Genomic DNA, 68,379 nt, shown 5'->3' with positions numbered 1-68,379 from the left:
TTGGAACAAGTGGTACCAATAGAGGAACAAGAAATGGGGTGATTCTACATATTGAGAGTAGAGCCAATGGGATTTGCTGACATGTATAATGTGTGGTGAGAGAAAGAAAGGGGCCGAGTGGAGCTGTCATCAACAGGCATGGAAAGGCTATGGCAAGTGCAGTTTGGAGCAAGGACAATATCAGGAGCCCAGCTTGGAGTCCACTAAGTCTGAGATGCCTATTGGATATCTAAGTGGAGACGCCCAGTGACAAATTGGAAATACACATCCAGGGCTCAGGGGAGGAGTTCAGGCTAAAGATAAAAGCTGAGAGCCAACAAGATTCATATACCAATAGTACTTTAATCCATGGAACTGGACGATGCCACCCAGGGAGGGAGTGTTGATAGAAAAGAAAAGGAGGGGGTGTCTGGGTGGCTCAGTCAATTAAGCGTTCAAGTTGATTTCTACTCAAGTCATGATCTCACAGTTGGTGAGTTCAAGCCCCACCTGGAACTCTGCACTGACAGTGGTGAGCCTGCTTGGGGTTTTCTCTCTCTCTCTCTCTCTCTCTCCCTCTCTCTCTGCCCCTCCCATGTCCTCTCTCTCTCTCTCTCTCTCTCACTATAGATTGAGTTCTAGAAGAGTAGGAGCCACCAAAAGAGACTGAGGGAAGTAGCCAGGGAGACAGGAGAGTGTGGAGTCCTGGAAGACAAGTGAAGAAAGTTTCAAATAGGGGACAGTCATCAAGAACTCAAAGCTTCTGTTTGGTCAGGCAAGATGAGAAAAAGAATGGAACATTGGACTTCATGGAGGCCTTTGGTGACCTCAATAAGAACATTTTCAGCAGTTGAGGCACCTGGGTGGCTCAGTGGATTGAGCAACTGACTCAGTGCTGAGCACGGAGCCTGTTTAAGATTCTCTTTCTTGTGGGGTGCCTGGGTGGCTCAATTGGTTAAGCGTCCAACTTTGGCTCAGGTCATTACCTTGTGGTTCGTGAGTTTGAACCCTGCATCGGGTTCTGTGCTGACAGCTCAGAGCCTGGAGCCTGCTTCCGATTCTGTGTCTCCGTCTCTCTCTCTGCCCCTCCACCCACTCATGCTGTCTCTCTCTGTCTGAGAAATAAATAAATATTTAAAAGATTCTCTCTCGGGATGAGCACTGGGTGTTATATGGAAACTAACTTGACAATAAACTATTTGTAAAAGTAAGTAAGTAAGTAAGTAAATAAATAAATAAATAAAAGATTCTCTCTCTCTTCGGCACCTGGGTGGCTCAGTCAGTTGGGCGTCCAACTTCAGTTCAGGTCATGAAATTGCAGTTCCTGAGTTCAAGCCCTGCATCAGGTTCTGTGCTGACAGCTCGGAGCCTGGAGCCTGCTTCAGATTCTGTGTCTCCCTTTCTCCTCCTCTCATGCTCTGTCTCTCTGTCACTCAAAAATAAATAAATATTAAAAAAAAATTTTTTAATGATTCTCTCTCTCTCTTTCTGCCCCTCCCCCGGCTCACACACTGTATCTCTCTCACTCACTTTCTCTCAAGATAAATAAATAAACTTTTTTTTTAAGTGCATTTTTAGCAGAGTGTTAGGGACATAAGCTTGACTGGAACACATTCAAGAGAGAATGGGGAGAGAGAAGTTGGGGTAGTGGATATAGATCACTTTTCCAAGGAATTTTGCCATGAAGTGAAGGAGAAAAAAAATGGATGCTGGGAGAGGCAGAAGTGGAATTAGGAGAGGGTTGGTTTGTTTTATTGAAGATGAGAAGATAACCGCATATTTGCATGCTGATGGGAATGACCCAGGAGGGATGGAGAAACTGATGCAGAAAAGAGAAGCAGAATGGCTGGAGCAAAGTCAGTGAATGGGTAAGAGGAGAAGAGTGGAGAGGTTGTCTTCAGCAGATGAATGCAGAGTTCATCTCTAGGAGCAGTGGAAGGAATTGAGGACATGATGACAGTTGCAGGAAGATGGGTGGGTGGAGATTGGTCCTTATGGAAGTTCTCTGCTGATCTATAATATGCTCAAAAAATGTTAATGTGTTCAGAGGAAGGAGAAATCTTATAAATAGAGATGGCCAAAGAATACTGATGAGGAAATTGGGACTTGAGCTTTGAAAGATCTATGGGAGTAAATTGGTGGAGAGGAAGAGAATACTTCAGGGAAGGAAAGCCACATGCACCCAGATATAGTAACAAACAAGCTATGTTTCTGGGACACCAAGCATCCTGATCCTGCTAGAATGGAAGGTTTGTGATGAAGAATTTAGGACAAATTTAGAAATACTGATTAGATTCAGACTGTAGAGCGTTTAAACAGCACTAAGATCTTAGGCAATGAAGAAAAGAATAATTGATGAAAAAAGGAAGATTAGGAATTAACTCTAGCGGTGATGGTGAAGTACGTACTGAGGACTTCAGATCACCAAGACCTGTGTGATGGGAGCCATGATGGCGGCATTGGACACAAAGGAAGAGATGCCAGAAGCATTATGAGTGAAGATGGTGAATATGCCAAACAAAGGGGGAAAAAAGAGACAAATGCTGGAGATTCAAGCCAAAATGACTAGAACAATGATGAATCTGTTGACTAAAAGAAAGAAAGAATATTTAAATAAGCAAGTAGGTAAATAAATCAGGAGGGAGAATAGATTTGGAAGCATAAGCTCTGGCCATTTGAGTTTGAGAGGACAGAAGGATATCTGTATGGAAATGTCCACCAGCTAACTAGGCAAGTACATTTAGCAGGTATCCACCGAGGAGTGACTATGTTGCAAAGTCTGTCCGAGCTGTGTAGCAAAGGAGAGCAGGGGTCCTGTCTGGAGGCCAGGGAGAAATGGAAGGCAAGGAACCAAGGCCTGGCAGTATGTTGTGGGTGAATCAGGAGAGCCACACAAGCCAATGATAGAGAGTTTCCAGAAAGGCCTGGAATCGCAGGAATATCCAGTAGTCGGTAAAAGGAAAAGTAAAGGCCTCAGTGACATGATCACCAGGGTATTCAGCAGGTTGGTGTCAAGGGAGAGGATAAGGCAGGAAAAAATTTCTGGGTTCTGAGGGGTGAATAAGAAGTTTAAGGGGAAAAAGGTAACAAATGTTGAATAATTCCTGGAGAACTTAGGGGGTCAAAGGAGGGAGAGGAATCATTGTATAACTAGAGGTCAGAAAGATTCAAGTTTTTGAAGGAAGAGAAAGCTCATGTATGTTTAAGGAAAGACATGGAGGAGAGAACAAAGTTACCCCTAAAGTGGAAATTAAAGTAATAAAAACGAATAAAGAAAAAGTATGGTACCAGTGGTGCACCTGGTGGCTCAGTCCAACTTCAGCGCATATCATGATCTCATGGTTCCTGAGTTTGAGCCCCACATCGGACTCTGTGCTGACAGCTCGGAGACTGGAGCCTGCTTAGGATTCTGTGTCTCCCTCTCTGCCCCTCCCCTGCTCATGCTCTGTCTCTCTCTCTCTCTCTCTGAAAAATAAACATTAAAAAAAGTATATCATTAATATTATCATTGCTTGCCTGTAATAAAATTGCATTTGTCACAAACTGATTTGATGTCAAATAGTGATTTTTTACTTTAATTTTTTTTCTTTAAATATATATATTTTAGTTTAGGTTTTTTTTCTTAAATAGTTTATTGCCAACCTGGTTTCCATATAACACCCAGTGCTCATCCCAACAGGTGGCCTCCTCCTTGCCCATCAACCAACCCTCTTTCCACAGAGCCAATGCAGGGCTCAAACTCAGGGACAGCGAGATCATGACCTGAGCTGAAGTCAGACACTTAACTGACTGAGCCACCCAGGCACCCCTGGGATTTTTTTAAAAAAATCTATGGATATCCCATTAGACCTGAGGGTGACAAGAAAAAGTAGGTCTAAGGGTAGAAGCTTCCTTTCTCTATCTCAGCAAGGATATAAACTTTGTGGTTGTGGTAAGATAGAATAACTCCTCTCCTTGCTCCTGAACCTATGAATGTGGTACTCCACATGGCAAATGGGACTTTGCTGATGTGATTAAAGATCTTGAAATGGGGAGATTATCCTGGATTAGCTAAGATAGACCAATCTAATCACATGCACTTTTAAACCAAAGAACCTTTCTTCGCTATCATCAGAGAGAGGTGCACAATGAGAGTTGGGTTAGAGAAATGTATTGTAGCGGCTTTGAAGACAGAGGAAGTAGGCCACAAGCCAAAGAATGCAGGAAGACTCTGGAAGCTAAAAAAGGCAAGGAAATAGATTCTCCCCTAGAGCTTTTAGAAAGGAATACACTCCTGCCAATGCCTTGGCTTTAGCCGGGCCAGACTAATTCTGAACGTCTGACCTACAGAACTGTAAGATAATAAATTGTCTTGTTTTGAGTCCTTAAGGTGGTGGCAATCTCTTATAACAACAACTGGAAATTAATAAAATTTCCTTTTTCAGACAGGTAGCCTACAGTTCCCCACATCCTCTCCTCCTTTACCCTTCTCCCTCTTTGATCACGCTCCAAGGGTCTACTGAATTCCAAAAGAGATGACAATTAAAATTCCTAACAGCTGGAGATTGAATGTCTGAGCCAATCCTCCTGCACTCCAGGCCACCATTTTCCTCAGGCATTTATTTTGGCTGAGCACTCCTTCCCTCGCCCAAAGTGCTACTCTAGCCACCATCCAGGAATAGGAAAGGTTTGACAGTAATGGTAGTGGATGCTCCAGAAAGCAACAGAGAAACCCAAGTGCAAACAATTGTTTGTTACAGTCACAGTTACAGTCACAGATGTGTCCAGCAAGTTCTTCAGATTTATGTTAGAACCATGAACTTTTTCCTGTCTCAAACAGCCAGGAAGATTTTGTTTCCCTTTCAGCTTCACGTTGAATTTAATCATAATGGATTTCCACCTGGTGCTTAACAGAATGAAGCATGTGTAACTATTGCCCCAATTACTGAAACCCAAGTTATCAAGGCCCTAGCAGTTGCCTTTGAACTCTAAATATTGAGTCTGAAAAAAGGACCCAAGATTTTTGAGAGTTACTTAGAAAGCAGTATATACTGAGTGAGCAGTATTGATCCGGAGGAAAAATTTACTGTACAGCAGGTAGAAAAGACATCAAGGTTAACCAGTAGAAATAAAAGGTGCTAAGTTAATAAACCCAGGGGAGTGTGGAGAGATCATGACTATTTTATGGAGAAACAGCCAAAATCAAAAAATACAAAAAGAAAATAGGAAGGAGTTTCGTATGGTGAAAGATATTAACTGCATTCATTGTGATGAACACTTCCTAATGTTTGTAATTGTCAAACTGCTGTGTTGTGCACGTGAAATAAAATTTTGTATGTCGACTATACTTCACTTAAAAAGAATAAAAACTTTTTTTAAAAAGCTATCATAGAAAAAGAAAATCGAAAGGAGAAGCTGAAGAAGGTTTATATTCTTTTTTTTTTTAATATTTTTATTTATTTCTAGGAGAGAGAGAGAGAGAGAGAGAGAGACAGCGTGAGCAGGGGAGGGTCAGAGAGAGAGGGAGATACAGACTCCGAAATAGGCTCCAGGGCTCTGAGCTGGCAGTCAGCATGGAGCCCGACGTGGGGCTGGAACCTACCAACCGCGAGATCATGACCTAAGCGAAAGTCGGACGCTTAACCGACTAAGCCACCCAGGCGCCCCAGAAGGTTTATATTCTTAACACTATAGAAGTCGAAAGGTGTCAAAAACACAATTGGGGTTTAGTCATAGAGCACAGAGGGGTCAGCTGAATTCCACCTGCTCAGGCCTCTGTTGCCCTAGTATTGGGACTTTTTTGCCTTGTTAATGATGTTATGATAAGAAAACAGTAAATTAGTTATTAGAAGCTGGATGACCTGTGCCTAATCAGCATCATTTTGAGGGGGGAGATCTGAGTAGGGGATTGGAGGAAGGGTGTTTGTGAGGCCATAAATGAGGCCATGAAAGAAAGAAATTTGTTATGTCTACAGGATTAAGTTAGACCTTTCCAGCCGAGAGAGCTCCTGGCCCTTGTTGCTTCTCTGGCTGAACGAACAAATGGATGTAAGTATTTTAAAAAAGATGTTTGTGTATAAACATTGTCTTACCAGTCCCATGTGGATGAAAATCTTCAACACATGGGACAGGAAGCAATTTGACCCCCTCATGCTCTGTGACTTACCCCCATCTCACTAGCATTCAAGAGGGTGTGCCCACTCAAGAGGGTAGGTATCGAAGAGTCAGTGGCACTAATCACTCAGTGTCAAAACAAAACCAATGTTCAATAATACAGGTGAGCTAGTTTTTGATGTAGAATTGCTTAAGGGCACCACAACTTACAGCAAACAAATCCCTTCATCCTGATAATGTCTTTACATAAGTCATTCCTAAAAAATGAAAGATTAGGGCTTTTTGTGCATTTTTCAGGAATCTTTTCTTTTTCTTTAAATTTTTTTAAATGTTTATTCATTTGTGAGAGAGAGAGAGACAGAGTGTTAGCAGGGGAGGGGCAGAGAGAGAGGGGGACACAGAATCTGAAGCAGGCTCCAGACTCTGAGCTGTCAGCACAGAGCCTGACGCAGGGCCTGAAACTCAGCAACCGTGAGATCATGACCTGAGTGGAAGTCAGACGCTTAACTGATGGAGCCACCCAGGCATCCCTTCAGGGATCTTTTTTTTTTTTTAATATAATTTATTGTTAAATTGACTTCCTTTTATTTTTTTTATGTTTTTATTCATTTACTTATTTCTGAGAGAGAGAGAGAGAGAAAGACAGCATAAGCAGGTGAGAGTCAGAGAGAGAGGGAGATACAGAATCTAAAACAGGCTCCAGGCTCTGAGCTGTTGGCACAGAGCCCGACGCGGGGCTTGAACCCACGAACCGTGAGATCATGACCTGAGCTGAAGCCAGACGTTTAACCGACTGAGCCACCCAGGTGCCCCTGTTAAATTGACTTCCATACAACACCCAGTGCTCATTCCAACAAGTGCCCTCCTCAATTCCCATCACCCACTTTCCCCTCTCCCACCCCCATCAACCCTCAGTTTGCTCTTTGTATCTGAGAGTCTCTTATGGTTTGCCTCCCTCCCTCTCTGTTTGTAACTATTATTTTCCCCTTCCCTCCCCCCATGGACTTCTGTTACATTTCTCAAGAACCGCATATGAGTGAAAACTTATGATATCTGTCTTTCTCTGACTGACTTATTTCACTCAGCATAATACCTTCCAGTTCCATCCACACTGCTGCGAATGGCCAGATTTCATTCTTTCTCATTCCCAAGTAGTATTCCATTGTATATATAAACCCCATCTTCTTGATCCATTCATCAGTTAATGGACACTTAGGAGCCTTCCATAATTTGGCTATTGTTGAAAGCACTGCTATAAACATTGGGGTATTTCACTCAACATAACACCCTCAAGTTTCATCCATGTTGCTACAAATGGCCAGATTTCCATTCTTTCTCATTGCCATGTAGTATTCCATGGTATCGATAAACCACATCTTCTTGATCCATTCATCAGTTGATGGACACTTTGGCTCTTTCCATGATTTGGCTATTGTTGAGAGTGCTGCTATGAATATTAGGGTACATGTGCCCCTATGCATCAGCACTCCTGTGTCCCTTGGGTAAATTCCTAGCAGTGCTATTGCTGGGTCATAGGGTAGTTTGATTTTTAATTTTTTGAGAAACCTCCACACTATTTTCCAGAGCAGCTGCACCAGTTTGCATTCCCACCAACAGCATAAGAGAGTTCTCATCCCTTCACATCCTCACCGGCATCTATAGTCTCCTGATTTGTTCATTTTAGCCACTCTGACCGGTGTGAGGTGGCATCTCAGTGTGGCTTTGGTTTGTATTTCCCTGATGATGAGTGACATTGAGCATCATTTCATGTGTCTGGTGGTCATCTGGATGTCCTCTGTGGAAAAGTATCTGTTCATGTCTTCTGCCCATTCCTTCACTGGATTGTTTGTTTTTCAGGGTGGAGTTTGGTGAGTTCTTTATAGATTTTGGATACTATCCCTTTATCCAGTATGTCATTTGCAACTATCTTTTCCCATTCCATCAGTTGCCCTTTAGTTTTGTTGATTGTTTCCTTTGCAGTGTAGAAGCTTTTTATTTTGATGAGGTTCCAATAGTTCATTTTTACTTTTAATTCCCTTGCCTTTGGAGATGTGTAGAGGAGGAAATTGCTGTGGCTGAGGTCAAAGAGGTTATTACCTGCTTTCTCCTCTACGTTTTGACGGTTTCCTGTCTCACAGTCAGGTCTTTCAAACATTTTGAGTTTACACTTGTGTATGGTGTAAGAAGGTGGTCTTGTTTCATTCTTCTGCATGTTGCTTTCCAGTTCTCCCAACACCATCTGTTAAAGAAGCTGTTTTTTTCCATTGGATGCTCTTTCCTGCTTTGTCAAAGATTAGTTGGCCATACATTGGTGGGTCCAATTCTGGATTCTCTATTCTATTCCATTGGTCTATGTGTCTGTTTTTGTGCCAATGCCATACAGCCTTATGATTACAGCTTTGTAGTAGAGGCTAAAGTCTTGGATTGTGATGCCTCTCACTTTGGTTTTCTTCTTAAATATTACTTTGGCTATTCAGGGTCTCTTGTGGTTCCATACAAATTTTAGGATTGTTTGTTCTAGCTTTGAGAAGAATGCCGGTGCAATTTTGATTGGGATTGCACTGAATGTGTAGATCACTTCAGGTAGTTTTGACATTTTAACAATATTTATTCTTCCAATCCTTGTGCAAGGAATGTTTTTCCATTTCTTTGTGTCTTCAATTTCCTTCATAAATTTTCTATATTTCATCATACAGACCTTTTACATCTTTGGTTAGGTTTATTCCTAGGTATTTTTTGGTTCTTGGTGCAACAGTAAATGGGATCAGTTTCTTTATTTCTCTTTTGTTGCTTCATTATTGGTGTATAAAAATACAACCGATTTCTGTACATTGATTTTGTACCCTGCGACTTTGCTGAATTCATGTATCAGTTCTAGCAGGCTTTTGGTGGCGTCTGTTGAGTTTTTCAGGTAGAGTATCATGTCGTCTGCGAAAAGTGAAAGTTTGACTTCTTCTTAGCTGATGTTAGGACTTTCAACACTATGTTAAACAACAGTGATGAGAGTGGACATCTGTCATATTCCTGATCTCAGGGGGAAAGCTCTCAGTTTTTCCTCACTGAGGATGATATTTGTTGTGTGCTTTTCATAAATGGCTTTTATGTTTAGGTATGTTCCTTCTATTCTGACTTTCTTGAGGGTTTTTATTAAGAAAGATGCTGTATATTGTCAAATGCTTTTTCTACATCTATTGACAGGATCATATGGTTCTTATCCTTCCTTTTATTAATGTGATATATCACATTGATTGATCTGCGAGTATTGAACCAGCTTCAGGGATCTTTTCTAACTAGACAAGGGAAGTGGCAGGTGTTCGGGGCTAGAGGGGCAATAATGTGATAAATGTTTTGCAACTTTAAGATCCTTTTTTGTTGACTCCACAGTACTTATAGTAAGGTTTATATTTTATCTTCCTGTACCTTGATGAAACGTAGGTAGTGAAAGGTGTGTGTATATTATCAACTTGCATACATTCGCACAGTTTTATAAATATATATTATCTCTCAGTATGACAAATGAGTTAATATTTGTGTGTATGTATAAGGGGGCAAGGGGGGGGTGGGGGTAGCTAGAAAATGCCACCACTAAGAGCCCACTGCCACCTGGTAATTGTATAACGTAACTGCAGGAAAAGTGGAAAAAAATAAGCTATCTCACGTGACAAAGTAATCTAGTGGTCTTGGAAGAAAAAATATATATATAAATAAACCTTTCCCCCCAAATAAGTAAATAAACAAATAACCCATACTTACTAGTGCGAAATCAGTGATCTTCGATAATGTGTTACTATACATTATACAGAGCGATAGGTTACGTAGATCGAATTTTGTCAGCACTCCTGTTTGCCAGTTCTTTGCTGCCCTTTGAGGCTAACTTAAGTTATATCAGCCTATATTAAACGTGTCTTTTTATTCTGATGCTTTGATATCTGGGACTTTGTTGACCATGAAGAGATTGCTCCTCCAAGGGCTAGCCAGTTCCTAGAGAAGAGTGAAAACCTCACCCACCTTCCTTCCATAGGCAGAGCAACCAATCCAGAGCCGTACCTCTTTTACTGGGCTTTATTGGGTATATAGTGGGCTGAGCCACTATTTACCTGCCCTAATCACCCCAGAGCCAATTGCCAGATAACTAGAGACAGCTCCTCCACCCCAGAATTCACTGGAATTCATTCCTACTAGCCAATCCAAAGTCTCTTTCTCCTGCTTACTTGTTTCTTCAGGTGGAAACAGCTCTGTTTTCCCCTTATTCCCTCTGCCTCCTGACTGATGCTGGTGCTTCTCCGTATACCCCCACCCCCATGGCATGGCATAGCCCTTCCCCTTGGGAACCCTCAGTAACAAATTATCCTCATCTCTTGCTCTACTGGCCTCACCATACTGAATAAAAACAAAATCTACATCTTCAAATACAGCCCTATGAAAAACACAAACAAGCAAACAAATAAAACAAAACAGAGCTTTAAAATGTGTAGGCTCACGAAAGCTGTGTTAATGAGCGAAACATTATGATTCAGGTGTTTGAGAGATGGTACTGATAAGACCAAGGTGATACTTCAATCATAGGAAAAGTCAATTCTTTTGCTCTGACCTCAATTTGCCAAATATCCGCACTGCAAATTCAGTGATTTGACAAATATTTATTTAGATCTGCCATGTACCAACTAGATCTGTATAAAACCATCTTTCTATTTAAATTCAAGTGAAATCCTTACACAAGCAGCTGAAATTACCACAGCCGGGATAGAAGAACAATTCACCTCTGGTGGGCCATGACCACCTGAGTTAGTACAGATGCACAGTGTTTAGGAGTGTCCTTATGCACCACCTGGGAAAGAGGGGCACACCAGACTGCTTTGGGTTCCTTCCAACTAATCTGTAATAATTAGTCCTCTTCATAAACATACAGCTTTTTACTTACACGTAAATATGCTAATAGAAAGGATGTCTTCACAACATAAGTATCTTTGAACATACCCATGGAGTTGTCCCAAAGTTAATTGGGGGTGGGGGGTAACATTGTTTCCTTGGTGTCATTTAAGTCATTGTGTACTTTTATACTTAGAAAACTTCCCCAACCTGGCTTAGCAGTTTAGGAACCTGAGACCTAGAAAAATAGTGGTTTATTTACAACTAATGGCTGACTGGGGATAGAATCCCTATTGGATTCCCACTGCATTCTGCTCAAACTAGTTGTGTGGTTTAGAGCACATCAACTCACTTTCCTAAACCTCAATTACTCTTTCGGAAAATACGGATAATAGTATCCCTGCACAGCTTGTTGTATTATTCAAGATGTGAAAAGTGCTTTGTAAACTGTAAAGTAGGAAATGAACAACGTATATTATTAATAGGATCATTAAGCTGACAGAATAAAAGGACCAGATCAATAGACGGCTTGGGTTTGTAGTTCTACCTTCCCTCAGAAGACAGAACCCATGTTCTAGAAAGACACTGGGATGCAATGCTCTGACCAGTAGCCTATGGCTAATGTAGAACCTCTGTTTGTAATTACGGACTCGTTCTTTTTGGCCACTGTGTAATCCCGGGATTACTTTGGGAATCTTGATTGAAAAGCTTTTAAATTATTTAATCTCCTTTTGCAAATATGTGTTTAGTTACAGAAGTAATACATGTTAATTGCCAACTTTCAGTATTGCAGAAATGCAGAGAGCTGAAGTGATCACGGCCCCCCTCACCTTCCACAGCGCCAACCCCCAAAGACAGCACTGTTATACACATATTGTTGTTAAAACATAGAAATGGGATCGAGTCATATGTATAGGTTATATACATGTATATATGCCCTTTGGTGTGTTTTCTTCAGCAATCTATGGATTATGGACATGCAGAATGGCTAAAATCAAAAGCACAAGAAACAAGCGTTGGCAGGGATGTGAAGAGAAAGAAATGTTCATGCGCTGTTGGTGGGAATGCAAACTGGTGCAGCCATCATGGAAGACATTATGGAGGTTCCTCAAAAAATTAAAAATAGAACTGTCATATGATTCAGTAATCCTATTACTGGGTATTTACCCAAAGAAAACAAAACACTAATTCAGGAGATATAGGCACCCCTATGCTTGCTGTAACAATATTTACAATAGCCAAATTATGGAAACAGCCCAAGTGTCCATTAATAGATGAATGGATAAAAAATAGGTGATACACACACACACACACACACACACACACACACTGGAATACTATTCAGCCATAAAAAAAGAATAAAATCTTGCCATTTAAAACAACAGGGATGGATTTAAAGGATATAATGCTAAGTAAAATAAGTCAGTCAGAGAAAGACAAACACCATACGATCTCACTCCTATTTGTTTAAGAAACAAAACAAATGAACAAAGGGAAAAAAGTCGACAAACTAAGAAACAGACTCTTGACTACAGAGAACATACAGATGGTTACCAGAGGAGAGTAGGGTGGGGGGATGGGTGAAATAGGGGATGGGGATTAAAAGTACCTATCTTGATGAGCAGTATAACACTGTATGTTAACTATACTGGAATTACAATACAATAAAATAAAAATTTTAAAAATATATGATGGACATCTATTTTCATGTAAGGCTGCCTGACCGTTTTTCACAGCTGCATAATACTCCACTACATGACTGTGTCATATTTTATGGCCCCCTCCCATCTAGGTTGTTTCCAGTTTGTCATGCCTATACATGATTCCATCATTCACTTCATGGTGTATGTATTTGTGGGCACTTGTTTGAGTATTTCTGTAGGATTGATCCTGCAAGTCAAAGGGTAGACCCTTTGGGAAGGCTCAGAGGACCCCGACTTGTATGTTTTCATTTTAAGTAACTGCCCTGACTTTCATCATTTTTTTCTACCAGCTATGCCTCCAGGCAGATGATTGTGCACAAGGCCGAGGCTGATGCAGTCTAGATGGTGCGGCACTAGAATAGAGTCCGTTGCATAAGAGAGGTTATCTGGTGTGCTCTGCAGAGTGACTCACCCTCACATCATGTGCCTCTCTCCCTGTCAAACTCCGCATTCCTGCCGACTCAAGGCATCTGTGTGTATAATGAAACTCTTGACAACACCAGCCTAGGGTTGCTTTAAATATACCAAGGAGGTCATGTCACAGTTAGTGAGCATTCATAAATAACTTCCTAATGAATAAAAACAAGAGGAGGCCGAAACTCCCATTCTGCAAGAAGGTCAGGCTCACCCTCTCTCCATTTGGAGATGGAATATGGATCTCTCATCAACCAGGCGAGGACCTGGCCTGCCAAGGCATGGTTCTACCCAAAGGCTGCTCCCAACCCAGCCTCCCTCAGCTCCCACAGTCCCAGCCTGTGCATCTGAACTCCAGCTTCTGGGAAAATGCTGGAACAGATCCCAACTTTCGGGGTTATCTTCAGCTTTGAGACAATATTTTCCGGAGTCCAATTGTATTACTGAACATTCATGGACAAATTCCTAATGCCTCCAATTTTCCAGACCAACTGTAATTCACCTGTTACATTTGGGCTTGCAGCTATTTTATAGTTTTCCTAAATGGAAATGTTTCTTATGGTCAAAGTTCTCCCTGGTGTTCAAAAGCAAAATTGGTTTCCTATAAAAACTTGGCATCGGTATCATTAATTAACAGAAAGCAGAATGCCTCTGTGTGTTTACCTCCACAAAGTGTATCCATGCAATGCATTTCTTTCCCAGAGGCATAGTTTATTCTCATAGACCCCAAATTAAGAATGTATTAAAAAATATAAATGCACGTCTTTCACCAGCAGGGAAGTTTTGAGAAGTAGACTAATATATTTCATGAAAGGACATCAGACACAGGGGTGTGAACATTAAATAGAGCTTCTCACTATGAGAAAGTATATTATGTTAAATCATTCACTTTATCTGAGGCTACTTTTCTGTGGCTTGATCCAATTTGCCCGACAATGTAGGACAGTCAGTAGTTGTTCACTGGCCAGCTTTATGTCTGATCCAACTCGTTAGTGATGCAAGGTAGGGGGGTGTGTGTGTCTGTGTGTGTATGCATACACACTCGTGCATGTGTGATTTTATTCCTAGATATAACCATAAACTCTCATAGAACTTTAGAGCTTAAAGTTAGAATTCTTCGAGAAAGACTGGTGCTGGAAAGTAAGACCACCACAAAACTTCTCTGTGTGGTTTCTCTTCTGTTGGCACAATTTGAGTCATCAAGCAACTAAACCCATGAACCATATTAAAGTATTAGTCACATTTCTATATGCATGAGATGATTTAACATCATAATGACTTCTGGGTACGGCCCTGAAGTCTGGAGCCACACTTCATATTTTTGCCTCCGTGACTTTTATAACTAGGTGAGGGACGTGAGTAATAACGATAAACACTAGACTTTTGATAAACACTTGCTGGTGTTAATTAGAGTTGATCTCTCCCCTCTACTATTTATATTCTGTGATTGAGAACATAAAATATTTGAATTCAAAAATCCCACTCAGAATCATTCAGGCTTGTCACTCAGAAGAAGCAGGAGGCACGGTGGGACTCACAGTCGAAGGAAATGGCCTTGTTGGCAGCTCTCTTTTCTTTTCCCCTTCTGTTGAAATCAGGGCCTGAGCCAAACAGCGATGCCATGTGTCCAGGGAGCGCCGAGTAACATCAATTCTATTAAACTGAAAATGGGACAGAGCCCAGACTTCGGCAGGCAGGCAGGAGGCTTGCTGCGGCCTTGGCAGCAAAGGGCAGGCAGGAATGGGCATCGCGAAGCAGAGTGGAAGCCAGGCCAGCTGCAAACTGGATGCTTCTGAGTCCAGTCCAACAGGTGCACGCTGTGAGCCAGGGGGAGGGGCCACAGGGCCCGCAAGATGCGCGCTTCCTCCTGCCCGTCTGCTGGGGCCCTGCCTGCCCTCGGTGCTCACCGGCCGTGCATTTCAGCTCCGTTTCGACCTGGGCACCTCGTGCATCTGGTTTCGTTGTACAATGAGCCACCCCTTCACCTCCGGGCTTATGACATTTCTTCTTCCTCCTCATTTGAAGGTGCTTAAACCGCTTTTCTAGAATCGTGAGCATCATACCGCCCTCTCAAGCCTGTTTCAGGTCTTTCTCCCATAACTGCCCCCCCCCCCCCCCCCCCCCCCCCCCCCCCCCCCCCCCCCCCCCCCCCCCCCCCCCCCCCCCCGCAACAGAGCCTTCGGCCCAACATTCCCAGATTACACTTTGCCCTTGGCTCTGGCCTTAGAAAGAGTCAGACCCAGGCCCGAGGCACAGCTGTCAGAGAACTCTGTGAAGTCAGCCCTGGTTCAGAGTTTGGGGACACACGGGAGCTTCAGCCCAAAGGGAAGAACCCAGCAGGGAGAGATTCTTAGGGAAGCATCAGCTGTGATGACAGGCGGGAGGTGGCTGCTGGGTACTGTGTGATAAGGTAGAGCTCAGGGCTAACCCCAAGCCCAGCATTTGTGGCCATGTCACTAGCCCCCTGGACTGAAATGTGAACTAATTCCAAAGGTGAGGTCTCCTGCCATGATTGTGGAACTGAGGTGGACGTGAGGTTAGAATTGGGACTTTTTTTTTTTTTTAATGTGTACTTATTTTTGAGAGACAGACAGACCACAAGCAGGGGAGGGGCAGAGAGAGAGGGAAACCTAGAATCTGTAGCAGGCTCCAGGCTCTGAGCTGTCAGCACAGAGCCTGATGCAGGGCTCGAACTCATGAACTGTGAGATCATGACCTGAGCCGAAGTTGGACACTTAACTGACTGAGCCACCCAGGAGCCCCAGCATTGGGACCATTTTAAAGCCAGCTTTAAGGAGTCAGGGAGGATGTAGCCAAAAGAAAAAAGATGACCACAAGAAGTGATAAGGCTACTTCTTAGAGGAGACACAGACTTTTTTAAATGACTGTTTCTAGTATCAGAAACACAGAGAGAAAGATCTTTTATTTCTGCTAACAACAATTATGTTTGAGAGAACTTTTAGGGAAAAGAAAGGTGGTATAGTTACCAGTTTTAAGTTTTCCAAACTTAAACAGAAAATAGTTATGATCGTAGCTATAAATGTACTCACAATCCAAGAGCATCTACTTATGATGGGCCCGCACCTTGCTGAAGGAAAAAGAATACATTTCCATTTCACAACTCACCAGTCCCAAGTTAGATGACAACTCTCTCAATAGAGGAGGTAATTCAAAGGCAGGATTCAGGCTAGGAGAGGCCTTCTGGTTATAAGGTAATATCTGAACTCACACACCCAGCTCAAAAGGTATCCTCCCAAAAGCGTATGTCAGTGATTTCATTCTCCTCGCTGTATAATCTGATTTGCCACTATAAGTCAATGCAGTAATCACAGTAGCGGATACTTAAATCTATGCTTCAAACCTGGATAATTGCCCAGAAGTAAAATGCATCCAAGGATCCGATATTCTGACATTTAATAAAAGTTTGAATTATATTTGCAGTCTGCTGTGATTTAATTTTCTTGAGTTCAATATTTAATAAAACAATAGAAAATTATTACAAATATCTTGTCCTATTCGAAAACTACTGGATATGAACCAGGTTCTGGGTTGAGGCTGAAAGAGATTAAATCCTGACTTAGCCACGTAGTGGTTGTTTGACCAGCAAATTACTCAACCTAGTGATCCTTCAGTTTTTTGCACCAGCAAAGCAGGAATTATCATAAAATCTACTTACCATGGCTGCTGTGAGGATTAATGAATTATTACAGACAAAGAGTTTCGAGCACGGCTGGGCACACAGTGAACATTCCACGTAAGTTAACCAACTTTATTATTTTTTAAAGGGGAACAAGGCTACTCACCCTTCTGATTTGCTTGCTTGCTCCTTTGTTTCAAATAACTATACAAACACCTGCATGTTCTCCCAGTTTATTTCAAACATTCTCCCGAATAAACTCCCTTTAGAAAGAGATGAGTTGGGGGCGCCTGGGTGGTTCAGGTCGGTTAAGCCTCTGACTTCGGTTCAGGTCAAAATCTCCCGGTTAGTGAGTGCGGTTTGTGAGTTCGAGTTCGAGGAGGAGCCCTGTGTTGGGCTCTCCGCTGTCAGCACAGACCCTGCTTCAGATCCTCTGTCCTCTTTCTCTGCCCCTCCCCCACCTGTGCGCGCTCTCTCTCTCTCTCTCTCTCTCTCTCAAAAATAAACATTTAAAAAATAATTTAAAAAAAGAGTTGGACTGATTGCAGACTTCAGCACGGGGAATCTGAGATTGTGTGCCCTGGGAATACCAGTAGTAACACATTTGAACCAAACAAGATGACTTTAGGACAACCTTAAAAACTGTCACAGGGGGCGCCTGGGAGGCTCAGTCAGTTAAGCATCCAACTTCAGCTCAGGTCAAGATCCCACGGTTCGTGGGTTCAAACCCTATGTGGGGCTCTGTGCTGGCAGCTAGCTCAGAGCCTGGAGCCTGCTTTGATTCTGTGTCTCCCCCTCTCTCTGACCCTCCCCTACTCATGCTGTCTCTCTCTCTCAGAAATAAATAAAAAAACATTTAAAAAAAACTGTCACAGACCTCTGAATTCCAAATGGAAGACAATTTTCACAAAGCTCAAGGAAAGAAAAACACAGTGAACAAAGTAACACAGCTTGGATTTCTGGTGGGTTGCTTAAATGAGGTTAGAAATGAACCATGGACTTGACCCTGAGTTAATAATGTATCCTTTCTTCATGCACACTGGCCCTATATTAGAGCAAAGTGCTTGTGAATATAATGCGAGCTGGGACAGGTATTTTGCTTCATTTTTATATAAAATCTTGTTGAGGGCTTTTGTTTTTCTTTTTGCATCTCCAATTATTTAGGTAGAATAGGAGAAAGGGTAACAAGAACACATAATAATAGTAAATTCCATTTATGGAGAGTCTAAATGTACCCATCTCTATGCTAAGCACAACGTATTTAATCTGATAAGAAGTCTGGGCTGTAGCTATTACTATTGTACTAGTTTCACAGATGGCGAAATGGAGCACAGAAAAGTTAAGTGGGGTTTTCGAGATCACACAGCTAAAAGGCAGCTGGCATCGCTTTATCCGATTCCTCTTAACCAGTGCACTGCATTAAACTCTCTTAAAGCTACAAAATATCAGAGACTAAAAGAACCTTACGTATTTTACAGTAAGGAAACTGAGACTAGAGGTGCAAAGTGCCAGGCCAAGTACCACCTGGTGCCTCAAAAGCAGAGCCTGGGCCTTGAACTTAAGATCCCTGACCATTCAAAATGCTTTCTCCTGTACCTAATCACTTCCTTTATAATAATAACAGTCCTATTCCAACTTCAGTAAACCTCTGTCAATCCCCTTACTGAATGCTAAAAAGAATTTCCCTTCCAAAAATGACTTATGCTTGATCAATTCTTTTATAATCCAAAAAAAAAAAAAAATGTACCACAAAATAAATCCTACAGGTCAGTAGTCTAAGCACTCATTTTCTGCTGTTGTTTCTCCTGCCTTTAAAACTGCCACTCGGGGCGTGCAGCCTGTCACGGGCTCTGTTCCAGGGATCCAGGCTGATGAAGGCGAAGAAAGGGAAGAAAAGACAAAGTCCAAATCTATTTTCACAATCAGATATGGCATTCGCCAGATGATTGCAAAGTAATGGATGTGAGTGACACCGATTACCTGATGAGGGCTAGCATCTTAACTAAGAGGCCCATTGTGTCCAATCCATTTGTTAAAGAGGCCCACACTACTCCGGCCACGTGATGATGAAGGCATTGTTCACCCAACCAGGCATTAGGATTGATGTTTAAAAAAAAAAAAAAAGACACCATATAGGCAGAATGCAAATCTGATCACAGCAATGAAAATACTCTTTTTCGTTTACAAGGAGATGCTACCCCAGCATATGTGCCTGCCGCTTTACTCTATTAACGCCGTAGCGGGGGCAGGCCCCATGCTCACTCCCCTGTTAGAATCTAGGGGTGTCTTCCCAAGAGAGGGAGGGAGGAGGATCCAGTTTAGAGATATACGGGCAAGGGCAATGGACACATGACCGATGCAGTCTCTTTAGAACCACCAGCAGAGTCTGCGACAGAAACATCCCCATTTAAAAAGCACCCCCTTTTCCCTTAGTTTATAAGGCAAAACGTGGATAACTCTTGAACCTGGGGGACAGTTATTGGGGGTTTCTTATTCTATTCGATTTTTGTGAATTTGAAACCTTCACATCAAAACTTTTTTTTTTTTTAGGGGCGCCTGGGTGGCTTAGTCGGTTAAGCATCCGACTTTCTCTTAGGTCATGATCTCGCGGTTCGTGGGTTTGAGCCCCGCGTCCGGCTCTGTGCTGACTGCCAGCTCAGAGCCCGGAGCCTATTTCAGAGTCTGTGTCTCCCTCTCTCTCTGACCCTCCCCTGCTCACGCTGTCTCTCTCTCTCTCTCTCTCCTAGAAACAAATAAAAAAATATTTTTAAAAAAACCTTTTTTTTTTTTTTTTCTTAAAGTAATCCTTTCCTGGGGAATAAGCCTCGTAAAGCCTTGTCTCGGTGAAGACGCCCATCCAGGAAGCAGGGAATAACAGAGGGCACCGGACTTGAGCTCAGAAGCCCACTTGGGTTCAAGCCCACTTGAACCTCTAGCAGTCAAGCTACCTCTCTGGCCACACAGCCTTCCCTGACTCACAGTCTACTTTGTATTCTCCTCTCCATTTGCTCCCGTCATACCCCTGATAGTTCTCATCGTCTCCATTTCTTTTGCTTTCTTCCCCACTCCCCCAGGAAAACGAGAACTCCTTGAGAGAAGCGGTCACAAGCTTTCTGACGTTGAAGTACCAACATTAGCACAATGCAGACACGTAACCAGCACTCGATAAATACTTGCTCAGTCAAGGAAGAAAGCAACTGACATTGATTAAGTACATATTTATTACTACCCACCTCCTCCTGTTGTAAAGATTATGCGAGCTCACTTAGCACAGTGGCTGATGTGTAGTAAGCCTTTATTTAATGATAGCTGCTTTAATAATTCTCCTTATCACTACTATCACTTTTATTTCCCACCTATCATCTGCTGTCTAATCATCACCTAAAATGCAATGCTCAGGGAGTTCCCCATCACACCGCTACTAAGTAGCAGAATTCGAACCTAAGGCCATTTGTCTCCAAAACGCGTGCACTTAGCAGGCTCTGCGTTATTCTGATTTATTTCTCATGTCACTGACAACTCTAACATAAATCAGTCTGTAGATGGACCTCCACGGAGCCAAAGGATCTCTGTTGTGGATTGTTATCCTCACCGATAGGATGTCAGATGCGAGACGCAGGACACCTGACACTTTCCGTGGCTGGAAGGAAGAGTCATCAGACTGTTCCAGGCTGCTTCAACTCAATTTAATCCCTGAGTGAACAGAAAGAAACAAACCGCAGTCACTGCAGTTCATATGGTTGAAATCAACGTATATTTCGCCTAAGTCAGCAGTTTTCGCCCCAAATATGCATTGGTGTTCGTTTACTGTGCATACACCCCTTTTCTTTACACTTAGTTTAATCATGACTATATTAAATCACGTGCATGCGGTTAGCCCGGCGGCCCCGGTTTGGATTAAATGTTATGAGAACACTGGACTGAAACAATTCCTTTTCCTTCATCTGCATTTGAATCTCCCTTTTCCTAAGGAGCTGTGAATGGCAGCAGCGACTCTCAACTCTCGTTGAGACAAAGTGTGAGGGCAGACGGGCAGAAGAGGCACAAGCTCTGTCTGCTGCTCTAACTTGTGATCTCAGACAAGCCATTGTAAGTCTTTTTGCTTCTGCTTGCCCAGCCATAAACGGAGATAACGTGTAGATGCAGTGAGATTGGGAACTCATATTTGCAAAGTACCCTGAAAACCTACATAAGACTTAACAAACAGGAATTTGTGATACAGGCAAATCACGCATTACGTTAAGAAGGTATCGAGAAAACATAGCTTATCTGAGCTTCGCTCTGGTGTGCCTTCCCAGCCCCCAGCTGAAATGCCAATGCCAGGGAGCCATAGCCAGCCATTCTCAATCAGAATGCACCCTCGGGGTCATTTTGGTTCCAAGAAATCCGCTCTGTCCTTCTTGCCATGTGTATTCCCCGTGAGCTCCGCCAGGGATCTAGGCTTGGACTTCCAGGAGCAACCCTGGGAACCTCCTTTTCTAAAACTATTTCCCAGATCATCAGATAAAATTGCAACTGCATCAGACAACCTGGACTAAACTCACACTTGCAGCTTCTCCGGACCTTAGAGTAAAATTCCAAATGACCTCCCTGGCAGAGGAAGGGAAGCCCATAAAACAACAAAATGAATCACTAATGTGGCAATAAAAGGTTAAAGGCAGGAGTGCATCAGATCCTAAGCAGTTTGCCAACACCTCCAACTTTCAGTGTCTTCCCCTCCTTCCAAGCAGTTGGGACTTCCTTTAAAGAAGAGCACCATGAAGTGTTGGGGGGAGGGGGGTACCTGGGTGGCTCGGTTGGCTAAGCAAGCATCCGAGCATCCGACCTCTGCTAAGGTTATGATCGCATGGTTTATGGGTTCGAGCCCCATATCAGGCTCTGCGCTGACCATGTGGAGCCTGCTACAGATTCTCTCTCTTCCTCTCTCTGCCATTTCCTTGCTCACTCTCCCCCCCCATCTTTCTCTCTCAAAATAAATAAATAAACTTGAGGAAAAAAAAAGCAAAGAGCATCATGAAGGATCTTAAAGAGATCCTGAGAAATCAGATATTTCCCTTTATAACAGCAAGCCTTCCGGGGAGATAATAACGAGCTAACCTCCCACAAACTCCATACACACAAAATAATAAGTAGGAAAATAGTGAAGGAAACAGGAAATAAGAAAATCAAATAAGACTAAATACTCAAAAAGCAGAAGAGAGAGGCACCTAGGTGGCTCAGTCGGTTAAGCATCCGACCTCAGCTCAGGTCATGATCTCACAGATGGTGAGTGCGAGCCCCGCATTGGGCTCTGTACTGACAGCTCAGAGCCTGGAGTCTGCTTCAAATTCTGTGTCTCCCTCTCTCTCTGCGCCTCCCCCACTCGTACTCTGTCTCTCTCTCTCTGTCTCAAAGATAAATAAACATTAAAAAAAAATTTTTTTTAAAAAGCAAAAGAGGATTTCCAGTTGGTTTAACAACTCACCGACTCCCTACGTAAGTCTAGACATTGTAATCATAATGGAACACTGAGACAACTTCCCAAAGGCATCCGTAAATAGTTTCATCATGAACAAAGGGGAACAATAAGTCAAGATGCCCATAAGATATATGCACCCCTTCCTAAGTGTTAGGGGACCACTGCCAAATCCCTGCTGAGGAAAAATTTGTCTTACCCTTGTGTCCTGGGCAAGGGCTAAACATAACCAGTTGTGTAAGGAGTTGACTAGTTGAATGGACACCAAATTGAGTCCATTGAGCACATTGAGTTATCTTCAAGTAACCCCTTCATGTTATTAAGCTTCAGTTCAAGAATCCTAACCAGATATTGTTTATGGCATCGAAAATCTGAACGTTTCAGGTCCTACATGCCCCCTGACATCCACATTGGTGGACAGATCAGCCCGAATTGGAAACTGCACACTCATCATCACCGGAGAAAAGGTGTAAAACACCAGACACAAATGACCATATCCAGTCTTCATATTCCCTCAATGGTCTCTAAGACTGGTAGCTAGTCTGCCCCTCCCCACCTCCCCTGCATTGCCCCTCCCTACCTGTTCCCTACAAATAACACACCTATTCCCTTGTTTAGCAGTCATTTTGTTAAAGTAATATATATTAAATTATGAGCCTTAATCATTCCAGAATAATTTGCATTTTTAAAATAGAAGACCCATTAACTCCAACTGATCCTCAATGTAAAAGCTTTAATTAAGTGTAGATGATTTTAAAATACGTATATTAGAACATCTTGGTCTTGAGGTGCAATTTATTGAAGGCAAATCAAGTTACTTGAAACCAAAAGGGACACTGTTTCATTCTCCTCTCTTCTGTAGACCATTTTAACTGCTTCTTTATCCACATGGCATGCGGATAAAGTTGTCCCATGTTCTTGATAAACTTAACCTGATGTGTTTACTAAAAATAGACAATGGCTGACTCTATGAGACCCTTGGATTCAGACTCTTCAGGTGAGGGTCCAATGATCAGGAACATTTGGAAAACTGATTTAAAGGGTCTGAAGGAAAACCTCTTGTAGGAGATAGTTTTTAGGATGTCCACCTGGACTGTAAGATATTAACTAACATAGCCCCCTACTCACACACAGGACCTGAGTATTCATGTTTGACCAATGTCATCCCCACATCTTTGGCCATGAAGGGAGCCAGGCCGTGCCAGTCAGATTTCCTCTCCACAAATCACAAATGGTTTTTAGGGATGGGCAATATCTCTCTAGAACTGTAAGGTAGAATCTCAAGAACATGGGACAACTTTATCCGCATGCCATGTGGATAAAGAAGCAGTTAAAATGGTCTACAGAAGAGAGGAGAATGAAACAGTGTCCCTTTTGGTTTCAAGTAACTTGATTTGCCTTCAATAAATTGCACCTCAAGACCAAGATGTTCTAATATACGTATTTTAAAATCATCTACACTTAATTAAAGCTTTTACATTGAGGATCAGTTGGAGTTAATGGGTCTTCTATTTTAAAAATGCAAATTATTCTGGAATGATTAAGGCTCATAATTTAATATATATTACTTTAACAAAATGACTGCTAAACAAGGGAATAGGTGTGTTATTTGTAGGGAACAGGTAGGGAGGGGCAATGCAGGGGAGGTGGGGAGGGGCAGACTAGCTACCAGTCTTAGAGACCATTGAGGGAATATGAAGACTGGATATGGTCATTTGTGTCTGGTGTTTTACACCTTTTCTCCGGTGATGATGAGTGTGCAGTTTCCAATTCGGGCTGATCTGTCCACCATTGTGGATGTCAGGGGGCATGTAGGACCTGAAACGTTCAGATTTTCGTTGCCATAAACAATATCTGGTTAGGATTCTTGAACTGAAGCTTAATAACATGAAGGGGTTACTTGAAGATAACTCAATGTGCTCAATGGACTCAATTTGGTGTCCATTCAACTAGTCAACTCCTTACACAACTGGTTATGTTTAGCCCTTGCCCAGGACACAAGGGTAAGACAAATTTGGGAAACCCTTGCTGACTCAGACCACAGAGGCCACCACCTATGCAGAAGGACATCTCTGAGCTGTGCGCATTGTCCAAATGTCTCAGCTTATGATTCTCAATGAGCTTACTCTCTCCTTAATCTGGTACCTTAGACACCTTCTATCTTGAATCATTTCAAAGACTCTGGCAGTAATTGTGAAGAAGACTCAAAATTACCCAGACTGCAACTTTAATAAGAGATAGGAATCCATTCTTTCAATGATGGATGTAAAGCAAGGATTTAGGAAATAGAAACAGTGAGCTTTCCATAGAGTTCTCAGCCCTTCCTTAGAGATCAGGGTGATAAGAAAAACTTTGTTCCTTTGAAAACTTTAACTGCCCTGAGAGTAGATGAACTTGACATCTCTCGCGTTCTCCCTTCACTCCAATGTCACCATTACGACTCACCTGGTTATTCTGGTCTCGGGCATTTTATCAAATAGCTTGGAAGATCAGTTTGCCTCTCCTAGAACATCACTGTAAAGGGTTTAAGGGACAGTGATGTAGAGAAAACTACAGGCTTAGCTTTACTTATTGTTTTAAGACTCAAATAATATTATCCTAAGGGAGGAAATGTGATGCTGTTTTATCTTTAGTTGGAGGCAATCAAATAAAAAAAAGTCACTAGTTGCAGCTAGGTAAGGATCATTTAATGACAAGCACAGACATCTTTTTTCCTGTGTAAATTATGGCTGGATTTTTAAAAAGAAGCGTGTTGCAAAATAAGAAAAACAAAAGGCCAATGGATATATGAAAAACTATTCCACCTCAGTAAGAACACAAAAGAGCAATGACCTTAGTTTTTGCCTATCAAATCAGCAAAGGTAAAAAAGAATAATTCCAGGGCACCTGGGTGGCTAAGTTGGCTACGCGTCTGACTCTTGATTTTGGCTCAAGCCATGATCTCATGGTTCATGGGATCGAGCCCCCTGTTGAGTTCTGCACTGACAGTGTGGAGCAGACTTGAGATTCTCTCTCCCTCTCTCTCTGCCCCTCCCCTGCTAGCTTCTCTCTCTCTCTCTCTCAGAATAAATAAATAAACTTAAAAAAAGAAAACAAGAAAAAAAAAAAAAAGAAAGNTCTCTGCCCCTCCCCTGCTAGCTTCTCTCTCTCTCTCTCTCAGAATAAATAAATAAACTTAAAAAAAGAAAACAAGAAAAAAAAAAAAAAGAAAGAAAACAAGAATAATCCCCAGTTCTGGTGAGGGTTGGGAAGGAGTACTACCTCGCTGGTAGGAGTATGAATTTGTGCAGTTTTCCCAGAAGGTAATTTGAGTATGTAGTTTTAAAGCCTTTAAAAAGTGTATACTTCTTAACCTAGCAATTTTGTTTTTAAAGAATTTATCCTAGAGGCTGCCTAAGTGGCTCAGTCGGCTAAGCATCTGACTTCAGCTCAGGTCATGATCTCATGATTCCGGAGTTTGATCCCCTCATGGGGGGTTCTCTACTGTCAGCGCAGAACCTGCTTAGGATCCTCTGTCCTCTCTCTCTCTGCCGTCCCTGGCTTGCACTGTCTCTCTCTGTCTCTCTCAAAAATAAGTAAAATAAAACTCAGAAACAAAAAAGAATTTATCCTAAAAAAATAATTAAGACCAGGCACATTGATTTTTGACAAGATTGTTCATAACAACATTCATGGCAAATATTTGGGGGAAAGAATACATAGCAATAGTAAATGGTTGATCAAATTGAGACAGATTTTACACTATCAGTAAAACTGATGAGGTACAATAATATTCATAGATAGGGAAGTATGTTGGCAAAATATTAAGTGAAAAAAAAGTAGTTATAGGAAGCATGATCTCATTTTATATTAAACAATTGTAGTAGATACATTTGGGCCATGTTGCCTAGTCCACAATCCACTGTTCGGAATTAACTCCCACCCCAAATTGCTACCAAAGGGGGTGGCCTTTTTAAATGGTGGCCCTGTTTTAATCACTTAACTTTCACTGATTAGTATGACAAACCAATTAAGAGCCTGGAATTCTCTTACTAGCAAGCTAGAAATAAGAGACACAAAGACCTTGCGACGTGATTGCTGACGTGTGAACTGAAGGGTACTATCAAATCAGGGCTCGAGCGGCCATCTTAGTTCCCCTGCAAACGGAGGGGGAAGCAGAGAGACTCGCCTGCAGAAAGGAAAGGAATAAAACAGGGAAACAGAGATTCTGTGCTTGGTGACTTTGATGGGTAGAAGGAGGGGTTTCATTATCTCCCTCCTCTCCCCACTTTAAAGTAAGTCCTCTTTCGTTGAGCAATCTTGAGTCACGTAAGAATAAACCTCCAGGGAGAGTACCTGGGTGGCTTAGTCCGGTAAGCATCCGACTCTTGGTTTCCACTCAGTTCATGATCTCACAGTTCATAGGCTGGAGCCCTACTTTGGCTCCGTGCTGACAGTGCAGAGCCTGCTTGGGGTTCTCTCTCTCTTCCCCTCCCCACCCCCTCAAAATAAGTAAATAAACTTTTAAAAATTAAAAAAGAAGAATAAACCTCTAAATTTAACATATTATTTCTGAAAGATGGAATTTCAGATAACTTTTTGGGTCTCAGTTTTGTTTTTCTGTCTTTTTTTTTTATTGTAACCTACGAAAGCCTACCCACCAGCCAGGATTACGTCATTAACTGAGCAACTATTGAAAGTTATTCCATTGTCTAGATTCTGAAGCAGGAAATTCCAGGCTTTCTGAAAAGGATAAAGAAAACTCATGTGGACAAGACCAACAGAACTCCACCTTACAGATAAATGGCTCAAAACCTAAGTAAGAAAGACAAGGGGGCGCCTGGGTGGCTAAGTCAGTTGAGTGTCCAACTCTTGATTTTGGTTTAGGTTATGATCCCAAGGTCATGGGATCAACCCTGAGTTAGGCTCTGTGCTGAGCATAGAGCCTGCTTAAGATTCTCTCTCTTTTTCTGTCCTCCCCTGCTCATGCTCTCTCTCTGTGTCTCTCAAAATTTAAATAAATAAGTAAATAAATAAATAAATGGAAAGAAAGAAAGAAAGAAAGAAAGAAAGAAAGAAAGACAGACAAAATAATAACCTGTACTTATAAAACCAACAAGTACCAGCCTAGATGTGAATCTCGGTTCCACTATATAGTGTGTGGGAGTTTGTACAAATTGCTTACTGGTTCTGTATCTCAGTTTCCTTATCTGTAAAATGGGATTCATTTCTATACTGTCCATCAGGCTGTTGAAGGGTTAAAATGAGTTGAGCCATGTAAAGTTCTCCGTACAGTGCCTAGAACATAAAATAAGCACTTGTTGAAGCTCCCAGAGGCCTCTTTAAGGTAAGAGGATTTCTCCCCTACGAAGAGCTAGAATCCACCCCGGGCCTGTAATTCTAAAACTTCAGTGTGCCTTTGAATCCCCTGGAGATGTTGCCAAAATGCTAATTCCATTCAGCAGGTCTAGGGTGAGACCTGAGAATTTGTATTTCTGACTAGCCCCACTAAACCAAAGCAACTGGTCTGCCATGCTGGTATCATGAGCCATTCTGCCTCCAGGAAAACCTTATACACAAAAGCTCTCCATACCTGTTATCAAGATGCAAAGATTCATCCATTAACTAGGAAGCTTTAAGAGTGGAGCCTTTTGGTTACCTAGATGTCCTAGTTAAATTGGGGTCAATCAGTACCACGTTTTCAGTTTCAGCTCCTGGAACAGCCGTTTCTAAAATATATTATTAGTTCACTTTTTGGCTTTGGTAAGTACAGGACATAATTTAATCTTCCTTTGATGATTTGTGAGGCACTTCAGGCTTTTGCAGCGCCTCGGGTCATTATTTAGAACATTCATTTTCATTGCCTGGTTCCAAAGGCACAGGAGTTAGAGGATAAGAAATTGGCCTGAATTTGTTCAGACTTGGAGCATCAGCCAAACCCTCTTGAAGAGTTTTATGTATCTCTCCTAACTCTGGAACAAGTATCTTCTCTTGCCATAAACTGAGATGATGGACACTATTCTGGTCAAGTGAAGGGCCCCATTGCGCTCTCTGCGTAGCTGAGTTATACACAATGCTACATGATAGTCCCATGCCAGAGATATACCCAGGGGCTCCCTTAGATAGGCTGCCCTGGCCTTCTGTGGAGAGTGCTAAAGGGACCTTCCCAAGCCATTTTGCCTCACCACTTACCCAAATGCTTCCTTCCTCCTCAGTCTTGTCTTCACAAAGAATTAGGGCAGCTTCCAAGTCATTTCTCAAATAAACACTCAGTCTCCCTTTGACATATTTAAGTCAGGCACCATTTCTCCTGAGCGTTTCTCTGATCTTGAATCTTTTGGAACGTCTCCTAGTCTCAGCCCATGTGACAAGTGCTCCCCTTGGAGCCTGAGACATCACATCTGATCCTCCCTTCGATTCTGGCCGTCAATAGACGTGAATGTAAACGTTTGTTTAGATAGCCTTGCACACTGCCCATACCAATCTGAAATAAGCACAAATCCAACCCCAGAAGCTTTGAAGAATGATATGGACCAGTTGTACGCAATAGAAATAAAATTGTGAGCCACAAAGGTAACTTTAAATTTTCTAGTAGTTACATGTCTTAAAAAAATAAATAAAAAGAAGCCGGTAAAATTAATTTTGATAATGTACTTTGATCCAATATGTTAAGAACATTATCATTTCAACAATGTTGTAAAAAGGTATCAATGACACAGGTATTTTACATTCTCTTTTTCATATACATTTTCAAAATCCCAGGCACATTTCAATTTGGACCAGCCACACTTGAACGGCTCCTTGTCTGCATATGGCTCCTGGCTCCCACACTGGAAAGAGCAGAATGTAGAGATTTAGTGATTTTCATAAGGGAGCAGGGGGAGAGGGTTTTCCACAGCATATCATAAAGTCTACACCCTTAAAATCTTTTTTACACCATTCTGTCCACCCAAGGCAACTGCTAAGAATCTCTCCCCATACCTACCCCATCCCCTCGTTTCCTCCTTTTCCCTCCCCACTCATAACTTGCCACTCCAGCCCTAGGGCCTTTGACATTGAAAACTCTCCTATGACCGCTTTTTCTTTTTCTAAGAATTCGCCCTCCTGGAAAGGTAGTGAATAAAACTATTTTGTTTGCTTATTCTTCAGGGTTCACAGTTGAGCCGGCACCAGCTTGCCAGTAGCCTAGGTTTCTCGTGGGGGCCACGCCTGGCTAAGCACTGGAGCCCCCCAGCGGGGAGCAGATGAGCCACTCTTCAGATGCGTGGGGACTTTACCAAGGCAACAGAGTCTGATTGCGGTGAAAATGCTCCAGCCGCCCAGCCCACTTTTCAGAGCTGCCCTTGGGAAGGCTGCCAGCCCTGCTGCTCTGTCGGAGGGTTAATGGGCAAGAGAAAGGATTCTGCTCCCAGGCCAACACCGGTCCCTCTCTACAATATCCCAGAGTCTGGACAATGAGAGGGTAGGGGAACATGGATGCAAAGCAGCCTTCTCTGGACCCCAGTTTTATTATATTCAGCTGCAAGGGCTACAGAATTCATCGTGATCTGAATATACAGCTTTTCTGTCAACACCCATTGGATCTACTCTTTGCTTCTCTAAGACTCAGATGCGCCATCTCCCAAAGACACGCAGGTTGAGTTACAGCTTCCATTGTTGGGAATGGATCTGTTCATGTTCAGTTCTATCCCCCGCTAAGATTCCTTATGAAACTCACAGTTCTAAATCATTACATTTGCTCATAAGATTAGATGCTCTCTGTGGAAATATAGACACACACAATAACATCCAGATAAGCAGTCTTGATCTTCTTAAGACATGTTGGATCCCATTGAATGACCCATCAGTATCACTATATCCACATGAAAGATATGATTGGACCATGCAAGACCTACCCCCAAAATGACCCAAATGCTCACAGGAATCAGAATTCACTTGGACTCCTCAAGGTCATTTAGATCAGGAGAGGCCTAAAGCTAATCTATTGGAACCCAACAGTTTTTTAAACCAATGCACTACTGGCAGAAATGGGTCATCCAGGGAGAGAGTGGATTTGAACCGCATTCACATCAGCACCACCTTTCACCTCGTATCCATCGCTCAGAGAAACCTTGGCCTTCAGAGACACCTGACTACTGTAGATACACCCTCTATATCTAAACATTAAAAATATCTAAGAAATATAGATTGTTCTTTTCATTTTTCCCCAACTGAATCGAGTCATTCTAACATGGAATGGCTTTTTAATATCTTTGACACAGGCCTCCTCCTAAGCCTGCCAATAATATAATGCATTAGTTGGCTGGTGAATTTTCTCATTTCTTTTCTCAACTCAGCAGCCAGAACTGCTTCTCCCTAGTTGGCAGAAATTGAGGATGCCCACTTTTGCTGACTTCTGTGCCTGTTCATTGCTGGAAATCCATAATATTTAAGATTTTTAAAAATTTCTCATCATTTGGGGGGAGGTATTTGCTGTGGCCAGAAAGCCAGTATTTCCTAAATTTACTCTATGGTTAAAAGGTCCCTAAGACAGGTCTCTGCTTCCCTCTGCAATCCTCAAGAAATATTTGTCAAGTTAGACAATTTATGCAAGAATTCTATATACAATCCAATCACCTGGAAGATGTTTTGTTGCTGTTGATAAGTATAGGAGCGTGCCCTTCTGTGTGTGGTATAGGGCTAGTTCATTTATGTTACTTCACTCTGCTGATCTAGATGAGTGATAATTTCAGAAAAGTTTAAGCCCGTTGCAGGACAGCAGAAAAGGTGTCAATGAACTGGACTCGGCCACTAGTTAATTAGGTTCTTAGAAAATCACTTAATCTCCATAAATCACATTTATCTTTGTCTGTTAAAATAGGAGATTAGATTAGATCAGTGGCATATGCAAGTGATGAATCACTGGACTGTACTCCTGAAGCCAAGACTACACTGTATGTTAACTAACTTGAGAATGAATAAATAAATAAATACGGTTGGATCATGGATTCCCAATGTGCAAGTCTCACTTTGGACGTCTGCAGATCTCTGGGCTCTCCCAATCCATGTGTACACCTAGAAGGCCATAGATGAAATAAATGACATGTTACACTCATATAGATACAGTTATGTGTTTCAAATCTATGTAATTACCGTTCTGAATAATAAAGCTTAAATTCATGTAAGTGATTATTGAATTCAGAGGGGCATATTGTCATTGTGCACCTTCTGGTCCATGGATGCTACAATATGTATTGTACGCTGGATGCTACTTAAAACATAAATCTGACTGAATGAGAAACCCAGATATGTTGAAGTCAAAAAGGGATTCTCTCACTTGAAAAGGCTTGAGAACCTCTGTGGTATAATGATATGTGAGGTCTCTCGTGGCAGTAGAATTCTAGGGCTAAACATTTCTATTTTGACAGGGAGTTCTTCCATGCTCTAACTCAAAGACAAGTAAGGGAAATAACCGAGCATGGGGCAGATTTCGAGAAACCGTCAACTTGCACCATGTAGGCCAGACCTCCCTTGGTCACACTGCACTCTAATTAACTGCAAAAGCTCCTGCGGAAGAGAGGAAAATTCCAGACGGGGGCTATTACTGTCTTAGAAGATTTCTTGAGACCTTTTTTTTCCTTCTCTTTTCTAGTTTAACTATCAACTCACTTCTGGCTCTATGTTTCTGGAATAGTCCATCTATATTAACTATGGCAGCCAAACATAAAGCAAGTATGTTAATTATAGCCAAAGAATTTTAACTTGAAACCAAGAAGTCTTTTCAAAATAGGCATATGCAAATATTAAGCAAATTATACCCAAATCACAAACCACTTCTTCTGGGAATCTTAATTATTTTTTTCACCTTAATATAAGCCTTAGGATAAACCTGATAGTGAGAATTATTCCAAGGATGTAAGACTACATAATCATTTATGGAAGAGGCCAAGTTTAATGATTATAAAAATAAAAGGATATAATATCTTTAAAAAATTTTAATTCCAATATAATTAACATACAGTGTTATATGAGTTTCAGGTGCACAGTATAGTAATTCAACAATTCTATACATTATTCAGTGCTCATCACAGTGTACTTTTAATCTCTTTCACCTATTTAACCCATCCCATGCACCTCCCCTCTGGTAACCTTTAGTTTATTCTCTATGGTTAGGAGTCTGTTTTCTGGTTTGTCTCTTTTTTTCTTCATTTGTTTTGTTTTTTAAATTCTACATATGCGTGAAATCATATGGCATTTGTCTTTCTCTGACTGACTCATTTCATTTAGCATCACACTTTCTAGATCCATCAATGTTGTTGCAAATGAAAAGATTCCATTCTTTTTATGGCTGATTAACATTATATAGATAGTGGTATGAACATTTTAATATTGGTTCTTCCAATCCTTGAGCATGGACTAACTTTCCATTTATTTGTGTTGTCTTTAATTTCCTTCATCAGAGTTTTATAGTTTTCAGAGTATAGGTCTTTCACCTTCTTGGTTAACTTTATTCCTAGGTATTTCTTCTTTTTGGTGCAATTATAAATGGGATTGTTTTCTTAATTTCTCCTTTCTGCTACTTCGTTATTAGTGTATAGAAATGCAACAGATTTCTGTGTATTGATTTTATATCCTGTGACCTTACTGAATTCATTTATCAGTTCTAGTAGTTTTTTGGTGGAGTCTTTAGGGTTTTCTGGATATTGTGTCATGTCATCTACAAATGGTCAAAGTTTTACTTCTTTCTTACCCATCTGGATGCCTTTTATTTCTTTTTCTTATCTGACTGCTGTGGCTAGAACTTCCAGTACTATGTTAAATAAAAGTGATAAGAAAGGACATGCTTCCCTTGTTCCTGATTTTAGGGGAAAAGCTCTCAGGTTTTCACTATTGAGTATGATGTTAGCTGTGGGTTTTTTCACTTACAGCCGTTATTATGTTAAGATATATCCCCTTTAAACCTACTTCATTAAGGATTTTTATCATGGATGGATGTTGAACTTCGTCAATGCTTTTTCTGCATCTATTGAAATGATCATATGGTTTTTATCCTTTCTCTTGTTGATGGATGTATCACACTGATTAATTTGAACATTGAACCACCCTTGGAATAACTCCCACTTGATCAATGGTGAATGATTTTCTAATGTATTGTTGGATTCAGTGTGCTAATATTTTGTTGAGGATTTTTGCATCTGTCTTCATCAAGATGTTGGCCTGTAGTTCTTTTCTGGCATGTCTTTATCTGGTTTTGGTATCAGGATAATGCTAGCCCCATAAATCGAATTTGGAAGTTTTCCCATCTTCTATTTTTTTTGTACAGTTTCAGGGAAAGAGGCATTAACTCTTTTTTAAATGTTTGGTAGAATTTCCCTGTGAAGTCATCTGGGCCTGGACTTTTGGGAGTTCTTTGATTACTGATTAAATTTCATTGCTGATGATCAGCCTATTCAAATTTTCTATTTCTTCCTGTTTCAGTTTAGGGAGGATATGAATATCTCTCAAAGAGATAAGAAAGGGACAACTTACTTATTATGAGTTCCTTGAAGGGTGGACAATCTTATTTATCTTTGTATCTCTGAATACTAGCATTCATTTATGGTTGTTGTTATAGATTAATATAAATAGTGAATTTCCTGAATATAAAAAAGAAAGTAATAGAATTAGTAGAGGATCTTGATAGCCCCACTACCAAAGAGGATAGAATTAGAAATTATCAGTCACAGTCTATGAAGTTAATATGAATGATACAGAATTGAACTATATTTATGTGAATGCATTTTCTAAGAGCTTAGGAGAAAAAAAAAAAAAAAACAGAAAATAAGCCAACAGAACGACCAGAATGTATCAGCGTAAGTGATAGGTAATAATTTTTCTGCTATCTTAGCAAAAGGACTTCTTGGGGACCGATGTATCAGATTATATGTGGAGCTAGCAAACTACTGTGACAATATGAAGTGACTAAAAATGTCAGAGGAATGACCTGCAGGGACGATGTCTCCAATCTAAAGATGCCAGAGAGTAGTAGGCAGTAAAACTCTTAGAAAAAGAATGAAGCAAAATGATTAAAAAGAGAGGTAGAGCAAGATGCTCAGTAAATTCATGGGGCACCTAGGTGGCTCAGTGGATTGAGTGTTTGACTCCTGATATCAGCTCAGGTCATGCCCAGGGTTGTGGGATCAAGCTCTGCAATGCATTCTGAACTGAGAGAAGAGCCTGCTTAAGATTTTCTCTCTCACTCTCCTTCTGCCCCTCTCCTCCACTTGTGCTCTCTCTCTCTCTAAAAAATAAAAGATAAATTTTAAATCAATTTAAAAAATAATACTCAGGAAATACAGGGCTTAGGCAAAAACAAAACAGGTGACTTAGAACATTTCAAAAGAGAGGCAGCCTTGATGAGCTTGTGACATGTGACTAAGCAGTTAACATGAACACAAAGAGAAACTCCAACCAAAGAAAGAATTATCTACAGGAATAATAAAAGTGGAAATAATTTTTTTTAGTAAACCCAATCCTAGGCACTTTACTTTCTCATCTTATTCCATTTTCTCAATTCTTCCAGGAAGGTATGTGCAACATGACACCATTTCAAAGATGGGATTGGAGAAGTTTGCCTAACTGACCCAGCCAGAAAATGGCAGAGCCCGCTTTCAAAGACATGACTCTTTGCCCTCATCGATGTTCAACATTACATGGCTTCCATTAGGGACCCTAATGGAAACCAAAGGAGCAAGAGATTTAAGGAGCAGGAGGAGAGTGCCTTTGACTGTGCAAAGTTAGCTGTTGACTTCTACTAAATCCATGAGAAAAGCCTAGCTGCACATAGAAGGGAGGTGAAATGGTCCACCCATGAAACATCACCTGAGCATCATTTTGAAAGGAAGAGAAGGAAGGCATTAGTAGCAGAGGCCATGACACTGCAAGACACTGTTGGCAAGACTTTTGCACAAATTCTGCTGCAATGGCTTGACAGGAGCAGCCCAATGCATGACATGTACAACCTGGCAGTCTGCCCTGGACTAGGCAGGAAAGAGCTAACAGTTTGGGTGAACTTAAGAGAAGTCACAAAGGGAGGGTGCAAAAGAAATTTAATAGATTTTGAGCAGAGAAAAAGCGTTTTGCTCAGACAACACAAATCACATACACACAAACTAGACGATAACACAAAGCAGTGTAATATCAAGGAGCATGGGAAATATTACATGTGATATAGACTGTAAGAAATATAGGAAATCAGATCCTGGTGCTAGACACCATGTGTTCATTTTACCATAATTTTTTAAAAGATCGGTCTAGACCAAAATTTGAAACGTATTTTTAATTAGAACGCAATTGAGCAAACAAAAACCAGTGAGGTTTCGTTGAGTAATAGAGGAAGTACTAGACCGAAAGTTTAGGGATTTAATATAATATTTTTAAACAAATACCTTGACATTTCCAAAACATCATTTCCTCACTGGTAAACAGGCTATAATCATAATAGGAGGCTCAGAGGACCTTTGTGAACATTAAATGCAATGATATTTGTGAAAATTGCCAGTACTATTCGGTCTTCATCATCATTATTATTATGATGATGATTCCTGCCCCGGTCCTCCTTAGCACTGTGACCTTAAACAGCAGTAAAATGGAAGTGGAGATGGTGAGTTAGACTAGATTATCCCTTTAAATTCCCCCATTGTCTGCTTATACAAATCATTACTTTCTCTTCAAAATTATGTAGGTGTATTTTGTAATAGATAAGCAATTAAACTGTGTAAGAACACAGCATCCCCGTACCCAGTGGGTAGAAAGAGAAATTAAACTAACAAGAGAGCAAAGTTGCTTATCTAATCTCATACATTTGTTTTCATAATATATTTTATTTCACCAGTATATCCAAAATATTACCATTCTACCATGTAATAAATATAAAAATGAGTAAAGATTTGTTTACCTTTCTTTTTTTATTGAAGTATAGTTGACACATGAGGTTACATTAGTTTCAAGTATACAGCATACTTGTATGTTGCCCATATTCTCTGTGCCTTCACTCGCATGACATTCATTCCCTAACTGGAAGCCTGTACTCCCCAATCCCTTCACCCATTTTGCCCATTCCTCTCCCTCCCTCCCCTCTAGCAATCATCAGTTTGTTCTTTGTATTTTCAGGTCTATTTCTGCATTTTATTTGTTTACTTCTTTATCCATTTGTTTTCTGCACATATCATTTCAAAAGTGCCTCCACCAAGTGTTTTTCTAACTAATACGTAACTGAAATTGCACTTACTCCCAAGAGAGACAACCCGGCGTCACATTTCACGTCCTGGAGCTCTGGGTGATGCACACATCTCTGACATCCACATCTGTGTCCTCTTGATCCAACAACCAGCAGTTTAAATGATCACTGTAATGATCCCCTACACCTCCTTGACGTAGTAAGGAAAGGAAAGAAAACAGCATATCTTCAATTAAAAGTCCTTTTGGAAAGACCAGCATACCGTGTAGAATAACTTACATCTTGGCAGTGGAACCAATCTGACCGAGCAGGCTTTTCCCTGTAGACAGATCACCCCATGTTCATTCTTCTCCAAGGCATGCCTGAAATGAATGCAGAACAAAAATTCTTCTGGAGGTCCCGCCCCTTAGCGTCCCTTTTTTGTATGGTGTTATTACAAGGACCTGGGATTGCCTTAGAAACCTAACAATCTCAAGCACTCTGGAGTTGTCGTTTCTCTAGCAATTCAATACTTTTTTTTTAAATGTTTATTTAGTTTTGAGAGGGGGGAGGGGCAGAGAGAGAGGGGGACAGGGATTCAAAGCAGGCAGTGTAGAACCCGATGGGAGGCTCGAACTCATGACCCAAAGTCAGACACTTAACCAGTCAAGCCACTCAGGTGCCCCAATTCAATTATTTTTAAACCCTAGCCGTCTAGTGATTTGAGCCCACTTCTGTAAGTGAAAACCAGAAATCTTGTCTTATCCTGTCCTTGATTACAGACCAGACTTTTTTGCATATCTGTCCCTTAGCAGCAGGTCTTAGCTCTCAGCTAAATGACTCCCCAGCTAAATGATAGCTAATCAGTGCTGTGCCCAAGCTGAGGCCATTGAACGACTGTTTACTAGAGAATGAATTATTACTTCACCACCAGCAAATGCTCAGCAGGACAGTTTGGAAGAAAGGCTTAAAGGATCAGGCTCCAGATTTCTCAAATTCCTCCTGAGTCCCATCACGGCCCCTGCTATCTCCCATCTCTCCACTTCAGCCACCACTAACTTCAGCTCAGGGCAGGGTTATTGGCTTTTGAAGTTCCATGAGGTACGTGATTATCTGACCCACAGCGGTCTTACATCACCACTCACAGCCAAGTAGGGGAAGGGCATCTCTTAACAAAGTTACAAACTATTTCCTTCCTTCTTTCAAAGGGATCAGTTTATGTTGAAGCTTTTTCTTTTCATGAAAGATATGTAAGAAGCAGAAAGCATCCTAAAATTTTGATAACTCTTCTAAAGTTCCAGTCTCAGCAGATATGTGATCTGAGTCCAAAGAAACAACAGGTGACCCTTGAGCGATACATTTCAGAAGAGCATAACAAAGATTGTCAAGTTTCCTGCTCTTAATATGGGAGGGAGTGTGGGGGTCCTCTCCATCCTGTGCCGCACTTAGACCCATCCAAATCCTCATGGTAGAGTCTGTCCCTAACAATGGCTTATTCCTAACACCAATCCTATGCCTCTTTTTAGTTATAAAAGACTGAAAACCAATTCAGACTATCTTAAGAAAAACAAAGGAAATTTATTGGTTTGTGTGAGTAAGACTTCAAGCACAACTAGATCAAAGATCTCAAACTATTCACCTGGACCATTTTTGGTTCCTCATTCTCTTCCCATCAGCTTGATCTCTCTCTGTCTCTCAGACCTGCTTGTTTGTGTTCTGTTTGCTTCTTTCGTTTTATTTATGGTGGCTTCATTCTGTTTTACTCTAGATGGACAGTTCACATGACAGGAAAGATGGCCACTGGCATCCCAACCCTACATCCGTATAGCTCACAGACCATACATGTAATTTAATTCAAGGATCCTTATTGGCCCTGTTTGGATTATATATCCACCCAGTCCAATCATTGTGGACAGGTTATCACATTCAACCAGGTCTAGGTATGTACTCACTCTGAAGTGATAATTGCACCAAAAATACATGGGTTGGGGGGTAGAAATGTTCCTCAATCAGAAAACAAAAACAAAAACATGACACTGAGCAGAAAAGTACAACAGATATCCATCCATCATTATGACATGCTTATCTTCTATGCTTGAGGGCATTTCCAATATTCATGGGATGATCAAATACACTATCCAGCTACCTTTTTTGAAAAAGGTACTTGAAGAAGAATTCCAGCTAACCAAAATTAAGATGTAAGAAAGAAGATGCCCAATACTAAAAAATACTGGTATATTTCTTTCCTCAGTTTTGGAGGAAACTGTTTTGACCCTAGGCTTGGGAATTAAGTTTTATTTGTGCTTTCAGATAGATCTCGCCATCATTCTAGGGTGACTTTTCCTCCCTTTGTGGTTGTTGTTGTTGTTGCAACTATGCTTCTTCTAGGCACCTTTCCCAATTCCTAGAAATCTGATTCTCAGGTCACAACCTTCATCATACATTTCAGATGGCATTTCTTAATTGCATTTGACCAGTTAAATATCATAGCTCGTACATAGCAATTAAGGTGGCTCAAATCCAAAAATACCAACAACACCAAACACTGACACGTATGTGAGGCAACAGGAACTCTCATTCATTAGTGGTGGGAATGCAAAACGGCACAGCCAATTTGGGAGATGGATTGGCAGTTACTTACTAGGTTAAACATAATTTCACCATATCATCCAGCATTCATACTTCTGGGTATTTACCCAAATGAGTTGAAAACTTCTGTTTATAGCAGTTTTACTCATAATTGCCAAAACCTGGAAGCACTCAAGATGTTCTTCAATAGGTAAATGGATAAACAAATTGTGGTACATCCATACAATGGAATATTATACAGCAACAGAAAGAAATGAGCTATGTTTCTGATTCCCTAACACAAGCTTCTGAAACAGCTACACACAGAGAAGTACAAGTCATTGACACCTTGACCAGGATAGCCCAGTGAGCTCCTTGTTTTCTGCTATTACATTAAATTCAGGATAACTCTAGCATCCCAAGGACTACCCAGATTCGGGCCTGACCAGAACAAGCTTGGAGGACCAATACTTACAGCTACTTTCAGGAAGATAAAATGGATTTTAGGGTAATTTGAAAAAGAAAAGACAATCCTGAAATTTAGAGATTCTGAGGAAAGAGTCACCTTTAGGTAATATGCCCAAGTTACAGAGAATCGTGGGAGAAAGACAAAATTAGCCTAGTTCAAGGGAACTCCTGATCAAGAATCAGTCAAGATGTGTAGATTATCCTGGGGCGCCTGGGTGGCTCAGTCGGTTAGGTGTCCAACTTCGGCTCAGGTCATGATCTCTCAGTTCGTGAGTTCAAGCCCTGCGTCGGGCTCTGTGCTGACACCTCAGACCCTGGAGCCTGCTTCAAACTCAGTGTCTCCCCCTCTCTCTGCCGCTCCCCTGCTCTCTCTGTCTCAAAAATAAATTTTTTTAGATGTATAGACTATCTCACGAGCACCACTAAAAATATTTTTGTCTCGATATAGCTACAGCTTCTAAGAAATACTGTTAGTCAGTGTTTCATTTCTCTCCAGCCTGGTATCTTTCTTTTAGTTATCCTTTAGCTATCCTTTGTTATTGATTTATTCCTTGATTGGGCTGTGCTTAAAGTATGTGGTCTGTAGATTCCCAGTTCTTGAAATTTATTGAGACTTGTTTTATAGTCTAGTACCTGGACAATTTTTGTAAATGTCGCATGACATTGTTGCATGCAGGAATCTATATATTTCATGAAATAAAACTTCTTAATGATCTATGAAGCCATGAAAAGACATAGAAGAACCATAAATGCCTATTGCTCAGTAAAAGAAACCTGTCTGAAAAGGCTACATATTGTATGATTCCAACCATACAACATTCTGAAAAAGGCGAATCCATAGAGAGAGTAAAAGGATCAGTGATTGCCAGCAGTTTGGGGTAGAGGAGGGAGGACGAATTAGTTGAGCACAGAGACTTTTGGGACAATGAAACTCGTCTGTATGTTACTGTAACATGGATACATGACATTGTACATTTGTCAAAACCCCTAGAATGTACAAACACAAAGAGTAAATCCTAATTTAAACTATGGACTTCAGGTAATAGTAATGTAACAACATTGATTCATCAATTGTAACAAATATACCATATCAGTGTAAGGTGTTAATAATAGGGAAAACTGAGGCAGGTATATGAAAATTCTCTGTACTTTTTATTCACTATTTTTGTAAACTTAAAACTACTCTAAAAAAATAAAGTCTAGGAATTAAAAAAAAAAAAAAAAACATAGGTGGCTGAAGTATCTTGTGGTGTCAGAAATAAGGATGTGCTCTAAAACAAAATATGGTTCTGTCAAAAAGACCCAGGAGGGGTGCCTGGGTGGCTCAGTCAGTTAAGAGTCCAACTGTTGATTTCGGCTCAGGTCATGATCTCATGGTTTGTGAGTTTGGCCCCAAGTCCAGCTCCACGCTGATAGCAGAGAACTTGCTTGGGATTCTCTCTCTCCCTCTCTCTCTGCCCTCCGACCCCTTTCAAAATACATAAATAAACTTTAAAATAAAATAAAGGACACAGGAGTCAATCTAAAAGAGCTGCCAGTAGCCAAAGCTAGATAAACTTTCAACACAAAATAAATGATGATAGTATAAGGTTATAATCTGAAGAATAAAATAAATATTCACAAGTCCATATTGATGTATATAAATAATTAAGTAAGTAAACAAAGAAAGGGCAATTCTTCCTTACAGAAGAATTCCAATTTAGAAATATATAAGGAATCAGGGGCATAGAAAAATCACTATTAGAACACTACAGTAACGAGGCGCTTGGGTGGCTCAGTCAGTTAAGTGTTCAACATCAGCTCAGGTGAGTTCTCACAGATAGTGAGTGTGAGCCCACGTCGGGCTCTATGCTGACAGCTCAGAGCCTGGAACCTGCTTCAGATTCTGTGTCTCCATCTCTCTCTGCCCATCTCCTGCTAGCACTCTGTCTCTCTGTCTCTCTGTCTCTCTGTCTCTCTCTCACTCTCTCTCTCTCAATAAATTAACATAAAAAAAATTCTGCAGTAATAATTGCTACAGACCAGATCTTCCAGTGAATGCTTAAATTAGTGGGTGAAAGTTTGAAGAGATACAGGATATTTATATAGTCTCAAAATATTGTCCAGAAACTATTTACTAATTACAATGGGGAAAACAGTAACTGTACAGCAGAGAAGCCTGGCAGATACCACCTGAAACCAGTGATCAAGGTTAACATCCCTAGTAATGAAATACATTGACTCATTTACCCACCAATGTGGTACACTTAGAAGGGTATATAACCCCTATAAAATCCTTCCCAAACTGCATAATCACAATCTAATCTGAGAAAACATGAGGAAATCCCAAACTGAAGGACGTTCCATAAACTCTCTGATCAGACTCTTCAAAAGTATCAAAGTCATGGAAGACCAGGAAAGGCTGAGGCACTGTCCCATATTAAAGAAGACCAAATGCAATGATCGTGGCTGGCTCCTGAGACAGGAAAGAGATGTAGTGGGAAAACTGATGAAATTTGCATAAAGTCTGAAGTTTATAGTACAATATTAACGTCAGTTCCTTCATTTTGATCATTGTAACATGGTTATGTAAGATGTGAGCATTAGGAAAAGTTGGACGAAAGGTATATGAAAAGTCTCCGTACTAGTTTTGTAACTTTTCTGTAAGCCTCGGCTTCTTTCAAAACAAAACGTAGGGGCACTTGCCTGGCTGGGTCAGTGAACCCTGCAACTCTTGATCTTGGGGTTGTGAGTTTGAGCCCCACATTGGATGTAGAGATTACTTAAGAATAAAATCTTTGTCAGGGTGCCTGGGTGGCTCAGTTAGGTAAATGTCCAACTTCGGCTCAGGTCATGATCTCACAGTTTGTGGGTTCAAGCCCCGTGTCAGGCTCTGTGCTGACAACTCAGAGCCTGGAGCCTGCTTTGGATTCTGTGTGTGTGTGTCTCTCTCTGCCCTTCATCTGTTCACACTCTGTCTCTCAAAATAAATAAATGTTTAAAAAAAAGAAAAAAATCTGTCAGGGCCTGGGTGGCCCAGTTGGCTAAGCATCAACTTCTTGGTTTCGGCTCAGGTCATGATCTCACAGTTTGCAGGTTTGAGCCCCACATCGGACTCTGCATTGACAGCGCAGAGCCTGCTTGGGATCCACTCTCTCCCTTTCTCCCTGCCCCTCCCTTGCTCATGCTCTCTCCCTCTCTCAATATAAATAAATGAACTTAAAAGAAATCAATTTAAAAGTAAAATCTTTGCTAAAAACAAAAAAAAACTATACAAAATAAAAACTTGAAAACAATAGTTGGTGTTGTTTCTGTGCAGATGATTGTTACCAGTGCCTAAATTGTTCATGGGACTGGGAAAGGCTACAACTAAAGCCTGTGCCTTTCCTCAAAGACAGAGTCAGGTAGAAAACCACAGTTACATTCATTGGTGAGAAATCTGAAGAATTTCTGTATTTTAAACATTAATACCAAATGGCCCTAATACTCTGCATGTCTGGAAAGTACCTACAAAGTTCCTGGCCCTTAGTAGGGCTAAAACAAAGATAGCTCTTGTAATGGCTGCTACTTATATAATGTCATATTAGGTCACTTGGTTTTCGAACTTCAGGTGACATATATTTGTCTTTGTACTTTACTGTACTTTTCAGATTTGCTGTAATACTTTTATTATAGAACCAATGGGCTTCTAGAAAAGAGTCATACTGTATGTTTGTAATTTTTGTAAAAGAAATATTCCACATCCAGTCATATCACTTCCCTCCCTTGCTACCTCCTCATTGCCCTCAGGAAAAGGTCCTGAGTCTGTAACACACACACACAAAAGGATTTCCAGAACCTGGCCTTTATTCCCTCTTCAGCCTCATTTCTCATTCACAACATCACAATCCAGCCATAATTGATTTCTTTCAGTTACTGAAAAATGTCACTTTCTGTCTCTGCCAAGTCTTTCTATTCTGCCTCTTTCTTGGAACACTCTTCTCCACCTTTCTGCACAGGCTAACACCTCCTGATCCCTCAGCTCTCACTTGTTTGTGCAGTCATTCACTGATTCCATTCATTCCACAGAATTTTATTAAGCTTCTACTTTATGCCAGGACTCTGGGGAAATACAGTGAACAAACTAGTTCCCTCTATCATCAAGGTCCTTGTGGAAATCAGACAACACATCCACACTGGGTAATCTGAAGGGAATTTAACACAGGGATAATTCAAGAAGGTGTGGGCAGGGTGTAGAGAAAACAGGGGATGGTCACAGGGAGCACCATTGGGCACTTTGGGTAAAGGGAAGAAGTGGTTTGGAGCCTGGTGAGAGAGGTTGTGGAGAGGCCACCCAGCAGGATCTGTGACTTTCAGTCAAGGCCAACAGCCATCCCGATGTGACCCAGAGGAATAAATTCCCCAGCTCATTCCTCCCTTGTCCTAATCAACTGCTGGGGCTCCACATTAACAAAACCCAACCTGAAGCCAGAGGCAAGCACTATTAATGCAGATGATATAAGCCAGTCTGCTGGCTCAGCGCGTAGGATGGAGAAGGCCGTGCATGGGTCTAAAGGAGCTAATGGAAGACATTCAGCACAAACCTTTCTCTATATTCTAGTGGAGGGAGACAAACAGCATAATAACGGCTAAGAGTCAGCAAGCCCAAAATAAGTGCCAGGCACATCCTAAGCACACATAACTCAGTTTATCCTCACAACAACTAATGAACTCAGATTAACAGGTGAGGAAACTGAGGCGCAAAGAGGAACTGGAGGGATCAAAGCTCTGTCTTCTTGGTCAGTTGCATTTTTGTTTTTGTTTTGGTTTTCCTTTCCTGCTGCAGACCATCCCGGGAGCTAGAGCATCAACCATCACAATTTCCCACAATTTCCCAGGACTGCCACTTTTCCCGGGATGTGGCATATTCAATACTAAACCAGGGCAGTCCCAGGCAACTAAGATAGTTGGTCACCCTATCTGTGGCTTTTTTTTAAAGCCTATATGAAATCCATGTTCACCTCCAGGCTCCTACCCACTTCCTTCACATACATGACAATCAAACCTTCTAGACAGAGGGACAGATCAATCCTTATAAAATTCAAGAAGAGAAAAGAAATGTACCTAAGAGAACTTATTTGAAAAAAAAAAAAAAAAGATAAAGTCACATTTAAACTCTAAATAAACCACAGCAATGTTTTTGGAAATTACAAAGTAATATTTGGGGAAGATGAAGAAAAGAGGGCAAAATGAATATTATGGATAAAGGACAGTGGGTTTATTTATTTTTTTTGAGTAGTAAGATAAAGCACCAAGACGAATGTTCCTGGGGATAAACTGAAATACAGTTGCCAACTCATGTGGGGTGGGGGGGAAGTCAAAATAATTGGATCAAAAAAGGCACATTATAGAAAAAAGCCACCAGGGTGGCTTAGTCGGTTAAGTGCTCAACTTCGGCTCAGGTCATGATCTCGCAGTTTGTGGTTTCAGGCCCCGTGTCGGGCTCTGTGCTGACAGCTAGCTCAGAGCCTGGGGCCTGTTTCAGAGTCTGTGCCTCCTTCTCTCTCTAACCCTCTCCTGCTCACGCTTTCTCTCTCTCTCTCAGAAATAAATAAAACATTAAAAAAAATTTAAAAAGGAAAAAGAAAAGGAGGAACTAGGGGAGGGGAAAATAATATTAGCATATTCTGTTACACAAAATTAATATGTAATTATAAGCATTGAAGCATTCATGCTACGTAAACGCCTTTTGCGAATGAGATTATAGATTTGCTTGCAAACAGTAAGCATGCTAAATAAACATAAGGTGCTATTATTTAAACAACAACAATGACAACTAACAGATGATATTGGCAACTGTCCCTACAGAAGCCTCAAGCCTCCAGGGAGATCCTCTCTATAAGAAATGTACACTGCTCACAGTACTCTCACATCTAGATGGGGGTTAGCAAATGAGAAATAAACATTCCTCTCTGAGTTATCCCATGAATTGAAGTTGGTTGGCTGCCTGGACAGTGGCATGGTGGATTTCAGGATGGATGTTAAGGAGACAAAATCCTTGAGCTTATGATTCTTGGACAAAACCTCTCTGTGGGACCAGGACAAACTCAAACAGGGCCTTAGCCCAAGTAGATGACCCTCCAGCTCTGGTACTTGTAACTGTGAGCACATCTGCTGTCCACTCAAGTGCCCCCCTCCCCTTCATCCACAGAGCTGATGAAGCACAGGGCCCGCAGGGAAAACTGAAGTCACTCTGTGTTTAGATCAGTTCCGTAGGACACAGCAAAATCCGAAATGGATTGTGACCTGCTGATAATCTTTCACAGCGAACTAAGTGATCATTGATTAAAAATAGCTTTGAACATGTATCACACATCTATTTCAGGCCTCGTTTTATTTGGAATGCAGATAGCGCTGGAAGCCAGAGCTACAGGAGCAGCAGCTGGAAATCTACTCAGACATTCTAGCCAATTCACGTCAAGCCCAGTTGGCAAAATTAATGCCATTCTGCGGTCTCAGGGAAGGAGTGATGGTTAATTATGCCCCACTGCCCAGTGGTTTCTATTATGGACACATCTGTACTGAAAGACTCATTTGAAATCCCCAGTTTCACTGCTTCCCAGAGTCTAAACCAAGTTTAAAAATTGATTTGTGAGGCTGGGAGTGTAGTGCATACGAGCCGCCTTGCCCACAGACCCCAGGTAGGCTCTAATGAAAGTCTGTCCTGGTTTCAAAGGCTCTTTCATGCCTTGGGTACTCATATTTTCATCAGTGTCTCCTACCAGTTCCTAAAATGCAGTATTTGGACAGGTTTCTCAGTAAATAATAAATATAACACACACACCCATCTCTGCACCTCCGGGCTAAGGAGTCTAGTTTCCAGGGCACCCTCAACCACTGCAGGCTATGATGTTTTCATCTCTCTGATAGAAAGGCAGGCTGGGACCTTGTCTGTTTCAAACAGAAAGCCTTCTAAGGAATGTCTCTGCCCTGCATCAAGGGACACAGTCGTTTGTTCCGAGGAAAACTTCCCTCTAAATGATTGCTGGCTTCTGTTTCTGTAGCAGGAATTGTTGAATGGAAACGGCACTGTCGGAGGTGCCATCTTTGAGAAGAGAATTAAAACAGATCATCAGTCAAATCCAGGGTGGCTCTTCAAATCCTACAGGGCCTTAACTTCAGCAAACAGGTCACTTCCTATTGCACTTAGATCTCAAATAACACAGGTCCCTTTGCTCCATTCCAACCTCCCGTGAGACCACCAGTGTTCACAGAGCAGAAAGCAGCATGAGGCCAAGCAGGAGCCCCAAGGGGGAGATGCACCTCGGTGAGTCGGGCATCTCTGCAGGAGGTGACATCAGAAGCTCTGAGCAGCTGTGTTCCCTTACCCGCACCCTCCCTTGAGCTGCCTGATGAATACGGTTCATTTTGAATTTGTTCCTTTACGTCAAACCTTTCAAGCCTTCACCCTTAATAAATAGTAAAAGCTCTTAGGAGGGGGCAGTCATGCCTTCTCAGTCACTTACACCTGATGGTGGCCGAGTTTCCAGACTTCTCCTGACAGCAGGGATTCTGATAGAGGAAGAAAAGTGAGGGTGAGCATGACTGCACCCTAAAGGAAAGCAGCATGATTAAGGATATTGAAAATCGGCTCCTCTGGAGACCTATTGATATGTTTGCCAGGAACTAACCTCGCTCAGTCTGTCCTAATTCGCATAAACAACTTGGTCGATGGATCAGCTTGATAGAAATCCGTCTTTCACGAGAATGAGGAAAATCCATCAGCTGACGGACGTGAAAATTACAGAGACCAATGTATAAGCTTAGTGTTAAACCAGTTTCTGAGCTGCCCGGCTGCCTAACAACGCGCCAGTGAATGTAGGCGATGGAGCCAGTCCACCCCTGGGAAGCATTTAAACAGCATCTGCATCTGTTCCTGACCATGGAGCCACAGAGGCCATGTTTGGCTTAGGCAAGTGTGAGAACCAGACAAGCTGAAGGTCCATTCCAGTCTAAGGTCCTTATGGTTTATTCTATCTCACAGAGACACGTGATTCTTACCAACGATGCTGAGGTCAGTGTGACATCACAACAGCCAAAGCAGAAACACAGGTGCCCGAAACTCATAGATTTAGGAGATCAGGCCACAGCTCCTCTGTGCCTCTTTGAACTGCCTGGGGACAAAAGAGGGGACTTCAAACTTATCTGGCTGGCCTAGACACGGAAGTCCTTCAGAGGCAGGGTCACCATGAAGGACCCTTGACTCACAGCCTCACCCTGGGCTTCCCAAAGCCTATAGGATAAGAGGTGGTAACTACAGGGTGGGCCTCTTGCGTTTTGCTTACCATGAAACCAATGCTAAGACTATGAATGGTTCTTCCAGCCAGAGCTAAAGAACGAAGTCAGGGAAGGGGATGACAGCTTGGAGTCGAATTTGGAAGCTAAGTGGCATCCAGATTTGCTCAACACTAAGGTTAAGGGTGGAAGCCGGATTTAGAGTCTAACGGAACAGCAAGTGCTTTGGAGGCAAACAGATCTGCATTCAAATTCCACTTCTACTACAAGATTTTTGGCAATTGTCGCATTTTCCGAGCCTCAGTTTTCTCATCGGTAGAATGGGAAGCTAATAATGCTTCCTTTAAGGAATCGTACGAGAATTAAATTAGAGTGGGGGGGAAAAACGACAAAAGGAAGAGCTGGGCTCAGAGTGGGCATCATGCTTTCTTTCTTTTTTTTAATGTATTTATTTCTGAGAGAGAGAGAGACAAGCAGGGGAGGGTCAGAGAGAGAGGGAGACACAGAATCTGAAGCAGGCTCCAGGCTCTGAGCTGGCTGTCAGCACAGAGCCCGACATGGGGCTCAAACTCACGAACCATGAGATCATGGCCTGAGCCGAAGTCAGACACTTAACCAACTGAGCCACCCAGGCGCCCCGGGCATCCTGCTTTCTAATTGTCCTGCTTTCTACTCCCTTTGCACCACAGTCCTCCCCTCTGGCCGCAGAATTTAATCACTGGGGGAATTTTTTAAACCATTCCTATGTCTGAGCCTCCCCTGCCCCAGAGATTCTGATGCAGCTGATCCAGGATAGATGCAGTTGTCAGTATTTTCAAATATTTAAAAAAATCTCCTCGGGAGACTCTAATAAGTTCCCAAGGTTAGAACCCTTGTCCAAGTATGTCAGAATAAGTATCATCCTTGGATTTGAAATTTTCTATTATGGTTAGGCAAATATTTTACTTTTCAGAGGCTTAATTTATTTATTTAAGAAGAGTAATATTCCAATGTTATAGAATTCCTTTGAATATATAATGAGATGTATTTCATAAAGCTCCCAAAAGAAGTAACTGACTGTTAATAGATACTCAATAAACACATTTCTCTCTCTTTTCTTTTTTTCAAAGTTTGTTTGTTTATTTATTTATTTATTTATTTATTTATTTCAAAGAGAGAATCTTAGGCAGGCTCTGCACTGTCAGCACAGAGCCTGATGTAGGGCTCAATCGAATGACTGTGAGATCATGACCTGAGCCGAAACTAAGACTTGGACCCTTAACCGACTGAGCCCCTCTCCCTTTCTTTCCTTGTCATTAATCAAGGAATACATGTGTTAAATATTAATAAATAAATAAGGCCAATAGACATGATATAAGACTAATAAGACCGTTTTGAAATTAAGATAATTACTAACTCCCTTAGGCAAGAGTATCTTACCTATCTTCTACTAAGATAGGGGTGGCAAATACGGCGTTCATTTACCCCATTCCTCCCTTCCATGCGCATGGCAGACATCACTAATCAATTATAGCACTCTTTCCTACTGAGCCCCAAAGACGCATCAAAGTCCTTTACCATACAGCTCTCTCAAGCCTATACTAACAATTAACCAGAGCTGGCATTTGTTTTGAAAGAAATTTGCCAGCCCCGTCTTGGGTCATGAGCCGCCTCAAGCCTGCAAATGAAGCAAATTGCAGAGATGATTAAGTGTACTTACTTCCTGTAAGTGGAGAGCATGTGGCCAGAAATAAAGGCAGACCCTGAGAGTGCTCAGCTTTGGGCACCCTGATCTATATTAAGCTAAAAATCTCTGCTTTCTGGGGGCGCCTGGGTGGATCAGTAGGTTAAATGTCCGACTTCAGCTCAGGTCATGATCTCACAGTCCGTGAGTTCGAGCCCTGCATCAGGTTCTGTGCCAAAAGCTCAGAGCCTGGAGCCCGCTTCAGATTCTGTGTCTTCCTCTCTTTCAGTTCCTCCCCCACTCAGGCTCTCTCTCTCTCTCTCTCTCTCTCTCTCTCTCTTCCTCTCTCTCTCTAACATAAATAAAACATTAAAAAATATTTTTTAATCTATGCTTTCTGGTGAGTGCAAGGAATGCAGTAGGGGGAACGAGTAAACGCTACGCTAGAAATGAAAGAGCCAGTGCCTGCATGGTGCCTGCATGGTGCCTGGTGCACTCAAGGTGCACTTACCTCCCACAATTTCCAGAAAGTGCTATCAGAGTGGTTTCTAAAAGCCAGATTATTTCTCTGACTTTGCAATGTGAAACTAACTATTGCAGTGTTTCTCCCCTAAGGTGATAGGCAAGGGCTCTGACGAGAAGGCACCCATGAAGCTCAAGTCAGCAGGGGAAAGGCTGAGAAACGTGCCTGCAGGCTTGTCACAGCTGAGACCTCACAGTCGCCAAGGACATGTGCAGACGGCGGGGATCCTCCTCTGCTGTGCCCACCCAAGGACAGCCAGCTCTTCAGCAAATGGAGCCTTCTGCTGATAGCCATTATGACTGATTAACCCTTCCTAGACCACAAGCGTGTTCACTTGTTAGAGCGTGGCCTCAGCCCCTGCTGGGCAGCACTGTGACGACTTGCAGCTGGTTCCACAGCGGGTGTGGGTTGGAATCCTGATAGCCTGGTGTCAAATCTTTTACTTAGGACCTTAACTAAAACTGTAACTTACTACATTCAATCTTTCCCGTCTATCACAAGTGCTTCCCTTTGTGAAAATGCAGTACCAGGTGCTGGGAAATAGAACGAAAGCACATGGAACAGAGAGCAAGTTTTGTTCTTTTTCTTTTTTTTTTAACCCCCAAAACATTCACTGTGCTCCTTTCCCTTCCACCCCCACAATGGAGAAGTCAGCATGGTGGCTGAAGTCACAGGGCAGTGGCCGTGTTTGGGAAGCCACACAGAGGCGTGGACAGGGACCCCCTCCCACCCCCCCAGCACAAGCCTCCAGGGAAGGGAGTGGGGAGACACCAGGCGGGAAGGGTGTGGGATGCGGAACTGAGCAGGAGAGACAGCTGGTGTGGTTGGGAGACTGAGCAAATAGGTAAATACACTGAGGATCACACGAGCCAAAATTCTCATTGCCAGAGAAGATATTTATAAACATTGAAACAGGAAGTTTAGAAAGAGCCCTGAGGTGTTGGACTGGAATTGAGGTAGCAGTATGAACTTATGTTTTTATTATTATTATTGTGTGTGCGTGTATAAATATATACAGACACACAGGTAGATACAGCAATAGTCACAGATGAAAATGTGTACACATATGCATATCAACATATCCACATACACATGTAATATATGGTATATGTTTCCTATCTCTGTCCACCGAGTTAGTGAGCCTAAAAGCAATGCACCTCACTACCAATTAACACGTTGAGTGCCTAAATCCGGTTTCCTAAATGTCCTTTATTTTTTAAGCCAGTTTTATTAATTAATTGGTTAGCTTGTTTCTTTATATTTTTGTGGTGGATTTTTTTAGATTTATTTTTTTTGAGAGAGAGCGGGAGAGGGGCAGAGAGAGAGGAAGACAGAGGATTCAAAGCAGGCTCTGCTCTATCTCGTGAATTGGGAGACCATGACCTGAGCTGAAGTCAGATGCTTAACTGACTGAGCCACCCAAACGCCCCTTTATTTTGATTTTTAAGTCAGCTCTAGACCCAACATGAGGCTCGAACTCATACCCCTGAGGTCAAGAGTTGTATACTTTGCCAACTGAGCCAGCCAGGTGCTCCCTAAATGTCCTTTACTAAAAGAAACTAGAGGAGCAGCTGGGCAACTCAGTCAATTGAGTGTCAACTCTTGATTTGGGCTCAGGTCATGATCCCAGGGTCATGGGATTGAGTCCCTTTTTGAGCTCCACAATTAGCATGAAGCCTGCTTGAGATTCTCCCTCTCTCCCGCTGCCCCTCCCCACCCTCTCTCTCTCTCTCTCTAAAATTTTAAAAGAAGAAGAAGAAACTAGATGTCCTTGGGGAAATGGTGGATTCCAGGACTGCAACAGAGAAAGTGCAAGTTGAACCTGAAACATCATTTATGCCAGAAAATAAGGAAATGCTTGTAAACGATGGGGACACAGTAAACGGAGCCAGGAGTCAGAGTGACAGGGTCAAATCTGGGGCAAACAAATGCTTAAACTAAGGATAGTAATAATGGATTACAACCCACTGAATAAAACTGGAATCCATGTATGCATACTCACATGCATGATGAATGAATGGTTGAGGGAAAGGAAAAGCTGTCTAATAGAATGCCAACTAATAAAAATGGAAAAAATGATGGAAATAAACACTTACCATCTGTCAACCTTCATATATGTGGTTGAGTCCATCATTAAGGCCAGTAGTTAGAAGTTTAATAAGGAATAGAACATTGACTAATCTAGAAATTAGTGTTTTTAGTTCCCATAAAACACTAATCAATTATAAATGCCAAAATGTTGAATTTAAGGTGGAGAGACTCAACAGACAACAACATGATCAAGTAATCAAGGTCAGTGGTGGGAAGAGGTGACAGCATGTGCCTCCTGATGTGAGGCACAGAGAAGGACAAGCATCATTTCTGTAGAACTACTTCCCAGAATGCATAACCTCAGTGTGTGGATATCTATCTATCACCTATCTATCTATCTATCTATCTATCTATCTATCTATCTATCATGACTAAGTAATTACATTCCTAGGTATTTTCCCAAGAGAAACGAAAGTATGTCCACACAAATACTTACACAAGAATATTGAGAGAAGCTTTCATCATAATAGCTATAAATCAGAAACATCTTAGGATCAATTAGTAGGAAAATAGAATGTCCTGTATTTATACAATGTAATACTACTGAATAATAAGAAGGAACAATTAACACAAGCAGTAACACAGATGAATCTCAAAAACACTATGCTGAGTGAATGAAGCGTTATACAAAAGACATATTGTATTATTCCATTTATATGAAGTTCTAGAACAGTTATCAATGGTGGGGGGAAAAAATCGGAGCAGTAGTTGGGTAGGGGGAGATTGATACAGAGGTGGGAAGCGCCCCAGGCAAGAAGCATGAGGGAACTCTCCAGTATGGTAAAGTGTTCTCCAGATAGAGGTTTGAATTAAACAAATGTAGGTATTCGCTAAAAGTTTTCAAATGGTACACTTAAGATCTGTGCATTTTTGTGTATCAATTTTACCTCAAAAGGAAAGAAAAAGCACTGTAAACAAATATGAAACTAGAGCTATTGATGTGCATACTGAAGTATTTAGGGGAAAGTATGTTGAATGCATCCCCGAGATGAGGTGGATCACTGGATGCATAGAGACAAATAGATATACGATAAAGCAAAGGTAGCAAAATATTACCTCTCCAATCCAGCTGGTAGATGTATGAGTAATCCCTGTAAATTCATGTTATCTTTTCTATACATTTGAAAATTCCCACAGTAAAATGCTGAAAATACATATTTTTTATTTGTTTAATGTTCATTTATTTATTTTGAGAGACAGCATGCATGCAAGTAGGGGAGGGGCAGAGAGAGAGGAGAGAGAGAATCCCAAGAAGACACCATGCTGCCAGCACAGAGCCCAATGTGGGGGCTGAACCCACAAATTCGTGAGATCATGACTTGTGTGGAAATCAAAAGTTGGATGTTTAACCAACTGAGCTACTCAGACACCCCTGAAAATGTACTTTTTGAAAAACTTGCTGTGTGGGTTGCCTGGGTGGCTCAGTTGGTTAAGGATCTGGCTTAGGCTCAGTTATGATTTCATGGTTCCTGGCTTTGAGCCTCGCATCGGGCTCACTGCTGTCAACTCAGAGCCCACTTGGGATCCTCTGTCCCCCTCTCTTTCTGTCCATCCCTCTGTCATGCTCTCTCTCTCTCTCTCAAAAATAATAAACATTTTTTAAAAACTTGCTGTGGACTAAAACAAGAGGAATGGTGTCACGATGGTGAAAGAGCATAACGCAAAGATTTGGATGAGCTGAAAACCCTGGGCAAGAGACACTGGCGTAGGTCTCCCTAGTGGGTATGCCAAAAGAAATGAGATAAGGAACGCCTGTGGGTCTGTTCTTCCCATCACTCCATGTTGCCATCACTCAGAATCCCCACCTGTCTGACCACTGACTGATAGAATACTCTAAAACACCAAATCGACCAGGTCATTTTTATCTTGTCTTTCTCTGAATGTGTTACCAGTTAACCACATTGCATGAAAACAGCTTGTTTGATGTAACGGAATGTCGTTTCATTTCTGTTCTGGATCAGTAATTCCAGGGAGTGTGCATCCCAATGGGATACATTACTTTTTGTTGCTAGTGTATTATACTGGCAATGCATAATATATCACAGTTAATATTCCGCTACGTGTTTTGTGCCTGTTGTATCCCTGGACAACTTTCCACATCGGTGCATATAAATCGCATCATCTGTAAAATGGAAACATGATAGTCATGAAGAGTAATTTAGTTAATACTTATAAATAACCTAGAACAATGTCTGGCATATAGTAATTGTTTAGTGAATATGAACTATGGTTATTCCATTGTACAGGTGTTCCATAATTTGCATAATTTATTGATGGGCATGTAGGTTGTTGCCGATTTTTCCCTATTACAGATAATATGGAATTAAACAATCTTATACATGTATCTTGATACATATAAATATTACTAGGAGAAACTCCTAGAAGTGGAACTACTAGATCACAGAAAATGTATTGTGTGCCAGTCATGTATCTATCGCTCTCAGCCAAAGCCCATCCTCCAATCCTCTGCTTTATACCCTGGTGTGGGAATCTATAAACTGCCTTTCCCAGACTGCTTTGCTTGCTGACCCCTTTTCGGTTTCTTCCAGGAAAATATTGCCCAATCAGGGGCTCCTGGGTGGCTCAGTTGGTTAACCCTCTGACTTCGGCTCAGGTCATTATCTCATGGTTCATGGGTTCGAGCCCCACATCAGGCTCTGTGCTGAGAGCTCAGAGCTTGGAGCCTCTTTCAGATTCTGTCTCTGTCTCCCCTGCTCATTCTCTCTCTCTCTCACTCAAAATAAACATTAAAAAAATTTTTTTTAAGACATTGCCTAATCAACCAAGTGAATCAATCAAATTGCATCAATTTGAATTCCCACCAACAGCATATAAAAGGGCCTCTTTCTGTACTTGTAAACTGTTGCTGCTGCTGCTGCTGCTGGAGGAGTTTAATACAACCGTAGGGCCCTAATCCACACCTTTCGAGCGAGAATGTAGAGGGGTGGGGCCTGGGCATCTATGTTTTCTAAGAGCATCACAAGTGATCTGCACAGACAACTATGAACACTGTTCTAGATCTTTGATTCCCAAAGTGTGCTCCCTAGATCACACCTGGGAGCCTGTTAGAAATGCAGAATTTCAAAAGCTGCATGTTAACAAGATCCCCATGGAATCCGCATGCACATTAAAGTTTAAGAAGGGCTGCTCTATAAAGGATGCTGTCAGACGAACAGCAACACATCAGGTTTTGTGGGACCTAAAGCTTATATAATTTGGGAAACCTTCTTTACCAAAAGTGAATACAAAATTACAAACTGAATATTTATTTACAATGGAGGAATAGGTCACAATAAAATACTAACTTCTACAAGCTGGAAATTTCACAAACATCACAAAATTCAGGAGGGAAAATGACAAAACATGTTTACTATTGAGCTGATAACACACATCTATAATATGTTTCTAAATTTTTAGCCATTGTATTATACAATTAACAATTTGTCCTATAATCTTTTTATCTATAGAGAGGTAATTCAGTCTCCGAGAAATGTTTTCCTTAAGACTGATAATTTAGAAAAGGGTTTTTTTTCAGCTTCCAACTTGTTACAGTGTCATGTCAAATCTTCAGAGTTGTGTCAGATCTGGAATAAGCTCTCTCCAGTGTCTTTCAGCTGTGATCTACGAGAGTCATGGCAGGTCATGTTTCTTCTGCAGTCGCTAATTTTAAATACTTTGCATCAATGGCACTTGTTAACCTTTCCGTAGTCCGTGTCTTTGTGTGAACCATGACTTCCATCTTTCTTCTGCCTTTCTTATTTCTTTTTATAAATTAAAAAAAAAATTAATGTTTCTTAATTTTTGAGAGAGATTCACAGAGCAGAAGTAGGAGAGGAGCAGAGGGAGAGGGAGACACAGAATCTGAAGCAGGCTCCAGGCTCAGAGCTGTCAGCATAGAGCCCGACGTGGGGCTCGATCCCACAAACCACAAGAGCATGACCTGAGTCAAAGTCAGATGCTTAACTGACTGAGCCACCCAGGCTCCTGTTTCTTCTGCTTTTCTATTCCTTGTCCTGGAATGTCCCAATTCATGTAAATTTCCATCTTCTGTTATTGTTTTATCGATATTTTCTTTACCACCATGCTCCTGTTTGTCTTTATGCTTTTGACCATCAAGATTTTTAGCTTCTGTTGTGATAAAATAAGAGTTTTCCACATTTCGAAGTTCCTGCTGGCCTCCTTCCTTTTCCAGGAGGATACATCCCTCCCCTCATATCTGAATTTTAGTATAATCAACCATTCCAAAAACTGATACAAATGAATGTGAAATTAAAGCATCTGCAGGAGTACATCAAATACATTTTTAGATTGTGTCTACAGGGTAACCAAATTACTCTTCTAACTACATCAATTGCCTTGCTGATGAATATAGGAGTTCTGTCACCAGAACCTTTGTTTCTTTGGGGCTTTTTGATGCACTGTATCAATACTACATGCTATTTCTGAAACCAGCAGAATTCATCTAGACAAGATGAGTCAGTTATGCTAAGACGTATTTTGAGAGGCATGAAACCTGCAACATCACAGACTTACTATTTGAAGTCCCAGTATTATGGTTTTTATTCCTACAAACACAGGCTTTCTGGTAAATTCTATTTTGAGCACTTGTAATTTAAAAAAGAGAGAGAAAACAGTATGTTTATAATGGTATATGCTGCACTACTGAATATATTCTTGATGGAAGAATATTTCCTTTTTTTTTTTTTTTTTTTCCTTTTTTGGCTTCATTGAGAACTGAATCCTCTATTTACTTTTACATGTTTGATGACTGAAAGAATTTTCAACAGACCAGCTTCTGGCTCTGCAACATTTTTTTTTATGTTTTATTTATTTTTGAGAAAGAGAGAGAGTGAGCATGAGCAAAGGAGGGACAGAGAGAGAGGGAGACATAGTTTCCGAGACAGGCTCCAGGCTCTAAGCTGTCAGCACAGAGCCTGACGCGGGGCTCGAACCCACAAATTGTGAGATCATGACTTGAAGTCAGATGCTTAACCAACTGAACCACCGAGGTGCCCCTGGCTCTGTACATTTTAAGCATTGTTTTCCTCTCACTCCCCACAGTGCCAAGTATTGTAGGAAAAGTTTATTCTATGACACCAGCTATGGCTTTGCATCTTCATGCCACAGTAGCAACTAAACCAGTGCAGCAGGTGGTAGAAATATTCCTGGAGGCCACACCGACACCAGAACGGCAAACTATAGTGTAACTCTATCCAGAAGTAACTATAGACTGCATAAAGACATATCATTAAACTCAAACTCAACAGTTGCCCGATTCAACTTCCGTGTATCTGGATCCCAGAAATGCCTGGCCAACACCTGGGGTATTGTAATGAAGGTGGGGAGTAGAAAGAGGCAGCTGTCTTAACCAATTTCAGTCAAGACGTCTTACTTTTAAAACTTTATAAAAATAGATAGCCACGTAGAGGCCTTTGATGGGGCCCCTCCTAGGGCTTTTGAAGGAGCTATACAAGCAAAGAGCCCTGAAGCTGAAGCTTCATTAAGTTCATGGTCAATCTGTCCTTGTAGAGGAGCACATAAGATCAAAATGAGAGAAATATCTTCACAGATCACTAGTAGAGCCCCCTTGTCATGAAGATTGGGAAACTGAGGCCCTCCGAGGTTGCCTCACTTCTCCATGACCACACTTCTGGTTAGTAACAGTTAGTAACCAGAGAATCTGGACTCCAAGTCCAGGGCTCTTTCTCTAGAGTGCATGTAGCTTTGTGGGGTTGCCCCTGAAGGTCTTCAGACTTTGAGAGCTAAATTTATGCTCTGTGTGTATTGAACGAAATAAAGTGTTAGAAGAGGTATCACTCCAGATTTCACATAGGCCAAATACCAAATAAATACCCCTGACCTTGTGATCAGCCTCACAGCCTCTCACAAGGTACTTGCCAAGAGGGGTAGTTTGCCCGTCTATTGGATCTCACGTGACAAAGAAAAAAAATCTCTTTGACAAGTCATAGTCACAATACATTTGTTGACGAGATGTCATTTGATAGCCAAAATAGGCATTCTCTACCCCCAAAGAAAGAAGGATTACTGAATGCTGACACTAATGCTAGTGTTAGTCTATTACAAGTGTTTCATGCTGTGGCTTTATTCTGATTTGTGCCTTGAGATAAAGATTTAATATCCCTCATTTAAATTACAGTATCTATTGGGTTTTTATGGGCTGCAGTATGTTCCTATACTAACATTTCAATGCAGGCATTTCCGCCCTGAAGATTTATTTGGTCTGACAATTCACACGCATCACACAATGAAAACAGCTTAAACATCAGCTCTGTGGGCCATATTCCATTGCCCTTATGCAAAAATTATCGATTGAATGCCCCCCCCTCTGTGGCAGGCACTGTAATAGGAGAGGCATGTGACATTGGAGAAGGGATACAGAGATGGACGAGATGAGATGTTGGCCTTCATGGAACCCCTAGACAAGTGTCACCTGGCAGCCCGATGGTTACAGTGCAATATGGTAGAGTCTGAGAACATAGAGGAAGGGAACAGACATTCGGGCAGGGAGAGGGAGATTCAAGAAGGCTTTGGAGAGCTGACACCTGGGTTAATTCTCAAAAGACAACGCCTTCCAAAGAGAGAAGAGGAAGGCCATTCAAAGTAGATAGGCCAACAATGTGCAAACGGCTGGACTTGTGGAGGAGAACGTTCAGGAGACAGCCAGCAGTTTCTCTGGGCTACAGCCCAGGGTGCCTGGGAGCAGCGAGGGGCAGCTGGAGAAAAGTTGAAAAAAGTTGAAGAGTGTCATATCAGCCCAAGAAGGCTTTGTGTGCCCCGCTAAGGAGTTTGGACTCATTTCTGTAGAAAAGAGTAAGATTTGGGCAATGTAGTGACATAATCAGATCTGTGTTTAGAAAAACCAAGTAGAGGAGGCATGAGTCACAATGCTGTGTGGCAAAGGGCCTGAGCTTATGGGCATCAAATCCCGATGATCGAAGAACAGCCTCCACCGGCAAAGAATCTCACGAGGTATCTTCTGACAACCGTCTCACGTGGACGTCTGAAACTAGAAACATCAGGGCTGAGTAACCAGCCTAGAGGGCCCCCCGCCCCGCCATCTTTCATGCCGCAAGCCACGATTCACAACATGAAGTTCTCAGATCATTTCCATAAACAAATAAGACATGTGCACAGATGACCTATATCTGATCCCGTCCTCTTATTCCAGCCTAGTGATGTCATGCATCATCCACTTTGTTTTTTTTTGTTTTTTGTTTTTTTTTTTTATGATCAATGAGGCTGGATCTAAGTGGGCCAATAAGTCTGAACCTTAGAGATAATGATGACGTAAGAAGCTTGGGACCTAAAACCCCTCCCTTAGGCCAAATAGGAAAACACAGAAATGCACTGGCCCAGGCTCAGGCCACCAAGCACCCAGTAATACCCTGCATGCAGAGTTCACTGGTAAAAGCTGGATTGGAGGGAAAATGGTTAAAGTATAGGACAGATGGGGGGCTTCCGTTTCCTTCCCAAATCTACACCTTGGGGCCTGAGCCCTTGGCATGCCTAGGGTGAATGTGTCCTTAGAACTGACTGCAAGTCTGCTCTCTCAGCCTTTGGAAGGAATGAGGTCTACGGTGGGGATCAGGAAAAGAGACTTTCCTGCTCCTTCCTCTGTAGAAGAGAGAAAGAGGGGAACAGAGCCCTTAGCTCTTGAGTCCAGGCAGTGAAAGCCTAAGAAGAACCCAAAGGTCTTGCCTTAGTCACAGCTATCATCATCAGTCAGTGGTCAAAGAGGTCCGAGCAAAAGAATGGGGAAAGACAGTAACAATCCCCTTTATGGTGAGAGGGCCAGACATGTTTGGGGGAAGGCAGTTTGCCAAATAAGATACAGAATTCACAGTTAAATTTGGATTTCAGATAAACAGCACATCATCTCGTAGTATAAGAACATCCCAAATAGTGCATGGGGACATGCACCAAAAGATGTGTCCTGTGAAACTAGACGTCCTATACTTTTATGTGATAAATCGGACAATCCCAGTGACAGACTCTTCCTTTCTGGCCTAGGTATTCACAGCCCCACATCTGAACTCGAAGCCCAGAGTTCTAGACACAGAGAACTTTACAAGCACGTGTACTGTCAGCTTAAATTTCTTCAGGATGAGAGCAAGGAGACACAGAGAATTGTAGTAATTGGCCCAAGTCGTGCTGCTGATTAATGGCAGACCAGGGAATAAAACACATCTATAGATCCTACTATCGTGTTCTTTCTCTTCGGCCACCCTAAGTCCCCTTTGTCCCCTCCGTCCCTTGGCTCACCAGCTCCTAAATTAGATGAAAATTCTCTCAGGGCAGAGAGAATTATTTTTTAATACCTTCTCCCAACGCCTAACACAATGCTTTATGAGCCCTGGCAGCGCCATCGATATCGTGGAGTGGCAGGCCGTGTGGCGAAATTACCTGGATCACTGCCACCTCTCTCCTCTCCACTCACACCTTCTGCGTTCTCCCTGTGAAGCCGTCTTGAGGGCTGCTGGGAAGTTGGCACAGCCTCCAGGCAGGTGTGAAAACGGTCCTAGCCCTCCGGAGAGGCCGTGAAGTATTTTCTGGAAAATACACAGCCTTTGGGAAAAATCCTCTCTACTGAGGTAAAGGGGTTCAAGGAAAACACAGCTGAGCCCCGCTAGCTTCTGTGGAAGGCAGTCGTATTTTAATCAGGAGCTTCCTCTTCCTCCATAGCAAACCTTTGCCCAGAGCTGCCAGCCAGGAACCAGCTGGACTTCGAGGATTTCTCTCTCCTTTCCCTTGCCTCCCTCTTGTGGACAAGTGGGCACGCAGTTACTACAATGGACATGAGGAGGCGAGAAGCCCATAAACAGCCGCACAGACTGATCCATGTCTCTTGTCCAGCCAACCCTTGACAACTTGGCCAAGTGGGGTGATCTTCCCTGCCCTCCGTTACTTCTCACAAACCACACCACATTGCCGTCTCCGTGCTCCCAGCGCCCTGATCGCCTTTCCTCTCCACACCCTCTCCCAGCTTCCGTCTCCCTGTTCCTGACTTCCCTCCGCCATAACCCAGCCGAGACTTAGGCTTGTTGGAATCCCTGTGCCCGGAGCAAGCAAGTCCTTACTCTTCCAGGAAACAAGTTGCTTCTTCACACAATCTATTTTTTTAAGGTTTTATTTTTAAGCAATCTCTACACTCAACATGAGGTTTGAACTCAACCCAGAGATCAAGAGTCACATGTGCTACCAACTGAGCCAGCCAGGCGCCCCAAACACAGTCCTAAGCAGGATGTTGAGATGCTTCATGAGGATAATAATAGCATTAATTTAGCGCTTTACAAGTATATGCTCCTTTTACTAAGGACTTGAAACCCATTGTCTCATTTACATTCATGATCTTCGCAGCAAACCAGTGAGGTACATTTTGTGTTTGTACCCATTGTACAGGCGAGGACACCGAGGTTAGGAACCACTGAATGATGCACAGAAGCTGGCAGAACTGGGACTCAGATTCGGAAAATCGGACACTAGACTCCAGAAAGCCCTGCCCAGTCGGACTTTCTGCAGTAATGGAAATGTTCTACATTGTCCAGTATATGGGAGGCACCAGCCACAAGTAGCTACTGACAACTTGAAATATGATTACAGCAACTAAATTTTAGGTTTTATTTAATTTCAACTTAAGTAGTCACAGATGACTAGCGGCTCCTTCAGTGAACAGTACAGCTTAGAATATAACCCCTTAGTCATTCCAGTTACTTACGTTCCTCTTCCCTATGCATATACTTACATGCTTACCCTGGATGGGTCAGGGAGACCTTTGGTTCACATCATTCCCTTGGCCCTCACCCCACAGAGTAGACTCTGCCTAGAACACTGATAATTGCCTTATGTCTTCTTTGATGCAATAAGGCCAGGAGAAGCAAACTGATGATGTAAGAGATGGGGGCTCTTCTCCCTTTGCTACCGGTGACATGTGGCTTACTTCCACTGGGCCTCAGTTTCTGCCTCTTCATGAAGATAGAGCTGTACCCCATGATCTCCAAGATGGCGTCCAATTTTTTTTTTTAATATTTTTTTATTTATTTCTAGGAGAGAGAGAGAGAGAGAGACAGCGTGAGCAGGGGAGGGTCAGAGAGAGAGGGAGATACAGACTCTGAAATTGGCTCCAGGCTCTGAGCTGGCAGTCAGCACAGAGCCCGATGCGGGGCTCGAACCCACGAACCGCGAGATCATGGCCTAAGCGAAAGTCGGACGCTTAACCGACTAAGCCACCCAGGCGTCCCGATGGCGTCCAATTTTAACATTCTGCAGTTGGAAAGCCCTTCGCAGACCCCCCTCTCTGGCTCTCAAGGGCGGCGCATTTTAAAACAAGAGCCCCAGGTGATGAGTCTGGCACCAACAGTGATTACCTGAAGAAACAGTCAGCAAGCATGCTTGATTGTGCACATCCGACACCCCGCAATATAGGGGGTTCTTTTTTTAGAACCCTAATCAGAGATTCCATTTGCATAATTAACATCTTTAGGAATAATTACAAATGACACATCTGTTCACTATCACCCCCTCCTCGGCAAACTATGTGTTATAAACACAGTCGCTTCAGCTCTGTAAACACTTGGGGCCTGTCCTTTGCTTTTCGTGTTAGTCACTTTCCACCTTGGTGAGAACCCTGCGGGCCTTATCCCTGCGTGGTTCCATCCCTTCTGCCAGTGCTGCTCAAACAAGTTTGGGACCTGCTTGCAATACCTACCCATTTTGACTGGCCGCAGATCATGAGTTCTTGATCTTGGCTCCCTGGACAAAGGCTTTAGAGCAGTCATGAAATTTTATGAAATTCTGGGTGTATATAGTTACACATGTACATTCTGGGGAGAGGGCTCATGGCTTCCAGTAGCATTTCAACGGGTGTCCCCTGATCCAAACAATAGTGAAGAATCACATACTATTTGATTCCGTTCATATGGAAACCCAGAAGCAGGAAAGTAGATTAGCTGTTTCTTCAGGTAGAGATGGAGGAGGGGGGCAGAATGGTGGGAAGTGGGGGTAGGTAACAGCAGAAGGATATGACGTTTCATCTTGAGGTGATAAAAGTATTCTAAAATTGACTATGGTGGTTACACCTATCTCTGAATATACTAAAAACCACCGGATTGTACACTTTAAATAGGGTATGCATCATATTATAATGTATGGTATGTGAATTTCGACTCACTAAAGCTGTTTTAAAAAAAAATAGTTAAGGGGCACCTGGGTGACACAGTCGGTTAAGCATCAGCTTCGACTCAGGTCATGATCTCATGGTTCGTGAGTTCAAGCCCTGCGCTAGGCTCTGTACTGACAGCTCAGAGCCTGCAGACTGTTTCGGACTCTGTGTCTCCCTCTCTCTCTGCCCCTTCACGTTCATGCTCTGTCTCTCTCTCAAAATAAATAAACTTTAAAAAAATAGTTAAGATTCCTGCTTAGAGAAAGGGGCCATAGACTGTGAGCGCCCTTAATGACACTGGGCCCTTTCTGTTCCCAGAAAGCCTTGGGTGGTACCAAGCATAGTTCTTTTTTGGAAGTGAAGGTCAGTTTTATGTGGTGCCTCCCATGGGATATGATTTAATGGTATCAGGAAGGCCCCCTAGGCCAATGTTTCTCAAACCTTAATGAGCACATGCGTTAATTGGTGATCTTGTTAAAATGCAGATTCTGATTCAGTAGTTTTGGGGTGGGCCCAAGATTCTCCCGGCGGCCCAGTGAACACACTACGAGTAATAAGGCACTAGACCAAAACCATGTCAGCATCTTGTCGCCTCTCCTTATCGTCATGCAACCTAACTACTTACGACAATACTTAATTTCCTGAGGTATATACAGCCCTGGGTGCACTTTATTCCTGACTAGGACTATCTCCCCAACTAATTTCTCGGTTGTCTTGCTCCAGTGAACTAAGCTGAACAACATCGAATCCTCAAGGGCCCCCTTTATCTTCCTTTCAAGACAAAGCCAGGTACAGGCCCGGTCCGTTCATTAGTTCTATTTCCCCGCAGCCCCATACTGGCCCAATTTCGCCCTTAGAATGAGGTTGTCTCTCACAAAAGGCAGACCTAGCTCAACTAGAACTTGGAAAAAAGAAGTCATTCCATCTCTGTTTCCTAAATGTAAACTTCCTTTCACTCATCCCACTAAATGTTTTGCTTCCCCAGCACTGGATAAAGAAGCATGGGACCCAGAAGCCTATTTTGAACCAAAGGGGTATTCGTATGAAGGGAGAAGGCTGTGGGCGGTCCATCTGAAGCAGGTTTCCTCCGGAACCAACAAGGACCCCTTCACTAATCTTATTCAAGTAGAACAACATCAGAGGTGCTATAGCAAGGATTGAGTGATTTAGTAAATTGAAAAAAATGGCCATAATATTGTGTGACAACTCTCCTCAAGGGGTGGAGTCTGTTTCTCTGCCTTGAATCTGGGCTGGCCATTATGACTTGTTTTCACCAATAGAATGTGGTAGAAGTTCCAGAGCCCAGCCCTCAGGAAGCTTTGCAACCTCCTCCCTCTTGAAACTGCCTTGAGAACACCACATAAGGAAGCCAGTCTGGCCACTAAGAGGCCGTGTGGAGAAGAATGGTCCCAGCGCAGCCAACAGCTGGGACCATTTCCCAGAACACAAATGAGGCCATCTTGGATCCCCCCATTCAATACAGCCACATAAGTGAGATTAAAAAACAAACAAACAGCAGAGGAGCCACTCAGCCACCCGAGAAGTGTGGAAAATAATAAATCACTGTTGTTTTCAGTCACTACATTTTGAGATGGTTTGTTAGGCAATCGTAGATAACAATCCCACTAAACTAGGTGGGATGCTGGAATAGATCATCTAGAGATGATCCTCAAATGTGACTCTGTGTTTTAAGTAATGGGGGGGGGGGTTGAAGAGGGAGTTGATTAAGCTCCGATCAAGCCTTTTCTTCTGTGTATCTACAGCTCTATTCTCCATTCACACGTCTGGTTACTGCACGTGCTTTTGTTGCTGATCTGCCATGTGAGAAAAAACAGTGAATGCCCCCCACTGCAAAAGGCCTCTTCACATGTTTAATGACACTACACTTACATAACTATACAAAACTAGTACAACAGTGTGTCTTGCTTGAAGTGCAGCAAGGTTGTACGTATGCAAGGTGCTAGAGTCCCATCCCATCTCCCCTCTGCCATGAAGGGCTATGCCTGTGGGCTTCGGGATTTAGATGGGCTAACACAGGATTTAGGGGACCAACATGGGGTGCCTCAGAGAAGAGACAGGAAAGCAAGGTGACAATGGCAAGGACGGGGAAGTCTTCTCCACACCCTGACTTCAAACCCGTTGCAAAGGACTAATTTTGAACCTCAAAAAAAAAAAAAAAAGGAATGATACCAGAGCTGAAGGAAGAATTTGAGGAAATCTAGGCACACACGTGCTGCTTTAGAGCCCAGGAGATGGAGCTGGGGACAGGGTCTCTCTGCCCTTCCTCACCCTGCCCCAACTCTAACATGCATGCAAAGCAGCTTTGACCTCCCTCAGAAGGGAAGACTACGGGGGTGCTTACTCGGGCCCCATCGTCACCGAGAGCCCAGACATCCGATACAAGGGTAAGGGCCCCTGACAAAGGAGTTGACACACAAAATGAGCTGCCAAGAGGTGCCAACACTTTGGGGACCTCCTTGAGATAACTAGGGGAGCCTCTGGGGAGAAGGAGAGGAGGTCCAGCGTGAGCAGCTGGGGCTCCACCTGCAGCATCAAAGGGAATGTGTCCAAACATGCACACACAGGCTGGTTTATGCAGTGGGAGTAAGATCTTTTTCAGTTTCTCCTCCTGATTTGTCAGAGGCTCCCACGACCTGCACAGATGTTCTGATATCACCCAGGTGCTTTGTACCTCCTTCCTTTTTCAGGAGCCGGCTTTCTACAGCTGTTTTAGGTGAGGTGCAAAACGAAGCTAACTTCCCAAGCTGGGTATATATTTCAACTAAGTTTGAAGATAAAGCTATGGAATGCAAGTCTGGAGCTCAGAGGAGCAACTTTGGACTTCTCTTCCAGCTACTTCCCTATTGTCTATTTATGGCAGCATATATAGAGATGTCATATATAGATATAAAGAGAATATAGAAAAATGCTAATCCAGGCACTAGTTTACCTCAAGTAGGATACAGATGGCATTATATTCTTATTTCAAGAGGGGAAATACAACCATATGTATTAAGGACCAGGTTACAGAGAAGAAACCCAATTGACCTGATTCAACTAGCTTTTTTGTTAAGTCTTGTCATATTGGATTCCTATAGCTTGTTCCTTTTTTAATCCAACCATTAGGGGCAAGCCATATAAACTATTTTTAAGTGCCCAGTTCACAAATTTGGTACTTTGGTAATAGCTAATGATATTGAAGCAAGGCTTACCTTGTAACCCCACAATTCCATTCTTAGGTTACATATTCTGAAAAGAAAATCTCGTACCTAGGCCTGACAAGGCCTCAGCAGGAATACGTATCCAAGCATGGTTTGTAGTAGGGAAAAGCATGTTTATCAATAGGGGAGAGTGAAATAATTTGGAAAGCAATACAATGCCAAGGTTAAAATAATTGGGCTAAATGTATTGGTATCAGCATGGATAAATTGCAATATAATGTCCAATACAAAAGATGTTAAAAGGATACTTAGAGAAAACCCACAAGGGTTACTATTAAAAGCCCATCCCCAAAGAGGCCTACATATTCTTTCTGTATATATATCTACCTAGTGAAAATAATTTTAATGAACAAGAAAGATAAATTCGATTATTGTGACATCAGTTCTCTCTGGAAAGAAAAAGAATAACACGGCAGAGTGAAACTAGGGAGATTTGGCTGTGCTGCAACATTTTATTTCTAAGCAAGGAAGAAGGAAGAAGGAAAGAAGGTAACCAGTGCTAATATGGCAAAATGGCAAATCTCAATAGTTAGTACATGAATATCGGTTATAGTCTGTTTTACAGTTTCCTGGTATATTTAAATTATTTTCTTTTTTTAAATTTATTTATTTTTTTTTATTTTTTTATTTAAAAAAATTTTTTTTAATGTTTTATTTATTTCTAGGAGAGAGAGAGAGAGACAGCGTGAGCAGGGGAGAGTCAGAGAGAGAGGGAGTCACAGACAGAAACAGGCTCCAGGCTCTGAGCTGGCAGTCAGCACAGAGCCCGACGCGGGGCTCGAACCCACGAACTGCGAGATCATGACCTAAGCGAAAGTCGGATGCTTAACCGACTAAGCCACCCAGGCGCCCCTCTTTTTTTAAATTTAAAGATGACCCACAGCTGACCAGCAAAGGGACTTCACCCCTTCCACTGTGGTGCCTATTCTAAAGGAACTTCCTGGGTTTGCTAATGACCAAGGTACAAGAAAGCACGTCCTCAGATTAAACGTCACTACTCATCTCTTCTCTCCCCATACAAACTATTTTTCTTCGCTATTATATACATGCATCGCCTTTAATTTCTGCCCAATGACACTAGCCCCAGGAGACAGGATGAGAGGAAAAGAGGGTGGAAACACAAAACCAAACCCTTGTGAGACACAAAGAAACACTTACTCTGTTAGAGCCCACTTTGGAATACCCTGTGTTTCTGTCACCCGGGGCATTCTGATTCATTCAGAGCATCTCCTCCAGATACAAGTCATTTAGCCAGGCGACAGGAGGAACAATTACTGCTGGCTTAAAAGATTGGTTGATTTCTCCTGCGCCTATTTGCCTGCAGTTCTGGCTCTCTGACAAATCAAGTCAGATCAATTTGTACCCTAAAGAGTAAATGGGAGGATGTGATTATTTTCTGGTTCAATAGAAAAGCATTTCATTTCAAAGGGCTGCTGCATAGCATTTCTTTTGAGATTTGGTAGGAACAGGTCAAGTCCATAGAGAGTAAATGATGGATTCTCAGGAGGACAGCCGGGCTTTGCTTCTCACCTAAGCTTTGGGAACGGAAGCAGGACGTGGAGGTGAACAGAAAGTGTTCTCCTCTGAGAGACAAGGCTCTACATATCCCACTGCCCTAGTCAGTTTGGGCTACCATAACGAAATACTATAGACTGAGTGGCTTACCAATAGCAGAAACTTATTTTCTCACAGTTCTGGAGGCTGGGAGTCTAAGATCAGGGTGCCCACAAGGCCAGGTCCTGATAAGGGCACTCTTCTGGGTTCCAGATGGCTGACTTCTTATTGTATGGCAGAAAAGAGAGCTAGGTAACATTCTGGGCCCTATAAGAAGGCCACTAATCCCATTCCTGAGGGCCTCACCCTCATGACCTAATCACCTCCCAAAGACTCCCCCATCAGATATCATCACATTGGGATTAGGGTTTCAACATAAAAATTTTGGAGGGACCCAAACTTTCAATCCATCACACTCATGTTTAAGGAAAGTGTTCTTTGCCTCCTCAAAAGGAGTGGGTGTTTAAGAGTTAAAAAAACACAAAACAAACAAACAAAAATAGCCTAAGATTCAAGAGGATGGAAATCTAATTCTACTGCAGCCAAACCAAGAC

At 42.1% G+C, this 68,379-nt stretch overlaps 2 long non-coding RNA genes across 2 annotated transcripts; one reads left to right on the top strand and one right to left on the bottom strand.

Moving 5' to 3' along the window:
- Positions 1–19,982: 19,982 nt before the first annotated feature.
- LOC120244633 lies at positions 19,983–47,304 on the bottom strand. The gene is made up of 6 exons (XR_005531593.1): positions 46,991–47,304; positions 36,606–36,688; positions 36,378–36,516; positions 31,138–31,183; positions 28,858–28,959; positions 19,983–20,388 (listed from the first exon to the last, which is right to left on the bottom strand). It is a non-coding gene; the product is annotated as an uncharacterized LOC120244633 (long non-coding RNA).
- A 128-nt stretch (positions 47,305–47,432) lies between these two features.
- Positions 47,433–50,256, top strand: LOC120244639. The gene is made up of 2 exons (XR_005531594.1): positions 47,433–47,606; positions 49,873–50,256. It is a non-coding gene; the product is annotated as an uncharacterized LOC120244639 (long non-coding RNA).
- Positions 50,257–68,379: the final 18,123 nt, after the last annotated feature.

The sequence above is a fragment of the Hyaena hyaena genome, unplaced genomic scaffold (assembly GCF_003009895.1).
Source record: "Hyaena hyaena isolate Hyena2069 unplaced genomic scaffold, ASM300989v1 scaffold_388, whole genome shotgun sequence".
NCBI classification, from domain to species: Eukaryota; Metazoa; Chordata; class Mammalia; order Carnivora; family Hyaenidae; genus Hyaena; species Hyaena hyaena.
The sequence above is the reverse complement of the archived record's forward strand: the minus strand, read 5'-3'. Positions and strand labels throughout refer to the sequence as shown.